The sequence below is a fragment of the Mus caroli genome, unplaced genomic scaffold (genome assembly GCF_978045245.1).
Source record: "Mus caroli unplaced genomic scaffold, Mus_caroli_1 scaffold_5, whole genome shotgun sequence".
NCBI classification, from domain to species: Eukaryota; Metazoa; Chordata; class Mammalia; order Rodentia; family Muridae; genus Mus; species Mus caroli.
Window position 1 is genome coordinate 44,582,373 of NW_028227260.1, and position 72,089 is coordinate 44,654,461.

General features: G+C 39.2%; 2 pseudogenes; one reads left to right on the forward strand and one right to left on the reverse strand.

Moving 5' to 3' along the window:
• The first annotated feature begins 42,527 nt into the window (after positions 1-42,527).
• Positions 42,528-44,631, forward strand: LOC110287193 (vigilin pseudogene; annotated as a pseudogene).
• Positions 44,632-48,345: 3,714 nt separating this feature from the next.
• On the reverse strand, positions 48,346-48,468 carry LOC115030204 (small nucleolar RNA SNORA17; annotated as a pseudogene).
• Between the last annotated feature and the right edge of the window lie 23,621 nt (positions 48,469-72,089).

The following is a 72,089-nucleotide window of genomic DNA, read 5'->3' on the forward strand; positions in this document are numbered from 1 at the left end:
CAAACTCTGGCTGTTTTTCAAGAGGATACAAGTTAGATTTTTAGTATCTACAAAAAGGCTCACAACTCCAGTTATGGGGGATCCAACACCATGTTCTGGCCTCTGAAGACACTATACACATAGACACACATGCAGAAAAATTCCCTCACACATACATGCAAAAACATAAAATAAAACAAAGATAAGTTTTGATCAAGGCATAGTGGATATGATGGGATAAGGGAGGACAAAACAAGAAAATTTCAGAGCTTTAAGCAGAGCCTGAAGAACATAACTCAATGACTTCCCCATTGTCCTTGGCTAAAGAGTCCCTAAATCCAAAAGAAAAAGAAATAGGTCAAAAATAAAATATAAATAAGAAAATTTGAGTTATATTTTAAGTCTTACTTGAATGTTAGCAACATCGATAAGGGCATAATTTCCTTGACATCAAAACTGATATTATATCCCCATTAGAAGGAAAAAATTCACCCTTACAGTCTTTTGACCTACACACATATGTAGTGCGGTATGCATGTCCATACACACATGCACACTCAACAAATGAATGTAGATTAAATCTTTTTAAAGAAAATTACTCATGAGTTTATGTTCACTTATATAAAGTATCAACATTTTGTACAGTATTCATCATGTTAAATATCTGAAATTAAGTAATTGTTCCAGTATTTAAAATATATAAACACCGTATTTTGGTGACTGATATAATTGCTTATGAATAGTATATTAAGATTTCAGTAAGAAAAAGGATATATTTTAGAGTTTTCTGATAGTGCTGGGATTCAGAAAATATTAGGATGTGGCAACAGTTTGAATCTAATTCATTACTATTATTAGTCTTAATTGTAAATATATAGTCTTTCATCAATAGAAAAAATGGGAAATCTTACATTATGGCATTAAATTCTGCTAAATTATGGAGGTAATAATAAAAGAATTAGAGAGTATGACTTCTCATAGAGATCTAGTAAAACTCTTCAGGATCAAGCACACACACACACACACACACACACACACACGCCAAATAAAGAAAAAGAAAAATCAAGATGGATTTGGAGAAGTTTTTCCATCAAAGTGTGGTCATTATGAAAACCTCAGAACTCACAAAAGTGACATTGTCTTTGAGCAGCAATCACTTGTCAGCTCCATTTCCACATCCTCGAATTCCAGTGAACAGCAGATAGTAAAATAGGAAATGATTCTAATTTTGAATTTTTCCTCTCCCAAAGTGATTTCACACATAATGCATTTCAATTTCCTATTAGGCCAGATCATTTTTGTAACTCAGTGACTGGCCTTTCATCCTGTCATCCATACACAAACTAAACAGAGAAATAAAGCAATGTCAGGTATTAATTATGCCTTATGGAGTGGGCCTTAAGGCAAGTCAGACTACTACTACAAAGATTTTGTGGCACAGTTGGTGTTTACATTTGTCTTTTAGTAGCCTAATGAGTATTCATTCTCTCTCCCTCTCCCTCTCCCTCTCCCTCTCCCTCTCCCTCTCCCTCTCCCTCTCCCTCTCCCTCTCCCTCTCCCTCTCCCTCTCCCTCCCCCTCCCCCTCCCCCTCTCCCTCCCCCTCCCCTCCCCCTCTCCCCTCTGTCTCTCTCTCCCTCCTCCCTCCATTACACACACACACACACACACACACACACACACACACACACACACACCCCAAAACAAAGCAAAGCAAAAACAAAATAAAACAATACAGTGGGCCCCATTTAAATAGTAGCTCTACCTTTCAATGTTCAATGAGTTTTGTAGGTATTGTCTTCAGCAATGAACCTTTGTTGTGAGTTTTCAGAGAGCAATCCATTGTCTTGACATCAACCTAGGTTGCTTGGGACCCTACTGGCCAACCACACAATTGAATGAAACTCAGTCTTGTTATAAGATTTTGCTTAGTGACAAAAGTTTCCCAGTTGGGACTCCATTTCCCCCATTATTAGGACACCTCATTAGGATTGACTTATTTAGTTGAAGAAGTTTCTACTGCATGACATTTCTATACTATCCCTTGAATGCCTTTCAATTCCAGCTGTCTTTCATTGTATTCCCTTTTTCAAACTTATGTCTCCTTCTTCTCTGGATTCACTCCTAATGTTACTCTGTACCTTCACAATCTACCCACAAAATCTGTCCTATTTTCTCCCTCTGAGTGATAACTAAGTATCCCCTTATAAAAAGTAAAGGACACCTTCATTCAGACAAAGTACAGTCAACAAAATAAAATATTTTAGCAACTCAACATCCAATAGAGGACTAATATCTGTAATATATAAATAATTCAAGAAAGTAAATAACAAAACAAAAACAAAAACAAATAATCTAAATAATGAATTAGTACAGATCTAAACAGAGAACTCTAAATAGAGGAAAGACAAATGGCTAAGAAACACTTACATACATGTGCAATAATATCCTTAGCCATCATGGAAATGCAAATCTAACCTACTTTGAGAATCTATCTTAAACCTCCCAGAAATGGATATTATCAAATAAACAAGTGACCGTTCATGATGACATGGATGTGTAGCAAAACAAACACTTCGGTTGCTGACGGGAATACAAACTTGTGCAACCACTAAGGAAATCAATATGGCAATTCTTTAGAAAATTTGCTCTCTAACTGCTGCTGAGGGCCATACACGAGGAGTGACAAATGGTTTTAGAATTCACAGAATGTGGATCACCAATTAGCATGGCCAGGATGGATAAACCTTGATATGGCACAACCCCAAGTACTATGTTGTTAAGGAGTTCTGTTCTGCTTCTGGCCCTCACATCCCTATTAATCTAAGAATTATATAAAAACTCTAAGAGGGCTTCCTGTCACTCACTGAGCAGTATATGTAGTACCCACAATAATACTGCTTGATCTGTTTTAGGCATTGTTGCTGGCACAGATTAATGATTCAATGACCAGCATAAGAAAAAACTTAGACCCCTTCTGCCCAGCACATTCTTACTGGACATATCACCAGCTTACATGCTCCTCTGAAGACAATACAGTCTCAAGGCCCCCTAGCAGGCTCAATGCATGGAAGGCAACTGGTAAGGAAACTTCCTTAATAGTCACACTCACTGGGAATCCCAAGGAGCTCAGTAGTCTGAAGACCCATCACTTCCCAAAACTCCCACTCTCCAAATTCCAATCCCCTTCTAGCAAGCAACATCTGCTGGGGTATATCACCAGCTTGTCTGCTTCTCTGAAGACACCACAGTCTCAAAGCTGCCAGGAGGTCAACTGCATGCAGGGCAACTGTTCTGATGCACACAGGGCAACAGACTCCACAGTCTGAAGGCTTCCCAGGAGAACAGCTACATGCAGGTCAACAAGTTGACTGCCTCTCTGAAGGCCCAACAGTCTGAAGGCCCCCAGGAGACCTGCTATAGCCAAAGCAACAAATCATCAGCTGATCTGACCCTCTGAAGGCTCCATAGTCTGAAGGCCCCAAAGGATGTCTGTTATAGCCAGGGCAACAAGCCTACAAGGAGACCTACAGCAAACCATGGATACAAGAGGGAGGCACCAGACGGAGACACACAGACCAGGGGTAACCAGATGGAAAGAGGCAAGCACAAGACAATAAGCAAAAAAGGCCAATATACTTGGGAATCATCACAACCCAGTTCTGCCAGCACTGGATACACCAAAACACCTGAAAATCATGAAACTGACCTAAACTCTTATCTCATGAAGATAATAAAGTCCTTTAATGCTACCTCCACTCCAGTAGTGGATGAAGTCCCTAGCTGAAAAGTCCATGGAAACTTAGTCTCCTGGAACAGTGGCATCCTGTATAATGAATGCTCCATTAATGTTCTTGCTTTAGTTAGTGAATGGATCTGTGTGCTTTCCCTCAGTATTGTTTTATTATAGGTGTCTCCAAGCAATGACTTGTCAAATACCTAAGCAAAATTGAACTTTGCTTCCTGGCCTTCACCAATGGCCTAGGTAGTCCTTAAGCCGACCCTGGGCTCAGAATTCAGTAAGAATGTTGCCTATTCAGTGACATTCAGAATTGCCTCTAGTATTGTATGAGAGATAGTGAAAGAAATCAGGTATTACTATCTACTACATAGAGTTAGAAATCTCAGGGCAAGCTTAGCAAAGTAAGTTTAGAATTCTTATTATAGTTATGTATGGCAGACAACATTACTTATTAGTAGAAAGTCCCCCTATACAATCACTTAGAATAATAGCTGAGTTACTCCCATATGCAAGAATTTACAATGACCTAGGAAAAAAGAAGGTTGTGGTCTAAGAAGGAACTAGAGTAAATACTTAGAACTATAGATATCTGAGTTACACCCATACACAGGAATTTACTATGGCCTAGGGGGAAAGTGGACTATACAATAGACTAGAATTGGAACCATGGCAAGGGTGAGAAACCCTTGCCCATGGCTTCTAAAAATAAGCTGACCTTAGGTGGGGCTGCTTTTGATCCCAGTTGTTAATGTTGATTTTTATCCCAGTTGGTTCCTGTTAGCTTTTTGAATGCATTCCTCTGTTTTGTGTAAAAGTCACTTATAAGACTGGTGCTCATTTTGGGATAAATGTCATCCAGATACAGCACTCACTCTGTGTTTGTGTCTGTTTGTCACCCCCTTTTCTTCACCAACTCCTTGCCCACCTGTAAATAGAACCCCCTGATTTCTACCGCGGATTGAGGGAGGCCGACTGAGGCCAGTTTGTGGCACTTTAAAGAGGATATAAATAATTCACTAAAAGAAATACAAGAAAACACAGATAAACATGTAGAAGTTCTTAAAGAGGAAACAAAAATAAATTCCGTAAGTAATGGAAAACATAATCAAATAGGTGAAGGAATTGAGCAAAGTAGTACAAGACATAAAGTGGAAGTAGAAACAATAAGGAAAACCTAAATGGAGGCAACCCTTGAAATGGAAAACCTAGGAAAGAGGTCAGGAATAACAGATATAATAATCACCAACAAAATAAAAGAGATAGAAGAGAGAATCTCAGGTGTAGAAGATGCCTTAGAAGATATTGACACAGCCGGGCAGTGGTGGCACACACCTTTAATAGCAGCACTTTGGAGGCAGAGGCAGGCAGATTTCTGAGTTTGAGGCCAGCCTGGTCTACAGAAGAAGAAGAAGAAGAAGAAGAAGAAGAAGAAGAAGAAGAAGAAGAAGAAGAAGAAGAAGAAGAAGAAGAAGAAGAAGAAGAAGAAGAAGAAGTTGTTGACACAACTGTCAAAGAAAATTCAAAACATAAAAAAAAAAAAAAACTTTTAGCCCAAAACATCCAGTAAATCCAGGACAAAACAAAAAGAACAAATGTGAGAATAATAGGAATAGAGGATAGTGAATATTCCTAGCTCAAAGGACCCAAAAACTTGTTCAACAAAATCATACAAGACAACATCACCAATTTAAAGAAATAGATGGCTAAAAATGTACAAGAAGTCTTTAGAACCCCAAATAGATTTGAACAGAAAATAAAATAATCTTATCACATGATCATCAAAACATTAAATGCACAGAACAAAGAAAGAATATAGAAAGCTGCAAGGGGAAAAGGCTAAGTAACATAGAAAGGCAGACCTATCAGAATTACACCAGACTTCTCAAAAGATACTATGAAATCCAGAGGAGCTTTGACAGAGGTCTTATAGTTCCTAAGAGAACACAAATGACAACCCAGCCTATAATATCCAGAAAGACTCTCAGAAAACATAAATGGAGAAACAAAAATATTTCAGGACAAAATCAAATTCCAATAGTATCTATCTACCAATCACACCTACAGAAGATTCTAAAAGGAAAACTCCAACACAGGGAAAGTACATACACCAAAGAAAAAACAAGATATTAATCATATGACAATAATGCCAAAAGGGAGAAAATCACATGACACAATGCACCTACAACAACAAACATAACAGGAACTGAAAATCTCTGTTTTTATTATCTCTCAATATCAAAGGACTCAATTGTCAAAAAAAAAATGACATAAGCTATCAGCCTGAATATGCAAACAGAATCCAGCATTTTACTGCATAAAAGAAAGTGACAAAGACAGACACTACCTCACATTTAAAGGCTGGACAAAAGTCTTCGAAGTAAAATGTTCCAAGAAATAAGCAGGAGTTGCCATTCTAATATACAATTATAGAGACTTTCAACCAAAAGTGTGATAGTGAAACACACTTCCTATACCTCAAAGGCAAAAAAAAAAAAAAAAAAAAAAAAAAAAAAAAATCACCAACAGAAAGTCACAATTCTGAACATCTATGCCTCAAATGCAAGGGCACCCAAAGTCATAAAAGAAACTTTATTAAAGTTCCAAACACACAATGAACCACATACAATAATAGTGGGAGGCTTAAGCACCCCGTTCTCACCAATGGACAAGTCACTGAAATAGAAACTGAAGAGAGACACCTTAAAACTAATAGAGATTATGACCCAGATGGATTTAACAGATATATACAGAACATTTAACCATAAAAAAATGAATATGCCTTTTTTGGTACCTTTTTCAAAATTGACCTCGAAGTCAGTCACAAAGCAAGCCTCCACTGATTCAAGAAGAATGAAATAACCCCATGCATCCTGTCAGATTACCATGGAATAATGCTAGACTTTAATAACAACAGAAAGAAAGAAAGAAAGAAAGAAAGAAAGAAAGAAAGAAAGAAAGAGAGAGAGAGAGAGAGAGAGAGAGAGAGAGAGAGAGAGAGGGAGGGAGGGAGGGAGGGAGGGAGGGAGGGAGGGAGGGAGGGAGGGAGGAAGGAAGGAAGGAAGGAAGGAAGGAAGGAAGGAAGGAAGGAAGGAAGGAAGGAAGGAAGGAAGGAAAGGAAACCCCACATACCCACAGAAACTGAATAATTTTCTACTCCATGCTAATTTGGTCAGGGAAGTAATAAAGAAAGAAATTCAAAAGTTTTTAAAATTCGACAAAAACAAAGATCCAACATACCCAAACTTATGGGACACAAGGAAAGCAGAGCTAACAGGAAATTTCATAACAATGAGTGCCTTCACAAACAAATTGGAGAGACCTTACACTAATAACTTAACTGTACATCTGAAAGCCCTAGAACAAAAAGAAGCAAACAAATTGAGAGGAATACAAGGCAGGAAATTGTCGACCTCAGGAAGGAAATCAACCAAATAGAATCAAAGAAAACAAACAAACTAAATAACTAAATAAATAAATAAATAAATAAATAAATAAAAGAATCACCAAAACCAATGGCTGGTTCATTGAGAAAATCAACATTGTAGGTAAACGCATAGACAAACTAATCAAAGGGCCCAGAGACAATATCAAAATTAACAAAATCACATTTTCTGTATCCATTCTTCTGTTGAGGGACATCTGGTTTTTTTCCAGCTTCTGGCTATTTTAAATAAGGCTGCTATGAACATAGTGGAGCATGTGTCCTTATTACAAGTTAGAACATCTTCTGGGTATATGCCCAAGAGAGATATTGCTGGATTTTTCAGTGTTACTATGTCCAATTTTCTGAGGAACCGCCAAACTGATTTCCAGAGTGGTTGTACCAGCTTGCAATCCCACCAACAATGGAGGAGTGTTCCTCTTTCTCCACATCCTCGCCAGCATCTGCTGTCACCTGAATTTTTGATCTTAGCCATTCTGACTGGTGTGAGGTAGAATCACAGGATTTTTTGATTTGCAATTCCCTGATGATTAAGGATGCTGAACATTTTTTTTTCCGGTGCTTCTCAGCCATTCGGTATTACTCTGTTCAGAATTCTTTGCTTAGCTCTGTACCTATTTTTTTATTAGATATTTTCTTTATTACCATTTCAAATGCTATCCTGAAAGTTCCCTATACCCTCCCTCCACCCTGCTCCCCTACCCACCCACTCCCACTTCTTGTCCCTGGCACCAGCAATACCTCTCCTGGGCATAAACCCAGAAGATGTTCCAACTACTAATAAGGTCACATTCTCTACTATGTTCTTAGCAGCCTTGTACCCCATTTTTAAAATAGTGTTATTTGATTTTCTGGAGTCCAGCTACTCAGCTATTAAAAACAATGAATTTATGAAATTCTTAGGCAAATGGATGGATCTGGAGGATATCATCCTGAGTGAGGTATCCCAATAACAAAAGAACATATACGATATGCACTCACTGATAAGTGGATATTAGCCCAGAATCTTAGAATACCCAAGATGCAATTTGCAAAACACATGAAGCTCAAGAGGAAGGAAAACCAGGGTGTGGATGCCTCATTTCTTCTTGGAATGGGGAGTGGGATACTCATTGAGTGAGTTGAGGGGACAGAGCTTGGAGCAGAGCCTGGGGGATCAACCATCTAGAGAGTCCCCTATAGACAACGACCAAACGCAGTCACTGGGCAGATGCAGATGGGAGCCTGCTGGTGGGATCCTGATGTGGTTGTGTCCTCTGAGGCTCTGCTGGTACCTGGCAAGTGCAGAGATGGATGCTCACACTCATTCATTGGAGGAAGCACAGGGTCCCCAGTGAAGAAGCTGGAGAAATGCCCAGGGTGCTGAGGTGGTCTGGATCCCCATGGGAGGAACATCAATCTGAACTAACCAGTACCCCCAGAGCTCCTTGGAACTATACCACCTATCAAAGAAAACACAAGGTGGAAATTGTGACTCTAGCTGTATATGTAGCAGAGGATGGCTTACTCCATCATCAGTTGAAGGAGAGGCTCTTGGTTCTGTGAAGGCTCTATACCCCAGTATAGGGGAATGCCAGGACCAGGATGGGAGTGGGTGGGTTGGGGAGCCAGGGGAGAGGGGAGGGGATAGGGTATTTCGGAGGGGAAACTAGGCAGGAGATAATATTTGAAATGTAAATAAAGAAAATATCTAATAAAAAATTAACAAGATCAGAAATGAAAAGAGAAACATAAGTATAGAAACTGAAGAAATTCAAAAACTCATCAGATATTTTTTAAAAAGCCTATAATCAGCAAAACTGGAAAATCTAGAAGAAATAAATGATTTTCTAAACAGATACCATATACCAAAGTAAAATAAAGAGCAGTTAAATTATATAAACCGGCCCATATTCCATTAGAAAATAGAAGAATGAATTAAAAACCTCCCAACCAAAAAATGCTCCAGGCCAGATGGCTTAAAGCAGATTCCTGTCAAACCTTCAAGGAAGAGCTAATAACAGCACTCCTTAAACTACTTCATAAAATAGAAAGCAGAAGGACCACTACTTAATTCACTCTATGAAGGCACAATTACTCTGATAACTAAACCACACAAGGACCCAACCAAAGGAGAGTACTTCAGACCAATTTTCCTTATGAATAACAATGAAATTACTCAATGATATTTTCACAAAACAAATCCAAGAATACATCAATACCATCATTCACATGAGCAAGTAAGTCTCATCCCAAGGATGCAAGGTTGGTTCAGTATATGAAAATGCATTAATATCATCGACTATATAAAGAAACTCAGAAAAAAAATCATATGATCATCTCATTAGATATTCAAAAAACTTTGAAAAATTACAACACCATGGTAAAAGTATTGAAGAAGCTGTGCAGTAGTCGTGCACGCCTCTAATCCCAGCACTTGGGAGACAGAGGCATGCGGATTTCTGAGTTCGAGGCCAGCCAGGTCTACAGAGCGAGTTCCAGGACAGCCAGGGTTATACAGAGAGACTCTGTCTCAAAAAAAAAAAAAAAAAAGTATTGAAGAGATCCACAAGTCAAGCCCTATACTTAAACATAATAAAAGCAAAACATGAGTCAATATCAAATTAAATGGAGAAATACTTGAAGCAATCCCACTAAAATCAGGGGGAAGACAGGATGCCCACTCTCCCCATTTCTATTCAATGTAATGTTCAAAGTTCTAGCTATAGCAATAAGACAACAAAAAGGATATCAACAAGTTACAAATTGGCAAAGAAGAATTCAAGGTATCACTATTTGTAGATGATGTGATAGTATACATAAGCAGCACCAAAAATTCTACCAGAGAAATTTGACAGCAAATAAACAACTTCAGCAAAGTGGCCAAATATAAATTTAACTCAAATAAATCAGTAGCCTTCCTTTATAAAAATGATATCCATTTTGAGAAAGAAATAGAGAAACAACACCCTTCACAATAGTCACAAATAATATAAAATATCTTGGGGTAACTCTATCCAATAAGAGAAAAACTCTGTATGATAAGAACTTCAAGTCTCTCAAGAAAGAACTCAAAGAAGAACTCAGAAAGTGGAGAGATCTCCCATGCTTATGGATCAGTAGAATTAACATAGTAAAAATGACCATCCTACCAAAAGCAGTCTGCAGATTCAATGCAATCCCCATCAAAATCCCAACACAATTCTTCAAAACACGGAAAGAGCAAGCCTCAATTTCACCAGAAAAATAAAAAAGCCCAGAATAGTGAAAATAAATTGTAACAAAAAAATTTCTTAGGGAATAATATTCCCTGACCTCAAGCTATACTATAGAGCTATAGTGATAAAAGCAGCATGGTGTATTGGTACAGAGGAAGACAATTTGATCAATGGGATAGAAGAGAAGACCCAGAAATAAAACCATACACATATGGACACTTGATCACTGACAAAAATGCCAAAAATATACAATGGAAAAATGAAAACATCTTTAGTAATTGGTGCTGGTCTAACTTGCAGTCTGTATGTTGAAAAAATGAAAATAGATACATATTTGTCACCTTGCACAGTGTTCAAGTCCAAGTGGATCAAAGACTTCAACATATAACCAGATACACTGAATATAATAGAAGAGAAAGAGGGACAGAGCCACAAACTCATTGGCACAGGGGAAATTTTCCTAAACAGAACTCCAATGACTCATGCTCTAAGATCAAGAATTGATAAATGGGACCTCATGAAACTGAAAGGTGTCTGGAAGGCTAAAGACATATTCAGTAGGGAAAACCAGCAACCTACTGATTGGAAAAAAAAAAAAAAAAAAAAAAAAAAAAAAACAACTTCACTAACCCTGCCTCTTATAGGAGGCCAATATCCAAAGCATATAAAGAACTCAAAAAGCTAACCACCAAAAACCCAAACATCCCAATTAAATAATGGATACGAGACTCAACAGAATTCACAACAGAGGAATCTTGAAGGGCAAAGAATCACTTAAAATAGCTGTCCAAGTCCTTAGTGATCAGGGAAATGCAAATTAAAACGACCCTGAGATTCCATTTTACACCAATTAGAATGGCTAAGATAAAAAACTCAGGTGAAAGAACATGTGCATGAGGATGTGGAGAAAAGAAAACACTCCTCCATTGCTGGTGATATTGCAAGCTGGTACAACCACTGTGGAAATCAATCTGGACGTTCCTCATAAAATTGGAAATAGATCTGTCTGAAGGACCAGCTATACCACTTTGGGGAATATACCCATAAGATGCCACAACATGTCACAGGGGCACATGTTCAACTATACTCAGAATGGCCATATTTATGATAGCCAGAAGCTGAAAACAACCCAAATGCCCCACAATAGAAGAATGGATACAGAAAGTGTTGTTCACTTACACAATTGAATACTATTCAGCTATAAAGAATATCTTGAATTTTGCAGGCAAATAGATGGAACTAGAAAATATCATCCGGAGTGAGGTAACTCAGACCCCAAAGGACATGAATGGTATGTACTCACTAATAAATGGATATTAGCCAACATGTACAGAATACCTAGGACACAGGACACAGGACTCAAGAAGGTTAATAAGCAGAAAGACATAAGTTAGGATGCCTCAGTCTCACTTCAGAGAGAGAAGAAAGCAGTCCCTGTGGGCAGAGGGGAAGAGGGACCTGAGTGGGAGAGGGGATAGCGAGGCGAAGTGGAGAACATGATCATATACTGTTTTTTGGAGGAGGGGGGAAACAAGGCTGAAGACCTGAGAGCTAGCAGAAAGAATAAAAACAAGCAACCTTGAAAGATAGGAGGTAGGGGAACCCTCTACCAGAGACCTGGGAGATGAGAGATTCTCAGGACTCAAAGTGAGGGACCAAAGATGAAATGCCCTACTGTGGAGAGAGGGAATGTGTAGGGTCCATCTCCAGTAGAAAGACAGGGTTTCAGGTCATGGGATGGGATTGCCATTCCACAATCACAAACTCTGACCCAAAGTTGTTCCTGTCTAAAAGAACTGTAGGGAAAAAAATGGAGAGGAGGCTGAGGAGAAGGAGGTTCAGTGACCACCCCAACATGGGATCCATCTCGAGTGGATTTTCTAATGCTGAACATTATTACTTTTGCTATGGTTTACTTACAAATAGGAGCCTAGCATGACTACCCTCTGGCAGGCCCAACAAACAGCTGAAAGAATCAGATGAAGATACTTAAACCCAACAAATGGACAGAAGCCCTGGATCCCTTTGGTTTAATTACAGGAAAGGTGGAAGAAGCTGAGGAAGAGAACAACCCAGTAAGAAGACCAGCAGTCTCAACTGTCCCAGACCCCTAAGATTTCTCAGACACTGAGCCACAAACCAGCTGATATAAGGCCCTCAACACAAGTAAAGCAGAGGACTGCTTGATCTGGCCTCAGTGAGAGAAGATGCACCTAACTCTCAAGAAACGAGCCCCCCCCCAAAAAAAATTAAAAGAAGAGAAAAATAGAAAATTAAATTCTTAAGTCCTAGGTACTTACTAAAGCAGAGAAACTAAGAGTCAGGTGTTTTGTTTTGTTTGTATTTATTTAAGCACACAGCTTTAAGTTCCCTGAATATGTATGTATGTGTGTATGTATGTACGTATGTATGTATGTATGTATGTATGTATGTATGTATGTATGTATGTATGTATATATGTATGTATTTTTGGTTTTTTGAGACAGGGTTTCTTTGTGTAGCCCTGGCTGTCCTGGAACTCACTCTGTAAACCAGGCTGGCCTTGAACTCAGGAATTTACCTGCCTCTGCCTCCCAAGTGCTTGGATTAGAGGTATGCACCACCACTGCCCTGCACTCTGGGCATTCATTTATGCACAAGTTAAGTTTTTCAAGTTCTTATTAAATCACAAAGAGTTAAGTTTCTCCAGCACTTATTTAACCACAAAGAGATAAAAAGAGGCAAGCCATTTTCAACCACAGAATAAGCAAGAAAGTATTAAGTTTCCAGAAGCTATCAACTTCTAGACGCCAGTAAATTCAAAGAGGGTTACAAGGCCAGAAATCTTTGATCTTTTGTTTTTCTTCCAGCTCTGTGTTCCATCTCAGTTCTGAACCCAAAAGGCCAGGGAGAGCAGCCATCACTTCTTCCATTTCCCAGTTATAATACAGTAACTGTCCAAACTATTGCCTGGATCATCCTTCAGATTTTGCAATTTCCTATATATATCTGGGTATAATTGAGCCATTTTTTTTTAAAGAGGAATTCTTTCTTCTCTGACTCCAGCGTCACATTACAGTTTCCTAATTGCCTCCCTGTCTCTCAGAAGGAAGTTGGTGATATAAAGTTTATTTTTTTCCTTATCAAAATACAGCTATTTAGAAATAAAGAGTCTTCAATTTTATTCTTCAGACCCTCCAGAATATGATGAATAATATGTTTAGTGTTCCAGCTGTCAAGGATGGAAATCAAACCCATAACGACTTGTTTGTAAGTGTTGTTTATGTACCTGTCCTAGTTGTGTGACATGGGAAACTTTGTATACAGGTATTGTGAACTTCATTATCCCTTTTCCCCACTAAGGTTGAAGCTTTATCTAAAATTAACATAACATCTTTCTAAACAAAGTCATATGTAGCCTGAACATATTAGTCTGGATTTTCAGTGACATTGACTTGGTTTTTGTTGTTGTTGTTGTTGTTGTTTTTCATTTGTTTGTTTTGTTTTTTGAAAAGTTTTAGTTCTGTTGGAGGGAATGATCCATAGATATAGGATGCTTCAAATACCTCTACTATTTCTTGTAAAGAAACATCCCTGGAATAACTGGAGTGGAATGAAGACACATAAATTGCCCCCCTTAGATTCCTCAGCATATGGTATGCAGGACTGAGAAGTGATACTGGGATAAAGGGGGGTTTTATGGATCTGAGACAAAAGAAGGACATTCAACAGGGGGAACTAGAGGTGGATAAGAAAGACTGGCTTCCTTTAAAGAATATGAGAGCTTAATCAGTGATTGCCAGAGTGATAGAGTCTTATTGGAATTTTCTAACTTCTTAGAGATGTTACAAGAGATAAAAGAACAGTTGTCCATAGGTAAACTGTGATAATTTCCCTTCTCTTTTTTTAATACAGTTCTGCTTGGAGCATGGTGTTACAAGTAATTACCTGGGGCAACCATTTCCTAACATCTCTCAGAGGCTATCAAGGCTAAGACTCCTGGCAGGAAAATATTGGACTTCTATAATTGAATTAAGGACTAGTTATGACCAGTGATTATGGAAGCAGAAAAGTAGCAGCTTTGGAGGATTCATGGAACCTATTTGCCACATATAGAATGAGATGGATGATAAAAGAAGGGAAAGTCTTAGATAAACTTTACCCTTTTTCTATTTTCATTTTTTTTAACATGTTGAGGAATAATTCTGCTTGTTAGCAATGGGCAGCTCATGAAGTCTATTCTGTTCTCATAAGAGGCAAGTTCTAACTCCTCCATTGTTGGTGGGATTGCAAGCTTTTACAACCACTCTGGAAATCTGTCTGGCAGTTCCTTAGAAAATTGGACATAGTACTACCGGAGGATCCAGCAATACCCCTCCTGGGCATATATCCAGAAGATGTCCCACCCAGTAAGGACACATGCTCCACTATGTTCATAGCAGCCTTATTTATAATAGCCAGAAGCTGGAAAGAACCCAGATGCCCTTCAACAGAGGAATGGATACAGAAAATGTGGTACATTTACACAATGGAGTACTACTCAGCTATTAAAAAGAATGAATTTATGAAATTCCTAGCCAAACGGATGGACCTGGAGGGCATAATCCTGAGTGAGGTAACACAATCACAAAGGAACTCACACAATATGTACTCACTGATAAGTGGATATTAGCCCAAAACTTAGGATACCCAAGATATAAGATACAAATTGCTAAACGCATGAAACTCAAGAAGAATGAAGACCAAAGTGTGGACACTGTGCCCCTTCTTAGAATGGAACAAAACACCCATGGAAGGAGTTACAGAGACAAAGTTTGGAGCTGTGAAGAAAGGATGGACCATCTTGAGACTGCCATATCCAGGGATTCATCCCATAATCTCTTTCCAAACGCTGACACCATTGCATACACTAGCAAGATTTTGCTGAAAGGACCCAGATATAGCTGTCTCTAGTGAGACCATGCCTGGGCCTAGCAAACACAGAAGTGAATGCTCACAGTCAGCTATTGGATGGATCACAGGACTCCCAATGGAGGAGCTAGAGAAAGGACCCAAGGAGCTAAAGGGATCTGCAACCCTATAGGTGGAACAACATTATAAACTAACGAGTACCCCGGAGCTCTTGACTCTAGCTGTATATGTATCAAAAGATGGCCTAGTGGGCCATCACTGGAAAGAGGCCCATTGGACATGCAAACTTTATATGCCCTAGTACAGGGGAATGCCATGGCCAAAAAAATGGGAATGGGTGGGTAGGGAAGTGGGGGGGAGGGTATGGGGGACTTTTGGGATAGCATTAGAAATGTAATTGAGGAAAATACGTAATAAAAAATAAAAATAAAATAAAAAAAGAGCTGCCTACACACACACACACAAAAGAGGCAAGTTCTGTAGTGCAATTTTTATTCTCACATATTGTGTTGGTTTGAGTGATAAATATTCTCTAAATTCTCAGGCATTTGAATATTGGATTACCAGTTATGGCACTATTTTGGGAAGATAAGGAAATGTGGGCTTTTTAGATGAGGTTTGTCACTAGAGATGGACTTTTGAGAGAAAAAAGACTCAGACCACTTCATGTTTTTCTCTTTCATTCTTCTTGTTCAAGATGTGACCCTTCAACTTCCTGCAGTTACAACTATGCCTTTGGCTAATCGTAAGAGATTCTAACTCTCTGAAACTATAAGCTGAATTATATTTTTTCTTCTATAAATTTTCTTGTCCATAGTATTTTATCACAAGAATAGAAAAAGAGGAAATACATTAATTGGAAACTTTATATTTGCTGGGAAGAATATGAATAGGTTGCTGTAAGGATAGATTAATTCATTGTCCTATGGAGAGTTTACTGTATGTTGGTTTTGAATTACAACTTTTTCCCAAATACCTACTAAAGTAGTGTGGCTCAACATTTAAAGTGAGGGGGCTTGTGAAAGCCAGTTGGTCCATGGGGTTTTGGCTAATGTACAATGCACTATGGATCCAATGGTTTCCCATGCTTATTTTCTGAGTACTGTATACTGATTTTTAGCCCAAGCATATGTCTACAGTACAGAATATGGCATAATCAAACATCTCCAATATCAATGTTATGTAAAAATTGTTCTCCATCATCTCTGATTGATCAATAAAAGAACTGATTCAGCTTATGACAGGGCAGAGGAGACAGGAAAGCTGAATTTCAGATTTGAGTTAGTGATCCCAGGTAAAGAGAAGAAATGGACATACTACAAGGAAGAATGTAGAAAGGTCATATAGAGAGACCAGGAGCATTTGCCATGAGGTCACAGTGAAAGTGCAAGCATGATGACACACATGGACCAGAGTGAGCCAGGGCAAATAATATCCTGCAGATATTTTAGAACAAGAAAGGCCTAATATCACCACCTCCCAAACAACTAATTCATTTTCCAGGCATAGAATGTATTGGATAGATGTACTTAGGAATTGGCTGAATAATCACAGTTGTGGCTTAGTTTTGTGTGACAATTTGACAAAAGTTATTGTCATAAAAGAGGAAGGAATCTCAGTTGAGGAAAGGCCACCATGAAATACACCTATAAGGCATTTTCTTAACTAGTGATAAATGGCAAAGGCTTCAGCCCATTATGGGTGATGTTTGATGCCTTCGGTTGTATAGGAAAGCAGGCTGAGTAAGGTATGTGAATCAATACAGTAAGCAGTACCCCCTTCATGGTCTCTGCATTAGCTCCTGTCTATAGCTCCAGCCCTGCTTAAGTTTCTGTCCTGACTACCTGAAGTAATAGACTATGGTCTTTAGTATAAGCCAAATAGGCCCCTTCATCCCTAATTTGTTATTTGGTCATGGTGTTTGGTCATTGGTGTTTTTTTATGAAGAGACAGCATAACTGTGGCAACTCTCCCAAAGGTAAACACTAAAATGTGTCTGGCTTACCATTTCAGAGGATTAATCCATTATTATGGAAGAAAGCATGGCAGTGTCCATGCAGACATGATGCTTGAGACTGAGTTGAGAGTTATCCATCTTGATCCATAGGCAGCAGAAGAAGACTGGATCTTGTCTTATACTGAACAAAACTTGAACATTTACCTCCTCAAAGTCCTGTTCCACAGTGACACACTTTCTGCAGATCCAGATGTAGAACTTTATGGTCCTCCAGCAATAAGTATGGCTGCATGATGCCATGCTTACCATCCTGATGATAATAGACTAAACCTATGAAACTATAAGCAAACCCCAATGAGATGGTTTCCTTTATAAGAGTTGCCTTGTCCATGGTGTCTCTTCACAGCAATAACAACTAAGACTAGTTGGTACCATTGTAGTAGGGTATTGATGTGACAGACTGAACCATGTTTTAGGAAGAAATGAGGAAGGACTTCAGAATTTTGGGCTAGAAGAACCACTTAGTATTGACACCTCAGTGGCACATTTTGTAGGAGCTTAGAAGATAATGATGAGAGCAGTGGAGAAATTTCAGAATGAAGATTAACAGCTCTATCAAGTCCATTGTATATTTTCACTTAAGATTCTATGGTTTGGTTAGCTAGGGCTGAAGAATCAAGCATTATTATCAAGCTAGCAGAACTACTGAAGGGAAACTTTTACATTAATGAGTCAGATGTCTCTGGCTAGCTAGAACTAAGAAGTTATGACTGATTAAGAATAGACCAGCATAACAAAGGTAAATTCTTCTGGGATGTGTTTTCTGAGAACACAGAGAAGCTGTGTTCCAGTGGGATTCAAGGTTGTACCTGGTGCTTGAATCCAGGTATGGTGTCTTAGTTAGGATTTTACCGCTGTGAAGAGATAGCATGATCAAAGAAACTCTTTTTTTAAATTATTTTATTTATTTACATCCACCCTCATCTGTCCTCCCACAGTTCCTCATCCCCTTCCTCCTCCTCCTTGCCTCCAAGATGGCTCTCCCCGGAGCAGGCCTCCCCTTTCCCTGTAGCCTCAAGTCTCTCAAGGATTAGGTACATTGTCCCGACCCACTGGACGGTTGGAATTGTCTGGAAGAGAAGGGGGGGGGTGGAGAAATGCAAAGAATGAACAGAAAGTCAGGAGGTCTGATCAAGCTGACAATTTTTTATTGTTCCCACACAGGTTATATACTCATAGAAGCACGATATAGGATAAGCGGTTGGAGGGGGGTCACTTTGTTTCTGGGGGAATGCACCTGTTCCCCAAAGCAGGATATTTGCTGGGTAAAATGTTCAGTAGGAAGAACAGAACAGAATAGGTTTCCAGGTACCTGTCCACAAGATCTATAGCTATTTGTTCTCAACTGGGGGTCACAAGGCACCTATCCTCACAATCTATAGCTATTTGTTCTACTAGGGGTAGTATTTTCCCACAGAGGCCAGGTGTTCTCAACTGGGCTAGTACTTTCCCACAGAGGCCAGAAGTTTGTGCCAGTAAGCACTTACGGTTGTCAAGGCAGTTAATGTTAAAATAAGGTTGCTCTAAGTTGCTCCCAACATCTCCCCCATTTTCTTTGTATAGAAGGACCATGGCAATTTTAATCTTTGCCAAGGCAGGGATAGAGGCCTCACCTCCAGTGACTAAAGGGGACCTTGTAATGACTCTGGTTCTCCTGGTGTTGTCCAGTGAGGCATGGGGGCCATACCCATCCTAATGTCTTTTTCCTGAAGAGAGGATAGTTTAGACATCAACCCCTATGCAGTCAGGCTTGTCCCTCGGAGAACCAAGAAAGATATTTTTAGTTTTTGCTTTATTTTCCCTTGCAATGCTTTGCCTCAATGCCCAAACAAGAACTTAATTCACCAGTCAGAGTGGGTTCTGGTGGCCCCTCTCTCCTTGGTCTGAGGGCGGAAGTCACCTTTTTTTGGGTTGGGTGGGAATGGGTTTTGGGAACACCCTGGATGGAATATCAATCTCGTCTTGAATCTCTTAGTCCTCCATAGCTCACTTATTTTGTGTTTTTTGTTTTGTTTTTGTTTTTTTGTTTTTCTGAGACAGGGTTTCTCTGTGTAGCCCTGGCTGTCCTGGAACTCACTCTGTAGACCAGGCTGGCCTCGAACACAGAAATCTGCCTGCCTCTGCCTCCCGAGTTCTGGGATTAAAGGCGTGTGCCACCACGCCCCGCCATACCTCACTTATGATAATGTACCTGGATAGGTTTTGCTGACAAATCATCTATCTAACATTTCACAAAGTTGGTAAGTCTGTTAAGGGCCCATGGTACCAATGAAATAAACAAAAACAACCCAACTAACAGTCCCAAAATGGAAAGATGTAGGGTTGACAACCATGGAGAGGTTGAAAACCAATTTTTATACCAGCTCTCTTCTCTCTCTCTCTCTCTCTCTCTCTCTCTCTCTCTCTCTCTCTCTCTCTCTTCTCTAGGCCTTCTCTGACTTTTCTCATGCTCTCTTTAACCATTTCTATCTTGTCTACATAAAAGCAACATTCTTTCTTAAGAGCTGCACATCCCTCCCTGCAGTAAAAAGAGTAGATCAAGTCCTCTGCAGTTTTGGAGGACGACTACAGCTAAGGAGGAGAGGGAATTGGAAAGGTCATCAATGCCTTGTTGGAGACATTGGACATCTTTACAATGATGACACTGAGTTCTTGAGACCTGGACTTGGAGAGAACACATGAAGAAATGCCAGTCCCCTCACCCAGGGCACCAAGGCCCAGGAGGACTGGAATAGTGATGGCAATTAGGGGCTCTCTTCACTGGTAGACCAGTGAGGGGGAGGAATCAGTGGACTGATCCCACAAATTAAAAAGTTCTTCTGAGTGATAATAAATCAATCGAGGAACCAATTGGACAAGAATGCAAAAATCAGAATTTTCTGCAGAAACAGCACTGGCTGAGAAGCAGGAGATGAGGCCATCAAGGCAAACCCACCAGGTATAATTTGGAGGAACTGAATACTAGCTACTAATATCAGGTGCAAGAGAAATATTACAGAGGTGGGCATACTGTGAAGGGGGTGTATTAGAAGTCACATAGAGGCAAAATCCTGATACCTGAGAGAGGGATAAACTATTCCACTCTCTAGGTTGACAGCAGCAATGGTGGGAGTTACTGGTAGGGTTAAATGGCCAGGAATAGCAATGCCTTCATAGAAAGCTAGCTGGGAATGGTAACACAGTCAGCAGTCATCAACAAGGTTAGTGGAGGTAGCAATAAGTTTAAGGAATGTTTGATTCACTAAGGTGAGGATAAGGTTCATGGTCTGAACGGAGGCGGGGGGAAGATTGGCTATGGTAGCAAGGGAAGTTTTTGAGGTAAAAGTATGAGCAGTTTCTGTAAAAGGTGGAAGGTCGGGTTTTTTGGGTGGCTGCGGCTGGGCGCGGCTGGGAGACTAAAACAGGTTTGGAACCAATAGGAACTGGCAATTTGGCATGAACAGGTTCTTTAAGGAACTTAATGGTAAAGGGGAGGCCAGTATCTCTGTCTGATTGATAAAGGCAGAGACCCCATGAGAATCGCCACACCCAATCTTTGGACTTAGCATGGTCTGTAAATGTAATGGACAAGGGAAGACATCAACCCAAGGTGACATGATCAGAATTTTTACAGAGAAGATTGATATTTAAAGAATTCTGGGGGGTGTGAAAAATACCAGGAGACAGTAATATAATCCCAGGAAGAGGTAGGATTCCAATAGGATGCTTCCGAGGTCTCACAACCCCAGCTGGTAAAATAAAATCAGCTTGGCCACTGCACTTATGATAGAAAGCATGGCCATGATGGTGCCCTGATCAAACGTAAAAATCTGTATCTTTTTTTTTTTTTTTTTTAGGAAAGAAATTAGGGAAACAACACCCTTGTCAATAGTCAAATAATATAAAATATCTTGTCGTGGCTCTAACTAAGGAAGTGAAAGATCTGTATGATAAAAACTTCAAGTCTCTGAAGAAAGAAATTAAAGAAGATCTCAGAAGATGGAAAGATCTCCCATGCTCATGGATTGGAAGGATCAACATTGTAAAGATGGCTATCTTGCCAAAAGCAATCTACAGATTCAATGCAATCCCCATCAAAATTCCAACTCAATTCTTCAATGAATTAGAAAGAGCAATCTGCAAATTCATCTGAAATAACAAAAAACCTAGGATAGCAAAAACTATTCTCAAGGATAAAAGAACCTCTGGTGGAATCACTATGCCTGACCTAAAGCTTTACTACAGAGCAATTGTGATAAAAAACTGCATGGTACTGGTACAGTGACAGACAAGTAGACCAATGGAACAGAATTGAAGACCCAGAAATGAACCCAGACACCTATGGTCACTTGATCTTCGACAAGGGAGCTAAAACCATCCAGTGGAAGAAAGACAGCATTTTCAAAAAATTTAGTAGGATTACTAAATTTATTCTTAAAGCATTATATAACCACAGTCTTACATTGGTAGAAATCTTTATATATGATGCAAAATAAATTTATAATTTTTACACTGGTATAGAATTTAGAGACTGATGCTGATTTAAGGTTTTATTTTTTATTTTTTTCCAATTTTTTATTAGATATTTTCTTCATTTACATTTCAAATGCTATCCAGAAAGTTACCTATACCCTCCCCCCCTATGCTGCTCCCCTACCCACCCACTCCCAATTCTTGGCCCTGGAGTTCCCCTGTACTGGTGCATATAAAGTGTGCAAGACCAAGGGGCATCTCTTCCCAATGATGGCTGACTAGGACATCTTCTGATACATATGCAGTTAGAGATACTTGCTATGGGAGTACTTTTTAGTTCATATTTTTGTTCTACCTATAGAGTTGCAGACCCCTTCAGCTCCTTGGATACTTTCTCTAGCTCCTTTATTGGGGGCCCTGATTCCATCCAATAGATGACTGTGAGCATCCACTTCTGTATTTGCAGACACTGGCTTAGCCTCACATGAGACAGCTATATCAGGGTCCTTCAGCAAAATCTTGCTGGCATGTGCAATAGTGTCTGCGTTTGGTGGCTGATTATGGCAATTTTTGTCCAGTCGATACATTGCCACAGCTAGAGCAACTCCATATGGAGGTTTTGATGCTTAGTTTCTTCTTTGAACCATAAAGGGGTGGCATTCAACAGCAAATTTGTCTCTAGTCAAAATTTCTAACAATAATGAAATGATTAAATGTCAGATTTTGCAGATTTCTGATGTTTTTGAAGAATATGTAAGTAAAATACATCTGAACTGTTAAACCTTGAACACCTTTCAGCTATTTCTATTTGAATAGTGTTGAAAACACTTCAATATAATTAGATCAGAATATAATATAACCATGAGTTTACTATCTTGTCTTTAACCTGCCTTACTTCATCATCCTAAACAGTTTGTAATAGTAGCTATGAAAAGGAATAGGTCTAAGTCTTGTATTTTTAAATGAGTTGTATGGGCACAATTCCTATCTAAGTGTAACAATATCAATTTCAAATTTTGTATAAATATAAGAAACTATTCCAACAACAATGGCTTATGCTGTAAGATCAAGAATCAACAAATGGGACTTCATAAATTGCAAAGCTTCTTCTATAAGGCAAAAGATACTGTCAATAAGACAAAAAGGCCACCAACAGATTGGGAAACTATTTTTACCAATCGTAAATCTGATAGGGGACTAATATCCAATATATACAAAGAGTTCAAGAAGCTGGACTCCAGAAATTCAAATAACCCCATTAAAAATGGGATACAGAGGTAAACAAAAATTCTCAACTGAGGAATAGCAAAGGTTGAGAGGCACTTGAAAAAATGTTCAACATCCTTAATTATCAGGGAAATGCAAATCAAAACAACCCTGAGATTCCACCTCACACCAATCAGAATGGCTAAGATCAAAAATTCAGGTGACAGTAGATGCTGGCGAGGATGTGGAGAAAGAGGAATACTCCTCCATTGCTGGTGGGATTGCAAGCTTGTACAACCACTCTGGAAATCAGTCTGGCAGTTCTTCAGAAAATTGGACATATTACTACTGGAAGATCCAGCAATTCCTCTCCTTGGCATATACCCAAAAGATGTTCCAACTGGTAGTAAGGACACATGCTCCACTATGTTCATAGCAGCCTTATTTATAATAGTCAGAAACTGGAAAGAACCCAGATGTCCCTCAAAAGAGGAATGGATACAGAAAATGTGGTACATTTACACAATGGAGTACTACTCAGCTATTAAAAACAATGAATATATTAATTTCTTGGGCAAATGGAAGTATCTGGAGGATATCATCCTTAGTGAGGTAACCCAATCACAAAAGAAGTCACTTGATATGCACTCACTGATAAGTGGATATTAACCCAGAAACTTAGAATACCCAAGATACAATTTGCAAAACACAAGAAAATCAAGAAGAAGGAAGACCAACATGTGAATAATCCATTCCTCCTTAGAATAGGGAGCAAAATACCCATGGAAGGAGTTTCAGAGACAAAGTTTGGAACTGAGATGAAAGGATGGACCATCCAGAGACTACCCCTCAAGTAGACAATGTCCCAAGCTTCTGACCTTCAGGCTAGACTCCTCCCAGTTATGTAGCAACAAAATAACAGCCCACCATAAGTGGGGCTGCTTCACTCTCTCTCCTCTACTCCTCTCTCCTCTCACTCTCTTACTCTCTCTCCTGATCCTCTTCTTACTCTCTCCTTCTTACTCCCTAGCCTTTCTTCTCTCTCTCCTTTTCTCCTTTCTCTCCTCTTGGCCATGGATGGTCTCTCTCTCTCTATCTTTCTACCTCTTCTCTTTCCCCCTGCCTTTCTACAATAAAGTGCTAAAACCATAGACTGTCTCTGTGCATCAAGGCCTTGGAAGATGGGATAGGCTTTCTTCTAATGAGCCATTTCTAATCTCCCAACGGAAGGCCTTCCTGTGCTCCAGTCAAGGCCTGGACTAAGGACTCTCCCCTGTGTGGGAACCTCTCTCTCGAAGCCCTCTCTCCTGTATCACTGGGGCTGTGGGTATCACCATGGGGCCCCTGGTATCAGGGGATGCCCCTTGTCCTCCCCCTTTCAAGTGGGGTCAGTGCCTTAGATGCCCATCTGGGGCCAAGTGGAAAGCATCTGGCAGCCCTCCCGCGTCTGCCTGCCCAGAGCACAGGAGAAACTCTGGCCAGATGTGAGCTATCCTCCACCCTTTCCTTTCACCTTCAGGCCCACAGCTTGGTAAAATGTTCAGCAGGAATAACAGAACATAATGGTTTGCTAGGTACCTGTCCATAAGATCTATAGCTATTTGTTCTCAACTGGGGGTCACTAGGCACCTGTTCTCAAGATCTATACCTATTTGTTCTTAATTGGGGGAAGTACTTTCCCACAGAGGCCAGGTGTTCTCAACTGGGCTAGTATTTTTCCACAGAGTCCAGACCATTGTGCCAGTAAGCACTTAAGGCTGACAAGGCAGTCAATGTTCAAACAAGGCTCCTGTTCTCAAGATCTATACCTATTTGTTCTTAATTGGGGGAAGCACTTTCCCACAGAGGCCAGGTGTTCTCAACTGGGCTACTATTTTCCCACAGAGGCCAAGCCTTTGTGCCAGTAAGCACTTAAGGCTCACAAGGCAGTCAATGTTCAAAACAAGGTTGCTCCCAATAACTCTAGGTTGCTCCCAACAGTACATCTTCTCCCACTGAGACTAGATCAGGCAGTCCTCTGCTCTATATGTACCAGGGTCCACAGAACAGCCCCTGTATGTCCTTTGGTTGGTGATTCAGTCTATGGGAACTCCCTGGGGTCTGAGTTACTTGAGACTTCTGGCCTTCCAATGGTATACCCTCCCCTTCTGCTTCTTCAATCCTTCCCCAAATTCAACCATAGGGTCCCAGAATTCATTCTAATGACTTAGTATAAGTATATGTGTCTGTTTCAGTCAGCTGCTGGTAGGGCCTCTCACAGGACAGCAATTCTAGGCTCATGTCTATAAGCACATCATAGCATCAGTAATAATGTTAAGCCTTGGTGTCTCTCCATGAGATGGACCCCAAATTTGACCAGTCACTGGACAAGCAAGGCATATATTATAAAGACAGCTTTTATTCGGGGCTGGATTACAGGTTCAAATGTTCAATCCATTATCATCAAGGTGGGGTCATAGCAGAATTCAGGTTAGCATGGTGCAAGAGGAGTTGAGAGTTCTACATCTTCATCTGAAGGTTACTAGGAGAATATTGTCCTTCAGGTAGCTAGGATGAAGGTATTAAGCCCATGCCCAAAGTGACACACCTATTCCATAAGGCCACACCTCTAAACAGTGCTACTCCCTGTGCCAAGCATATTCCAACAACCACACATGGTAATGTGTAAGTCACCCAGGTGGTATTGGTTTAGAGATTGAAGGGGTCAAGCAGAGAAGTTGAGGTTTGGCACCAGGAAGAGAGGCTATAACAGTCTATTGGTGAAAAGTGAAGCCTAGTTACAAATGAAGATGCCAATATAATAGAATGATCATCACAAATAGCAACAGCATTAGAGTGGAGCCAGACAGTGTCTAGACAATAAGCTGTGTGTGCTACAGAGGTCAGAGTTAGAGAAGTGGCCTAAGCCCTTTGGAGGAGACTGGAAGATCATGTGTAGATCATAGACATTGGACATTGACTTACATTACTTTGGGAGTTTAGTTTGACTTGGTTTAGAATTTGACTCTTGGATGATGTAACATGGCCTCAAGGAGGAGGTGATGGTGACCATGGTGATGAGGGCACTTGCAGTGGAGAGGTGACAGGGACTGAGGACTGTGAAGTTGGGAGAAGCAAATCTGGAGATTCTGGATTCTTTGTCCAGTGTTTTGAGGACAACCAGACAGAGGGCTGCCCTTTGGCCATATTAAGGAGATAGTAAGGGCAAGTGGTTCAGCTACAACCAGATCTTGGAGGTGCTAGGAGATGGCACTTAGGTAAAGAGAATTAGCTGCTCTTCCAGAGGACCCATAATTAAGTCTCAAAAACCACACAGTCACTTATAAGCATGTATAACTCCAGTTCAGGGATAACTGACACCCTCTTTTAGACACCATAGGCATCAGTAAAGTCCTTACATGTATAAGAGAATGACGTTCTGCCTTATGGCTTCCTTCTGCCCTCCAGAGCTGACCCCATGCAATAGCTCCCTGAGCTGATCCTGTGGCACAGTGCTCTATACCCAAATACCTGCAGGAGAGAAGTGATGTCAAAGGATTGCAGATATGGCTGTTAACACAGGTAAGACCACAACTTCTGCTCTTAGGCACCCTCCCAGAGACCTAAGGACACAGGAACCTGAGGAGCAGCCTAAGATGGATCCTTCCAGTTTCCATCTGTGCCTAGACCTGATCCTGTGCAACAGCACTCAGAACTGACCCTATGCCACAGTGCTGCATATCCCAATACCTCCGGAAAAGGACTGATCTCCCAGGAGTGCCTAAATGCCTATGAGCATAAGTAAGACCATCACTTCTCAAATTCATGACCCAAGAGGGACCCACCCAAAGCCAACAGGACACAGAAAGCAAGGAACAGCCAGGGACAAGATGCTTCTGATTTCCATCTGCACTCTAGAGCTAACCCTGTGCCTCAGCTCTCTATACCCTCCCAGGGAGAACTGGTCTCTCAGAAGTACTGACACACAATCTTGCAGGAGGGGCACACCATAGTCAGAGAAAGCAAGACCAGCTAACACCAGGGAGAGCCAGATGGTGAGAGGCAATGGAAAAAAAAAACATAAGCAACAGAAACAAGGCTAGCTCATATTATCAGAAAGCAGTTCTCCCAACAGCATGAACTCTGGATATCCCAACACACCAGAAAAGCAAGACTCTAATTTAGAATAACATCTCATGATGATGATAGAGGACTTTAAGAAGAACATGAATAACTTCCTTAAAAAAATACAGGAGAACACAGGTTAACAGCTAGAAACACTTAAAGAGGAAACACAAAAATCCCTTAAAGAATTATGGAAAATGCAAGCAAATAGGGGAAGGAATGGAACAAAAACCTTCCAGGTTTTAAAAATGGAAATAGAAACATTAAGAAATAAAAAAGGGTGTCAATCCTGAAGATAGAAAACCTACGAAAGAGATCAGGAGTCATAGATGCAAGCATCACCAACAAAATATTGGAGACAGAAGAGAGAATCTTAGGTGCAGAAGATTCCATAGAAAACATTGACACAATATTCAAAGAAAATGCAAAATGGAAAAAGCTCCTAACCCAAAACATCCAGGACATCAAAGACATAATGAGAAGATGAAGACTAAGGATAATAAGTATTGAAGAGAGTGAAGATTTCCAACTTAAACAGCCAGTAAATATATTCAACAAAATTATAGAAGAAAACTTCCTTAAACTAAAGAAAGAGATGTCCATAAACATACAAGAGGACTAGAGAACTCTAAATAGATTGGACAAGAAAAGAAATCCCTTCTGTCACATAATAATCAAAACAACAAAGAAAGAATATTAAGAACATGTGATGGTTTGTATATCCTTGGACCAGGGAGTGGCACTGTCTGAAGGTGTGGACTTGTTGGAATAGGTGTGACCTGGTTGGAATAGGTGTGTCACTGCAGGTGTGGGTATAAGATCCTCACCCTTGTTGCCTGGAAGTCAGTCTTCCACTAGCAGCCTTTGGATGAAGACATAGAACTCTCAGCTCCTCCTGAACCATGCTTGCCTGGATACTGCCAAGCTCCCATCTTAATGATAATGGACTGAACCTCTGAACCTGTAAGCCAACCCCAATTTAAATGTTGTTTTTTATAAGACTTGCCTTGGTCATGGTGTCTCTTCACAGCATTAAAAGACTAAAGAATACAGAAGTTGGTACTGGGAGTAGGGCATTGCTGTGATAGGCCTGACCATGCTTTTATTTGAAAGAATGTGGATTTTTGGACTTTGGATTGGAACTCAGTGGAATGCTTTAAATGGAGCATAATGGGTCATCCTAATAGGAATATGGAAGACTTTGATGCTGGGAGTAATTTTAACTGTGTTGACCTGGCCCAAGAGATTTCAAAAGAGAAGAATTTCAGTATGTGGCATAAAGACAGTTTTTGTGGCATTTTGGTGAAGAATGCGGCTACTTTTTACCCTTCTCTGAAAAGTCTGCCTGAGGCTAAGTGAAGAGACTTGGATTAATTGCATTAATTGCATTGACAAAGGAATTTTCAAAAAAGCCCAGCAGAGACTTTGTTCTCTGTTTAAGTCTCACAAAGAGAAGTTTGAACAAGCATAGCAAGCTTAGAAAGGCAAAATATAAAATATATGGTTCAAGTATTAAAGGCTTACCACGAAGTGAAATGGAGCAACATCCTGTGTTCTAGGAGATAACAGATTAAGGGAGTGGGAACTTGGGGCAAGATACTACCCAGCTAAATTAAATCCAAGTATAGTGGCACACACATTTAATCTCAGGAGACAGGCATGCTGATCTCTGCATTCAAGGTCAATCTACAGAGCAAGAACCAGGATAGCCAAGCTTAGACAGTGAAGGATTTAGAAAACATAAAGCTAGTGATAATGTAATAGTACAACTGCATCATGTTCTAGATCCTGTAAGCAGCAGAACTCGGCAGCTTCAGCCATGTGGCTCTGGCTCTAGAGTTAAGAATGGAAGGAACTACTGGGAAAATTGATGCTGGTTACCTGGAGCTAAGGAATTAGTAGTGATTAAGAAGAGACCAGCATCACTGAGGTGAAATCCTCTGGAAATTGTTTTCTGGGAGCACAAAGATGCTGTGTTCCAGAGATAGCCAAGGTTGAACCTCATGCTGAGTCTGGACTTGGTAATGTGTAAGAGTCACTCAGGTGGTACTGATTGTGAAGGAATGAATGGATCGTGGAGAGAAGCTGAGGCTTAGCACTGTGAGAGTCCAGAGAAGGCCACTGGAGAAGGTGAAGCCTCAGCTGCAGTTGATGGCCCAGGACTGAAGGGGTCATGCAAAGGATTTGAGGATTGGCATCCTGAAGAGAGCCTATGAGAGGCTATTGGTGAAGCCTAGTTGGAGTGGAACACCCCAGTGTATTGGAGATGTCAGTACCATGGGATGATAACAAAGAACAGCAGTTGTAGTGAAGTGGATCAACCTGAGCTTAGAGTGCTACAAAGGGCAGAGCTGGAAAAGTGATGCCAGCCCTTAGGAGGAGTCCAAAAGATCAAGTGGAATCCCAGACACTGAAACAAGAAGCTGTAACATTGAAATTGCCTTAGAGACTCAAAGATGTTAAAGATGCCAGAGCCATGGAATGCATGCTGAGGAAAGGTGCTAACAGGGAGTGGAACCAGGCCAGGAGAAAGCAGATTGTTGCAGTCAACAAAGATGAAAAAGGAGTGGAGATCTGAAGACCTCTTTGACATCAGCCATGGAGATGCAGAGTTTGGAGTTTGCTCAGCAGGTTTTCTGCCTTGCTTTGGTTATTACAGTTAATTAAGTTGAATGAATCTCAGAAGAGACCTTGAATTTTGGACTTTTAACATTGTTGTGACTGCTATAGACTATGAGGACTTTGAAAGTTGGACTAAATGCATTTTGTATTATGCTATGTTTAAGTATGGCCCCCATAGACTCATGTTTTTGAACAAGTCTATGGGGACCAGGGAATGGAATGTGATGTTTTGTATATCCTTGGACCAGGGAGTGGCACCATCTGAAAGTGTGGACTTGTTGGAATAGGTGTGACCTGGTTGGAATGGGTGTGTCACTCTGGGGTTGGGTATAAGATCCTCACCCTAGTTGCCTGTAAGTCAGTCTTCCACTAGCAGCCTTTGGATGAAGACATAGAGTTCTCAGCTCCTCCTTTGCCATACCTGCCTGGATACTGCCATGCTCCCACCTTGATGATAATGGACTGAACCTCTGTACCTGTAATCCAGCCCCAATTAAATGTTTTTAATAAGACTTGCCTTGGTCATGGTGTCTGTTCACAGCAATAAAACCCTAACTAAGACACTAAGAAGTGTAAGGGGAAATGGTCAAGTAACATATAAAGGCAGACCTATCAGAATTACACCAGACTTCTCAAGAGAGACTATGAAAGCCAGCAGATCCTGGGCAGAAGTCATGGAGACCCTAAGAGAACACAAATGCCAGCCCAGACACCTATACACAGCAAAACCCGTAATTAGCATAGATAGAGTAATGGAGATATTCCATGACAAAACCAAATTTACACGGTATCTTTCCACAAATCCAGCCCTACAGAGGATACTAGATGGAAAACATCAACACAAGGAGGAAAACAACAACTTAGAAAAAGGAAGAAAGTAATCTTCTTTTTTTAAAAATATTTTTATTACATATTTTCCTCAATTACATTCCCAATGCTATCCCAAACGTCCCCCATAACCCCCCCAACTCCCCTACCCACCCATTCCCACTTTTTGGCCCTGGCAATCCCCTGTACTGGGGCATATAAAGTTTGCAAGTCCAATGGGCCTCTCTTTCCAGTGATAGCCTACTATGCCATCTTTTGATACATATGCAGCTAGAGTCAAGAGCTACGGGGTACTGGTTAGTTCATAATGTTGTTCCACCTATAGGGTTGCAGATCCCTTTACCTCCTTGGGTACTTTCTCTAGCTCCTCCATTGGTGGCCCTGTGATCCAACCAATAGCTAACTGTGAGCTTCCACTTATGTTTTTGCTTGGCCCCGGCATAGTCTCACTAGAGACTGCTATATCAGAGTCCTATCAGCACAATATTGCTAGTGTATGCAATGGTGTCAGTTTCTGGAGGCTGATTATGGGATAGATCCCTGGATATGGAATTCTCTAGATGGTCCATCCTTTTTTCTCAGCTCCAGACGAATTTGCTGAGACGAAAGTAATCTTCTTTAAACAAACCCAAAATAAAATAGGCACACAAACAGAAAAATAACATCAAAAATAAAAGGAAGCAACAATCACTATTCCTTAATATATCTTAACATCAATGGACTCAAATCGCCAATAAAAAGACATAGACTAAGGGACTGAATTCATAAATAGGACCCAGCATTTTGCTGCATACAGGAAATGCACCTAAGTGTCAAAGACAGACACTACCTCAGGATAAAGAGCTGGAAAACAATTTTCTAAGCAAGTGCTACCAAGAAACAAATTGGAGTAGTCATTTAATATCAAATAACATCAACTTTCAACAAAAATTTATTTAAAAAAGGATAAGGAAGGACACTTCATACACAACAAAGGAAAAATCTACCAAGAAGAACTTTCAGTTATGAACATCTATGCTCTAAATGCAAGGGCACCCACATTATATAAAAGAAGCCTTATTAAAGCACAAATAATACATTGTACCTCACACAATATTAGTGGGAGGCTTCAATACCCCACTCTCAGCAATGGACAAAACATGGAAACACAAACTAAATAGAGACACACTGAAGCTAACAGAAATTATGGACCAAATGGATTTATCAGTATCTATAGAACATTTCATCATAAAACAAAAGAAGATACCTTCTTTTCAGCACCTCATGGTACCTTCTCCAAAATTGACCATATTATCATTCACAAAAAAGGCCTCAACAGATGCAAGAAGATTGAAATAATCCCATGCATCCTATCAGATCACCACAGAATAAGGTTGTTCTTCAATAGCAACAAAAACAACAGAATACTCACATATACATGGAAGCTGAATAATGCCCTACTCAATGATAACTTGGTCAAGGAAGAAATAAAGAAAGAAATTAAAGACGTTTTAGAATTTTCTGAAAATGAGGGTACAACATACCCAAAATTATGGGATACAGTGAAAGCAACGCTAAGAGGAAAACTCAGGTATGAGTGCAAAAAAAAAAAAAAAAAAAAAAAAAAAAAAAAAAATCCAAAAAAACAAAACACACACACACAAACAAAACAAAACAAACAAAAAAGGAAACTTGAGATATCATACACTAGCAGATTAACAGTACACCTTAAAGCTCTATTAAAACATAATAATAATAAGCAAATACACCCAAGAGGAATAGAAGGCAGGAATTAATCAAACTCAAGGCTGAAATCAACCAAGTAGAAACAAAAAGAACTATACAAAGAATCAACAAAACCAGTAGCTGGTTTTTTTTGAGAAAATCAACAAGATAGATAATCCTTTAGCCAGACTAACCAGAAAGCACAGAGATAGTATCAAATTAACAAAATCAGAAATAAAGAGGGAGATATAACAACAGAAACTGAGAAAATTCAAAATATCATCCAATCCTACTAAAAAACCATATTTAACAAAACTGGGAAATCTGGATTAAATGGACAATTTTCTAAGCAGTAACCAAATACCAAAGTTAAATCAGGATTACATAAACCATCTAAACAGCCCATAACTCCGAACGAATTAGAAGCAGTCATTAAAAGCCTCCCAACCAAAAAAAACAAACAAACAAAAAACAAACAAACAAACAAACAAAAAAACAACCCAGGACCAGATGGGTTTAGTGCAGAATTATATCAGATCTTTGAAGAAGACCTAATACCAATGCTCTTCAAACTATTCCACAAAATAGAAAGAAAAAGCACTTTACCCAATTCATTCGATGAAGCCACAGTTACACTATATATTTTCCCTTGGAGATGGAACAGTTTCTGTCAAATCAGGAACCTGTCATAATTTCCTTTCATAGAAGACTTTCATAAGAGATTTTTCTACTTCTATCACATTTAATGTTTCAAATATATTTTAAAACTTGTTGAGTGCATAATAATTTTACCTTTGGAAGATATCATGTATATATAAGATACATTTAACTATTATAAATTATTTTGAAAACAAAAAATATTTGACTCTGCCCTAGTTCTTTCTCTTGAAGACGTTTTTTATTATTATTATTATTTTTTTTTTTTTACAGGAGATCACAACTAAAAGACTTTGAACTTCTAAAAGAGATTTTGGACTTTTTAGAAGATTGGATATTTTTTTTTAAAGTTAAATTTTCTGAACTAGTATCAATAGGGTAGGTTCCAGCTTATGGTGGGTGGTGCCATCACTGAGGTTGTTTCTTTAGTTCTATAAGAAAGCAGAATGAGCTGGCTATGGGAAGCAAGCCTTGGAATATGTCCATTTAATTATCCTGATGTCTTATGTTGAAGATAGATCAATGTTAGAAAATGATAATTAACTATCAAAATCTTAATCAAGCTGTTGTGTTATATATAAAATCCTGACATAAACAGATTACCAAATCTTCTAGTTCCTGGTATGCATGTATTCAATGGCAGCTGCATTTTTTTTTTTCTTTAACTCCTATCACAGGAAAATGAGAATCAAATGAAAAGGAGATTCCATTCATTTTGGAATTGTTTGTAAAATATACACAGATATAAGAGGATGGGAAACACAATATCTAAGAGTCAAGTTCCTTCTAACACAATGAACTTCCTAAAAAGCCTATATGTGGGGTACACACAGAGATTTCTCATTCTATTGCATCTTGGTTCTTTTGCTATCAATGAGGACCAATGCTTGTGCTGCTTATTTTATTCTGGAGACAAAATATACCTTACTTTAGTGTTAGTCTGGATGATAGACAGAATTATTTGGAAAAATACTAGCTTTGAGTTGTTCCCAAAAGAATAGGCTCATCACCATGCCCAGGGTGCTATTAAAGTTGCTTTACTACTTTGGCCATATGATACAACAGATTCTGTGGTACTTATGTGTCAGAAGATCAAGAAGTTATTTGGAACATCTGTGGAGAATTTTTAGGTGCATAACTTTAGATACAGTTTAAGTTTTGGAATGAGGCTCTGCTATTATTAGTAGACAACTATTCCTCATTTAAGAAATGACTATTTGCTTGCCATTGAACCTAGGAGGAAAGTAAACAATGGTCAATGAACTATGAAGTTACCTTTGACTCATGTTGTCTATTATGAGCTAGGTGTTATCCGACCTGTCAAGACATAAATGTATACGTGCAGAGTAGTAAATGTTCATGAATTTCTAGAGGTATCTATGTACATTTTCAGGCCTGATTTAGTTTTGAGGGCAGAGACTAGTTACATAATGGTGTTGCTCAAACCCTTATATTTTCTACTACTGTTATAATACCTAACATACTTACTCTACTCAAGCATGTACTTACAGTGTAGTATGCCCTATAATTGGTTGACTGAGTAGGAGAAGACTAGGTCTTTGATTCCTGGTAGTTCTGAATGTATCTCTTAGATGTGGGCAGCCACTTCACCGAAGCTGTTTATCAGGTGTAGGAGTTCTCTGGTGGAATTTTTAGGGTCATTTATATATACTATCATATCATCTGCAAAAAGTGATATTTGACTTCTTCCTTTCCAAATTGTATCCCCTTGATCTCCTTTTGTTGTCAAATTGCTCTGGCTAGGACTTCAAGTACAATGTTGAATAGGTAGGGAGAGAATGGGCAGCCTTGTCTAGTTCCTTATTTTAGTGGGATTGCTTCCAGCTTCTCACCATTTACTTTGATGTTGGCTACTGGTTTTCTGTAGATTGCTTTTATCATGTTTAGGTATGGGCCTTGAATTCATGATCTAGGAATAACATTGTTAAGAGGTATGATTGATCCATAGTATCAAGGAGAAACTTCACTGCTTCATCAAAATGGAGGTAGAATGATTTCTGGAGTTTAGCAGAACTTTTAGAACATACAAACGTGTTTCTTTGTCCTGTGTTTAAGGTGAATGAGAAAATGTAACAACCCATTCCAATCAGGATGACAAAGATTCACTCTTCAGTGATGAAGTTGCTTTTTCCTTCCATGCAAAGAATCAGGCCCAATGAAGAACTTGCTGAAGTTTGAGGAAACATAGAGTTGATTGTAGAGAAAGATAATTATAAATTTTAGCAAGGTTCATGTGATTAGTTGGAGAAATTAGGATTATAACCAATGCAAATTTTTCTTTCCTATTTTATTAATAAGAACTTTCCACCTATGCGCAATTTATTAGATAATATTTTTTTCATTTCCTAATCATGCAATGTAATGCCAATTGATGTAATAGTAGCTAACTCTTTTAAATTTATATTATCATATTTGTTATGAGATCCTAAAAGACTATTTAGTCCTTATGGAACTCTATTACCTACTCTAAAAATAAGTATCATGTTTATGGTTATATATTCTCATATTTCCTTTTTTCTTATTCCCATATGCAGTGGTATGTATTCTGAGATGTTTTCAGATTTTAAAATTCTTTATTGAAGGTAAATATAATATTTACATTTCAGACTTTACTCACATATACTTGACATTTTGTATTTACTCTCTTAGTTTGGATTCTTTCCAGAGGAGGTTTTCTGTACATGTACTAATATGTAAATACATTTGTTCTTATTTCTATAATGTGCTTATTTAAAGCTTTATAACACTGATTTGTCCCTTTCAGGCACTGGTAGCTTTCTGCCATGTGGTTTGGCCTCCTCTTTGTGAGGTCATCCTCCCTCAAAATTCACTTGTCATGGAAACTTTCATGTACACTCAGTAAAGCCAAGCTTAATCCAGTCTGGTAGTTCATCCATTACAGGTAAGATACTTGCTAACATTTTTTGGGAGGGCGGGGGTGAAAAGTTCCTTTTCTTTTACTTTTAAGAGCTGCAGTAAAATATACAGATTTCAGACAACTGTTTAATTCATGTTTTTTTTAATAAAGTTTTGATTGTATTTCATTGTAATTGGTTGATCTGTTTCTCAGTAGTGTTGCATGCCTACATCTGACTCTCATTAGTATTTCTACATTAATCTTTACTTATCTCTTTCCTAACAATATATTGAGCAAACAGTTAAGAGAATTTTTTTGTTTACTGTTTGTGTTAAGATTTAGTACCTTAAATGAAACTCTCTGGGGAAGTATGGGAACTTGGTAGCCATTTTGGTGTTCTTTTTCATTGTTAAGTCATAATCTTTCATACTCATAGTTTTTACCAGGTTTCTTCATGTAAACAGGCTTTCTTGAATGACATGCCTATTGGGTTTTTTTCTCAGAATTTCATAGTCTGTGTTCACATCCAGTATTAATCTAGGTCAACCTTAGTACTATATAATTGTATATTACTATTCTCTACAGTCAGATTCCTCTCAATCTTCAGTTGTCCTGCCAATCTTGTTAAGACTCAAGGCTTTAGATTTAGCTTATACCCATAAAATATTTCATCAGAAGGAATTGTCATGAACTCATGTGGCTTTCTTGCTCTATACTTAATCCTTGACTATTATGAAAGATTTTACAAATACTGTTTCCTTACATTTTCCTTATTCTATCATAACAGATGGCAATGCTTCATTTTAATCTTCATTTTGTAGTTTTATTTCATCATTTTTTTTACAGTTTGGCTGTAGAATGCATTTTTATATATCTTTTAATTTCTGTTAACAAACCTAGAAGCTTATTTCTTCATTTCTATATTCTGCATATATTTTATTACAAAATACTTTTTACTTATTTTCTGTGTACACATTTTTCAATTTATGATTTTGAATTGGTATACAGCATCCAATGTGCTAACATATAATGACATATGTAAAAACATCATGTAAATATTTGATATATAAAATAAATATTGCTTTATTAATTAAAATTACCATAGTGATTTAAGTAACTTTGAACTAGTGTATACAGTGTTTTAGAGATAATTTGAAACTGTTTGATAACTCATTTCACCATTTACTAGAGAAAAATTCATACACATATATACAAATCTGAACGCAGAAGAATGCTCATATGAAGAAATTTATATTTGTTGCAAAATTACAAATTCTGAGCTTCTTTCAATCTTAGTATTCAGAGCATGAGTTCAGTTTGGTTAGTCTTTCTTAATGGGGAGAACTGATTTCCTCAATACTAAAAATTGTCCTGATAAGTCTGTGATTTTGTGTATGTATATATATATATATATATATATATATATATATATATATATATATACATATATATGCTGTGCTGCATTTTATATCAATTTCAGTTTAAGTTTATGGCATGTGATTAATGAGAGGATAATATTTTTAATTTAATATTTTCTTTATTTACATTTCAAAAGTAAATTTACATTTCTTTATTTACATTTCCCATTTTCACCCCCCAAAATGCACTATCTCATCCTCCCTCCCCCTGCTTCTATGAGGGTGTTCTCCCACACACCTATTCACTCCTGCCTCCCCACCCTGGCATTCATGTACACTAGGGAATTGAGCCTTCCCTTGACCAAGGTCTTTTCCTCGCATTGATGTCCAGAAGACCAGAGAGGATAATATTTTAAATGCTGAAATTCTCTAAGTTTTAGATAATGGATGGCTACCATTTTGTTTTCAGTTTTCACTTCATACTGAGACAAATCAGCAGTTCCATGAAGCAATCATCTCCAATTATTTTAGAAACTTAAAAGGTGAGGGTATTTTTATTTTATAAATGTATTGTGAAAAAAAAAACATTACAAACTTAAGTATAAGAAATGTTAAGTTAAAAAATCATGTGAAGTAACATTTGCCCTTGTTATTGTTCTCAAAACTTATCTCAGTGTGAGCACTGTCCAGTATAATCAAAATTATTTTCTGTTATGTAGATCAAAAATGGCAATTAAAATATCAATTAGAATTATCTTCCTAAACTGGATAGCCCTTTGCAGAACCATACTGCACCATAATGCATTTGGAGTCTTCTGCCATTTTGTAAAGGCAAAATATTTCCTATTAGAGGGAAATATTAGGATAAAAACATGTTTAAAGTTATTTTACCCTCCTTGGGTGAATGAAAAATATGTAACGGTTGTTATTAGTTTGTTTTTCATAAAATAGTACTTCAATATTAGTTTGGATAACCTGCAATATAGTTTTTTTTAGTGGTATTTGGGATCAAACACAGTAAATAAGAGCTGATGGGGAAATTGATCATCATTAAAGAGGTTTCAAGTAATTTTATGAGCAAAATGGCATATTTTACAAATTATGACTTTATAGATCCAAAAGTCCTACATGTGTTAACCAATATTACTTATTGTAACTTAACAAATGAAAGTTCTAAATCATAATCTGGATAAATATTTTTATAAAGTTAGCATGTAAAATATTCTACATAGAACTACTGTGGAAAAATAAGATTGTAAGTTTATATGAGGGATAAAGAAAAGAAGCTCATTTCTACTGCTGTCTGGAGAATCTTTTGTCTAGTACAATTCTTAGGGGCTAGAGAGAAGCTTTTGTGTTTAAGAACACTTTTGTAGAAGCAACTTTTGTTGCTTTTGTAAAAGACTTGGGTTCAATTTCCAGCATCCACATGATGGCAAAAAAAGAAAAAAAAAAATCCATGACTCCAGATCCAGGTCCTCAAATCCTCTTATGACCACCGTGGGGACTGCAGTCACATGACCCATATACACACATATTGGAGACACTAATACAAATATTATTTTCATATGAAACAACAATAATCACAATAAACAGACAAACTCCATGATAAAATGATCTTACGTGAGAGAAGCTGGGAAAGAATTGGGAGTAATAGAGGAAAGGGAAACGAATCATGACATACTATATGAGAATGATCTATTTTCAATAAAAGAAAAAAGTTTTCAAATATAATAATAGCTGTTAGTTGTGTAAGTCTGAGTGATATGAAGTTTACCTAAGATTCTCTCCTTACATACAGAGTCTCAAAAACCGTTCATAAAGGAAACCTGATACAGGTTAGAAAATTAGTAAGGAATATCATCTATAACTAGGTAAGTCTTGATATCATATATATTTATATTCATATACATATATTTATTTATTCCTATGTATGAACACAAACATGAAATATTAACAATGTATACCATCATTTAGTACTTAAATGTGATTTTTTTAAATAAGTAGAGATGATATTCTGCTATGAAATTATAAATATTTTTACTTAATAGTTTGATTATTACTGTCTTACACAAATATACACACACATTCACACATATGTTTTCTGTATTTGTATGCATGTATATAGTGCTATATTACAAAATATAAAAAATGATCCATTTATCAGTTTGTATTTGATTCTTTAAAATTTCTTCAGAAAAATCCAACAATATTTTTACAAACTAATATATTGAAAGAAATCAAATACTTGTCTTATTCCAAATATATAGATTTAATCTTACCTTTGACATGTATAGTTTTACTATATATGTGTAAAAATATATAACAAATATTTGCAATATCTAACCCTGCTTAATATTTCAATTTAATTTTAAATATATGCAAATATTTCATGTTACAAAATCATAAATCCTTACCTCAATAGTTTGATTCCTGATATCTCTTTCTACTGACATGTTAATTTAATTTTGTTTCACACATAGTCTGTGTTACTATGAAAAGATGAATGTAGCATTCTGAAGATTTACTTAATAGTAACACTATAAGATACAAGAATCTAGACGACAAATGTATTTTGATTCAGTTAGTTATGAGTTTCTCTTCTTATAATTTTAGCAATAAGGTTTAAGGGTTATGGCTTAGTGACATTTAGCACCAAGATTTAGGGATATTGCTTGCTAGTGTTCACAAGGATTTGCATTTTATCACCTATATTAAAAATTTTTTAAACCCTAAGGTAAAAGATATGCAGATATGTTATATACTTATCAAGTGTTTTAAAACCTGATTCTGCCATTTGGCATTTGTGTCACCTGATTCTTTTCCTTGCTAAATCTAGTCCATTCCTAACAAAGACTGGTTCACTGACAAGTACAATTTCCAAACTAGTTTCAAGTACTACCATCACAGGTCCATAGTAGTTGTCTTAGTCAGGGTTTCTATTCCTGCACAAACATCATGACCAAGAAGCAAATTGGGGAGGAAAGGGTTTATTCGGCTTACACTTCCATACTGCTGTTCATCACCAAAGGAAGTCAGGACTGGAACTCAAGCAGGTCAGAAAGCAGGAGCTGATGCAGAGGCCATGGAGGGATGTTCTTTACTGGCTTGTTTCCCCTGGCTTGCTCAGCCTGCTCTCTTATAGAACCAAGACTACCATCCCAGAGATGGTCCCACCCACAAGGGGCCTTTCCCCCTTGATCACTAATTGAGAAAATGACTTACAGTTGTATCTCATGGAGGCATTTCCTCAACTGAAGCTCCTTTCTCTGTAATAACTCCAGTTGTATCAAGTTGACACAAAACTAGCCAGTACAGTAGTTGAGACTAAGAATTGTACTAGCAAAACAGTTATTACTTGCTTATATCACAAATAAGGTAATGTGTATTTATTTATATTTTTTACCAAAATGAAAGAATCTGAGTTTTTTCCTTAACACAATATGCACACATTTAGCATTTCTTTTGACTATATAAATTCCAGATTTTTCAGTGCCATTTTATATTCAATACATTATTTTATAAGTTATTCATTTGATTTTTTACTATCGTATTAAGACTAACCACCTCCCCCATGCCTGCAAAAAAAAAAATAATAATCATAGGATTGTTTAGTAGTTAGAACACAACAGAAGTTTAACTAGGCTATCCAAATACAAAGGACAGACCATGTGCTTAACATAAAGATGTCTGGTAGGAGAAATTGAGAGTAGGAATCACTGATAGAGAGTTGAATTTTCACTTGAAAATAAAAACAGAAATGATAAAGAACAGAAAAAATGATATAGTAGGAACTTTATTCAGTCTCCTCATCCCGTGACTAGCTCTGTTAAGACACGATATTATAGTTAAGAGTTGACTATACTTTGAAATATAAGAGAACATTCAAGAATATTGATTTTCAAATATATGCAGCAGTGTAACCCTCAACACATAACCACACTAGCAGCAATACTGAAAGAACTGTGTTATCTCTCTCTCTCTCTCTCTCTCTCTCTCTCTCTCTCTCTCTCTCCCTCTATCTCTCTGTCATAAACGTAAATAGGTGCAGATGTATATATGTATTTATGTGTGTAACAGTGTAACAATAATAAACAACATTAAATTAGAGGTCATGAATTTGAGAGGGAGTGGGAGGCATAAGATGAACTGGAATAAGGAGAAGGGGAGGAAATGATGTTGAAACAGTGGCCATATAGGAAATTATCTATCTGTATCCCTATATCCACATGTGATATCAATACATGATATAGTTTGTGTAGCAGGACTTTTTAAGTAATAAATATTATGCTATGTTACCATTTTGCTACTTATATTTAAGTTAATAAATGTAAGGACAAATATATTTAGGAATTACATTTAATATGTTATAAAACATAGAAATATTAGAGTCAAATTAACAGGAATTCTTTTATTTTGCATGTGTTGCATGACAAGGATTAAAATTAAAATATGACTTAATTACTTGGCAAGCTTTAGGAAAACTATTTGGCACTTATAGAATTCTAATACAGTTCCAACAGTAAAATCTGAATATTAAGAGTTCAAAGGATGTAATAAGTTTACAAAGTACTCAAAGGTATTCATTTGATGATACTTAGATGAATTATGGACATGTAAATATTGAAACTAGAAGATAGCATTTTACATTTAAAGAGTGAGTAGTGGTCATTATAGTGATCCTTTTATCCTTCCAAGTTATGAGAAGGATATTGAGTCAGAAAAATATTTGAGTTTGCTATGATGATAAATTAGGTGTTTTTGAGAATTAAAAAAATATATAGTATTATATCTTAACATGTGTAGATCTCAAAAGAATACTGAAACAAGAAACTGAGGTTTATCCATTGGGCAGCCCATATAATAATACTTTTATGTAATTTCTATATCAGGCAAGAGTTGCAAAATTTGAATGTGTAATTTTTCTCTAATTTCTAAACATGTATTAGATATTTATTATATATTTCATTGTAATCTTTTCATATATATGAATATTTTAATATATTCTCTCTGTAAAACTCTAAGAGATATGCTTTTGAAGATTTTGAAGGTAGCAAGCATTGGGTAAATGCAGAATCTTTAGAGTCTCAAAAACAATATTTTGCAGTTATAGCTTGGATACAATAGCTGGTACAGAATGAAAGAACAATGACTCTGTTCAAAAACAATGAATATTGTTATGAATGTCATAAGGAAACATAAAACATTCACTTTCTCTGGAAATTACAGTAGTTGTTTCCACATAATCTTTATGATCTGAACTTGTATTACACTCACATAAAGGTAGGTAAAAGGATGAAACTAATGTTTTCTCAGAAAAATGAATGATTCTAATAATCACTTTATTGTCTTCATCCTGTGAATTACTTTTGAATCAAATTATATTTTAAAGTATATTTTCTTCCTATACAGTAATGTGCTTAAAAACAACTACAAGTGGATTTTTAGTGTTGGGGCTGCTGCCGAATGATCTGTAACACTTCTGAATTGCATATACTTGAAAATCAAAAATGACTTCCAAAAGACAATACATTGTATATCCAAATAGATCTTTGCAAAGGGAAAACCATCTTACCAACCTGAATTCAAGAAGGGTTAATTTTCCATCATCAACTTGCAACTCAGAAAATAATATCAGTATCAGAAAACCAGAAAACCGTGAGATATGTCATAACTGGATTCTCTCAATACCTAAAAATGCAGCCAAAGATTCTGAAGTGGAAATTCCTATCCCCCCTAGTCTACACAGATCCCTGACTGATTCTAAAAAGTCTTTGATTGGTTCAATCGTAGAAGAATGTGGCAAAGTTCAGATTCATTTTCCAAGTAACAACCAGGGACCACAAAAAGTCATTATTAGCGGCTCCATGGAAATAGTTGAAAAAACCAAGAAAAAGCTTCTGCAACTTGCAGAAGAGGAGCAAGCCAAAAATTATTCTGTGGCTATTCCTGTCAAGTCAAAATATCACCAATTTCTTATGAGTAAAAATGGTGGCAATCTTCAGGAAATCTGTGAGAAGACTGGGGCACGAATCATTTTTCCTACCTTTAAGAAAAAGGATCAAGAATCAGTAACTATCATAGGAACAGAAGAGGCTGTTAAAAATGTGCAAAAACAGGTAGAGGTTTTACTGAAAGATTTGGAGGATGTGGTGGAGGATAGCATATTAATAAGTCCTAAGTTCCACAATTACTTTGTCATGCAAAGGGGACAGCTTTTACGAGAAATAATTAAAGAATATGGCGGTGTGTTTATTACATTTTCTTATGTAGGAAAACAGAGTACAAAAGTCACAATAAAAGGAGCAAAAGCTTGTGTTGAAGCAGCAAAGAAACATATTCAGGGGATATTTGATCCCTTGGGATCACAAGTCACAACACAGTGTGTTGTTCCCCCCAAATTCCATCCTTTTATCATGGGACCTATATGCTCTCGAATTCAACAGATTGCAAGAGAATGTAAAGTTCAAATAAAATTTCCAGATACAGAAAAGGCAAATAGGAAGACACATCCAGAGGTTCAGGAAATGGGGAAAGAAAAGGGGGGGAAGAATATTAAAAAACCTGCTTCTACTTCTCCTAAGAAAAGTGACACCATGTCTATTTCGGGTAAAGCAGAAAATTGCAAGGAGGCTGCACAAGCTCTGGAGACTCTTGTTCCTGTCACTGCTGAAGTCCAAGTACCTTTTCACCTACATCCTTACATCATTGGCCACAAAGGAAGTGGATTGCGCAAGCTAATAAAGGACTTTGAAGTTCATATTCAAGTATCACAACCTGGGGGAAATTTTCACATCATATCAATTATGGGCCTTGAAGCAAATGTGGAACAAGCCAAAACAAAATTGCAAAATCAAGTAAAAGCCTTACAAATGGAACTAGATGATCAGCCGTTACGAAATTTCAGGAAAACATTCAGATTAGATCCCAAATATCATTCCAAGATCTTTGGTAATAAAGGCATACTTATTTCCCAGATTTGCACAGAATATGATGTCACCGTCCATTTTTCAAAGAAAGGAAACAATTCGATACAAGACCAAATTACCATTTCTGGCTCTAAAAGCAACATCCTCGGTGCCTATGATGCAATAATGAACTTGCTGCTTAAGATTGAAAAAACAGTTTCCAAGGAAATCCCACTGAACCACCATGTTTGTGCCAACATCATTGGATTTGGTGGGAAATCCGTCCAGAAAATCATGGAACAATTCCAAGTAGACATCCGTGTACCTTCAAAAGGAACCTGTAGTAATTCTAGCATCATTGTAAGTGGATCATCTTTTAATGTCCAAAAAGCAATTGAGTATATCTTAAGTCTTGAGAAACATTTCCTGTCTGTTGGAAAATCTGATCCTCCATTGGACCATCACAAAAGTGGTGGTCTTTATAATACAGCTGCAAGAACATCTAAGAGCTTTTGTAAAAGAAATACTCTTCGTAATGCAAAATCCACCACATATCCTCCACGTGTGGACAATTCTGAAGATTTTCCCAAATTGAAACATGAAACATCTCCTAAGCTTCACCCTTGGAGACCATAATAAGCAGGGTAAAACAAATAAAGGGAAATTGTCCAAACCTGATTACTTGAGAATGCTGTCAAATTTTATTATAAAACTGAAGTAGATATTGAATGCCTGGCATGTTTCTAACATCTTTCCTATTAGTATATCACTGTTTACACAGTATATAATCTTGTAGTGAAAATTAGGGGCTTGGTACATGACAAATACAGAGGTAAATGCACACAGCCATCCATTAGACTGAGCACAGGGTTTCCAATGGAGGAGGTAGAGAAAGGGCTCAAGGAGCTGAAGGGGTTTGCAGCGGCATAAGAAGAACAATAATATGAACCAACCAGTACCCCCAGAGCTCCCAGGGACTAAACCACCAACCAAAGAATATATATGGAGACACCCATGGCTCCATACTCATATGTATCAGAGGATGACATTGTGGGACATCAATGAGAGGAGAGGCCCTTGGTCTTGTGAAGGGCCCCAGTGTAGGGGAATTCCAGGACAAGGAAGTGGGAGTGGGTGCGTTATTGAGCAGGGAGAGGGAGAGGGGATAGGGGGGTTTCAGAGCGGAAATGAGGAAAGGGGATAAAATTTGAAATGTCAACAAAGAAAATATCTAATAAAAAAAAAGAAAGAAAATGAGGGGCTTGATCTGTAGTGCTTGCAAAAATGTAACAAGTTAGCTACAAGTTCTACCCCAGAGTAGACCCTGACATTTTTATACATACTCCCTTAAGAATGTCCATATATAACACAGGCTTCCTAACTTTAATGACAAATAGTATGCCATTTATCATTTTTGTTATGAAGTTTAGTAACTGTCAAAAAGAAGCTACCTCCATATCTTTACAAAGGAATAGCCCCCTTTGCTTTACAAATACACAATTTTCTCTTTATGCTTCTTCCATTTCTTCTTTGTTCTCTTTCATAATGGGAAAACTGTCTTCTTCACACATGTAATGACTTACAGCATAAAAAGAAAAACAAATTGTGGTCAGTACACTATGTGTTGATGTGCTCTTGTACTACTTGCACATCCAAAATGATATACTGGTGGTATTCCAGAGAACCACAAATGCTAAAGACTATAATATTGCATTAATTGAGTTTTCACATAATGGTGTTATATTGATGGGGTTAAGAATTATATGAATTCATTTTTAATACTTTAGACATACCCTTTAGAGATCTTTCTCTTTTGTTTTGTTTTGTTTTGTTTTTTTCGAGACGGGTTTCTCTGTGTAGACCTAGCTGTACTGGAACTCACTCTGTAGACTAGGCTGGTGTCAAACTCACAAATCTACTTGCCATGGCCTCCCAAGTGCTAATATTAAAGGCATGTGCCACCACTTCCCAGATAGAAATCTTTCTTGATAATAAATTTTGAAGCTAATAACAGAATGTTTTCATCTTGCTTCCAAGGCACTCTTAGGCCTTGTAAACTTTATATTAATTTGTGTCAATTTCATTTGGTTGTTTTCTTTCTTTCTTTCTTTCTTTCTTTCTTTCTTTCTTTCTTTCTTTCTTTCTTTCTTTCTTTCTTTCTTTCTTTCTTCCTTCCTTCCTTCCTTCCTTCCTTCCTTCCTTCCTTTCTTTCTTTCTTCTTTCTTTCTTTCTTTCTTTCTTTCTTTCTTTCTTTCTTTCTTTCTTTCTTTCTTTCTTTCCCTTCTTCATTCCTTCCTTCCTTCCTCCCTCCCTCCCTCCCTCCCTCCCTCTCTTTCTTTCTTTTTTTTTCATTTTAGTTTTTAGTTTCATCACTACCAAAGAATTGCTGCTACAAACCACAGCTGAGGTCAGATTCAAATCCACATTCTCCATTAATTTACCCATTTCATTGTGCTAATTAACCATATATTATCTCAAGAGATTTAATCCACTGATCAGTCAGTATAATGAATACATGCATACCAAACTCCAGAACAACACTACTTGAAAGTCCCAAAACTGACTCAGCTGTGTCTTATCTTGTATTTGAATTAAAGCTACATACCCTCTGTCCCACTGAGCTTTTTTCATTCATTCCCCCACAAATGGTTAATCCAAGATCATCAGCTATGAGGAAAAGATAGAGAGGTTGTTGCGTAACAGAGATGTTGATAGACTTTAGGGTATTTTATTCTTCTATAAACCTATATATGACCTTTCCAAATCATTGTTAGTGAATGCCTAGCACCACATAGAATATAAGAGATGTCTTGCTCTTCTGAGTGTTGCAGCTGGTGAGGGACATGGGCAGTTCTCCAACTCTCATGAACCCATTAGTGCCAGCTTGTCCACCCACAGATGGTGAGAGAAAAGGCAAGGTAAGAGGGAATCTCTCCATCTGTGCCATCAGCCAGCATAAAAGAGATAGGGCCAGCTTTCCCATGCTCATGTCCTCTGCGCCTCCTTTCCTGTAGCCACCCCATCTAGGGCCAACTCTACTATGCTGCCCAGGTGAGGTGCAGAGCCTGATCTTACTGCTACAGTGGGTGAGAAGCAGGGACAGCTCTTTTGCTTTCATGACCCTGTTAGGGCCAGCTCTCCCAACTACAGCTGGTGGTGAGGGTAAATAGATGAGTAGTCTTTTTCCCACTATACAGCAGACAAGAACCATCTCTTTCAGACACATGCCCTTTGAACCAGCTTACCTGAAACCCCCATATCCAGATCAGTTCTTCTGTGCTGCCCAGGTGAGGTACAGGGCCTGCTCTCCCAAGTGCTGCGGCAGGTGAGGAACAGCACCAGCTCTAATGCTTTCGTGAACCCAGGGAAACAATTTTTACCTGCCCCAGGTGATGAGGGGTGAGGGGGAAGAAAGGTTTCATGCCATTCCCAGTACTACATCATGAGAGATGAGAGGTAGGGCCAGCTCTCTCACACTTGTATTCTATGGGTGGGTGCTCAGCTCACCCCCAACTCCTTCAATGTGCAGCTCTACATCTTCTGAGCACTACAGCTGACTAGGAATTGGATCACCTCTCCTGATCTCATGCCTCCAGTGCCAGCTTTCCCATGATGCTAAGGTGAGGTGTGGATCAATTAAGCATAGCATTCAGACATCAACATATCCTTGGGCAGCAATGCAAACCATGGATGCCTGCTGAGTTTTGAAGGTGACAGACCCTTGAGGCTGCAGGGCCATAGATTAAGACTTGGCCCTCGTGGCAGCACATGCCAGGTCCCATATCCTAGGTGCTATCATGTTTCCAGGTTCTATCATCAGCTAATCTCATCAGGCATTTCCTCACTACTGTCTAGTCTCCAGTTCGTCCTCTCTTCATTGAATTCACATCCTATTGATTCTCTCTGTGTCATTTCTGCACCACTTACTGCTTTCTCTTAGGGTTCCCAAGGTCTCTGAGTGTCTAGTGTAATCTCAGGAGTGTTATGCCCTGATTGTACATTATAGTCCCCAAGCAGGGGTCATCTCGGTCAGTCTGTTCAACCAGGCCTGCATAGCATCAGACTCAATATCATCTCAATATAGCTCCTCCTCTGGACCTCATGGCACCAGTTCCGTGTTCATTTCTGGCTCACTCCTTACCTAGGCCACCTAAGTGGCCCCTTGCAAGGGTTTTCTGACTTGGGCTCATTCCTCTCCAGGATCCAGGTTTCCAGGCTGAGTTCTTCTTGTCTCCAGCTTACTCCCCACCTGAGAACACATCCTTGTCTGCTTGGCAGTGCACTGATGGTGGTCTCAGGCTAGCTCCCTGAGAAGCATCCTAGCACTATAATGGTTGTTGTCTCAGGCTAATGTTTTAAAGGAAATGTTAGGCTACTAATCATTTAGAAATCATTAGGTCAGAATACATACATAGACAACAGCCTCTTTCCTCTCTGCCTATTGATGGGTATGTGACACAGCAGCCATAACACCTCTAGGAACATGCAAGATGCTATTTTTACAAAATTAGGTATGGAGAACAATTTGGGGAGAAATGGTTTTGTAAGGTAAGACCATTCTTTTTTTTTTTTTTACATTTATATATATATATATATATTTTAAAATTTTATAAGGTATTTTCTTCATTTACATTTCAAATACTATCTCAGAAGTCCCCTATACCCCCCCCACATGCCTCAGTACAGGGGAACACCAGGGCCAAGGTCATTTCTTTTTAATTGTACAATCATTTTTTAAACATCTGCTTCAAACTCCTGTTTTTTTTTCCTTTGACTTTAGAAGTGCTGGAATGACAAGCATGTGTCACCATGACTGGCTGGTGATATGAATTTTTAATTTTCATGGGACTTAACATGTTTTCTTTATCATCAACATACATTGGTAGTAGCCTGGCCCAGTGCATATCACTTTAGAATAATATTGGTTTTGTATTACTTCCCTTAAACCATTAAGAATTATAGACACATAGTTTTAGTTGTATCATAAAATGCTTAGACAGTGTATTAGTTAGGGCTTTACTGCTGTGAAGAGACACCATGACCAAGGCAAGTCTTATAAAAAACAACATTTAATTGGGGCTCATTTACAGGTTCAGAGGTTCAGTCCATTATCATCAAGGTGGGAGCATGGCAGTATCCAGGCAGGCATGGCAAAGGAGGAGCTGAGAGCTCTATGTCTTCATCCAAAGGCTGCTAGTGGAAGACTGACTTACAGGCAACTAGGGTGAGGATCTTATACCCATACCCAGAGAGACACACCCATTCCAACCAGGTCACACCTATTCCAACAAGTCCACACTTTCAGATGATGCCACTCCCTGGACCAAGGATATACAAACCATCTCATTCCACTCCCTGGTCCCCATAGACTTGTTCAAAAACATGAGTCTATGGGGGCCATACTTAAACATAGCATAATGCAAAATGCATTTAGTCCATCTTTCAAAGTCCTCATAGTCTATAGCAGTTGCAACAATGTTAAAAGTCCAAAGTTCAAGGTCTCTTCTGAGATTCATTCAACTTAATTAACTGTAATCCCCAAAGCAAGGCAGGAAACCTGCTGAGCAAACTCCAAACTCTGCATCTCCATGGCTGATGTCAAAGCGGTCTTCAGATCTCCACTCCTTTTTCATCTTTGTTGACTGCAACAAACTGCTTTCTCCTGGGATGGTTCAACTCCCTGTTAGCAGGTTTCCTTAGCATGTATCCCATGGCTCTGGCATCTTTAACATCTTTGAGTCTCCAAGGCAATTTCAATGTTACAGCTTCTTGTTTCAGTGTCTGGGATTCCACTTGATCTTTTGGATTCCTCCTAAGGGCTGGCATCACTTCTCCAACTCTGCCCTCTGTAGCACTCTAATCTCAGATTGATCCACTCCACTATGGCTGCTGTTCTTGGTGATCATCCCATGGTACTAACATCTCCAATACACTGGGGTATTCCACTTCAACTAGGCTTCACCAATTGCCTCCTTTGCATGACCCCTTCAGTCCTGGGCCATCAACTGCAGCTGAGGCTACACCTTCTCCCTGGACCTCCATGACCTTTCACAGTGCCAAGCCTCAGCTGTTGTTCATGACACCTTCATGCTTTCAAAACCAGTACCACCTGGGTGATTCTTACACATTACCAAGTACAGCTGCAGCAAGAGGTACAACCTTGGCTATCTCTGGAACACAGCTTCTTTGTGCTCCCAGAAAACAATTCCCATAAGATTTCACCTCAGTGATGCTGGTCTCTTCTTAATCATGCTAATTTCTTAGCTCCAGCTGACCAGCTTCAATTGTCCCAGTAGTTCCTTCCATTCTTAACTCTAGAGCCAGAGTCACATGGCTGAAGCTGCGGAGTTCTGCTGCTTGCAGGAACTAGAACATGGCCTGCTTGTATTATTACACAGTCACTGGCTTTCTGTTTTCCAAATCCTTCACTGCCCAAGCTTGGCTATTCTGGATCTTGCTCTGTACATTGACCTTGAATGCAGAGATCAGCATGCCTGTCTCCTGAGATTAAAGGTGTGTGTCACTATACCTGGATTTAATTTAGCTGGGTAGGATCTTGCCCCAAGGTCCCACTCCCTTAATCTGTTATCTCCTAGAACACAGGATTTTGCTCCATTTCAATTCCTGGAAAGCCTTTAATACTCGGACCATATATTTTATATTTTGCCTTTCTAAGCTTGCTATGCTTGTTCAAACTTCTCTTTGTGAGACTTAACCAGAGAAGAGTCTCTGCTGGGCTTTTTTGAAACTTCCTTTGTCAATGCAGTTAATTCAATTAATCCAAGTATTTTCACATAAGCCTCAGGCAGACTTTTCAGACAAGGGCAAAATGTAACCACATTCTTCACCAAAATACCACAAAAGTAGTCTTTATGCCACATACTGAAATTCTTCTCTTTTGAAATCTCTTGGGCCAGGTCAACACAGTTAAAATTACTCCCAGCAACAAAGTCTTCCATATTCCTACTAGGATGACCCATTAAGCCCCATTTAAAGCATTCCACTGAGTTCCAATCCAAAGTCCAAAAATCCACATTCTTTCAAATAAAAGCATGGTCAGGCCTATCACAGCAATACCCCACTCCCTTTACCAACTTCTGTTTTAGTTAAGGTTTTACTGCTGTGAAGAGACACTATGACCAAGGCAAGTTTTATAAAAAACATTTAATTGGGGATTGCTTACAGGTTCAGAGGTTCAGTCCATTATCATCAAGGTGGGAGCATGGCAGTATCCAGGCAGGCATGGTGCAGGAGGAGCTGAGAGTTCTATGTCTTCATCCAAAGGCTGCCAGTGGAAGACTGACTTACAGGCAACTAGGGTGTGGATTTTATACCCACACCCAGAGTGACACACCCATTCCAACCAGATCACACATATTGCAACAAGGCCATACCTTCAGATGATGCCACTCCCTGGTCCAAGGGTATACAAACCATCACAGCCAGTATTCTTTTAGTAATTCTGAGATCATTTAGGGAAAGTTATGATGAATGTATGAGATATTTTTGTTTGACTTCAATATAATTCTCATTAACAAATGCTTAGAATTCGTGCCCCTATACGGAGTATAAATTGTTCAAGTTGAACTTGTTAAATACAAAATTCTCCACATTAATATATAATTTGAGGTTATTGTTAAGCAATAGTTTTTCAAACAAACTATTACAGAAAATATATGGCACAGGATGGAATATCAATTTATATTATAATTTTATCAACATAATAGCAATAAAAAATTTCAAAAATTAAAAAATGACTAAAAGTTGAAAAATAAACCTATATCAATTGAAATATTCCAAAGACAAACTAAAATGCAAGGAAAGGACAAAATTTTCAAATTTACAATAAAAAAAAATGGGGGGGGGCTCAGTGATTAAGAGCAATTGCTTATCTACTGATAACTGGGATTTGGTTCTCAGTACCAGCATGACAATGCACAAGGACCCATAGTTTCAGTTCATGAGCATCCGATGCCCTCTTTCTGCAGGTAGTGCCCATACACATATATTCTGGCAAAACACTCATACACAAAAAAAATAAACTTTAAAAAAATAAACAGCAACAATAAATCCAAATTCAAGTCCTAAGATTTTGTAAGTCAAATGTCTAAATTTTCTATCATAAGCTGTAGAGTAATAGATAGCTTCGAATCATTTGTACTCACAGGTATATCAAATTAATACCTGTTTAATGGTCAAGGCCCGTGAAAATTTTTTTTCTGGTTAGACTTTAATTTACTAGAAAAGTGAGAACCAGTCACATTATAAAGACAAAAGAATCAAAAGCATACTAAGCAAAGAACATGTCTCAGTCACTTTACTATAAAGCCTTAAAATGAGTCCCCAGGGCCTGTCCATCCTCAAACACCCAGTTCTAAAGCTTTATAGTTTGGCTCCTAATTCTACAGCTCAGCACAAAGAGGAAATCAAGTATATTTCTCTTCCACAGAGAGCAAGTAAGATAGGGCTAATTATATTTCATAATGATGTTTAGTAGAGGAAACAGCTACAATACCATGTTAGAGTACCATAATCAGAATTTAGAATTGTGATAGAGCATAAATACAGGTAATCATATCATAGGCAATATGGTGTAGTTAAAAGGGGAAAATAAAGAGAGGGGGGCAGGAAAGGATGGAGGGAAGAAAGGAAGTAGGAAGGGAATCAGAGAGAAAGAGAGATACTTACTGGACTTTTAAGATGGGAATGTTTGTTCTCTTACATACCTATTATCTTTCGGTTTGGTCTTTTCATTGTGTTTTGGATTTCATGGATGGTGTGTTAGGAGCCTTTTGCTTTTTGCATTTTCTTTGACTGCTGTGTCAATGTTTTTTATGGTATCTTCTGCACCTGAGATTCTCTCTTCTATATTTTTTTTTATTCTGATGGTGATGCTTGCATCTATGATTCCTGATCTCTTTCCTAGGTTTTCTATCTCTAGGATTATCTCCCTTTGTGATTTTTTATTGTTTCTATTTCCAGTTTTAGATTCTGGGTGGTTTTGTCCAATTACTTTACCTGTTTGCTTGCGTTTTCCTGTAATTCCTTAAGGGATTCTTGCAGGGCCACGGCTGTTGGGGAAAGATTGGAGTGGGAGAGAACCTGAGTCCTGGCAGAGTTCTGGTGATCTGGGCTGGCAGATGCGGGAGGACTGCACACACTTTCCATGAGGCCTCAGATGTGTTAAACCACTGACCCCACACAGTGGGTGGTGGACAAGGGGTAGCCCCAGGTACCAGGTTCTCAGCTTTCAGCATCCCAAGCTGGATATGGCAGAGAAGCTGAGAACAGAATAGGATCCCAGGGCTGGCACTCAGAGACATGATTAAATGCCTTCTGTCCCATGTACATGGAAATTACCACCCACTGGGTCCCACCTAGGTTCAAGAACTAAGCTTGATTGGAGACCAGGCTATCTGTGCATAGCCCATTGCCCCACAGATTTTTGTGTTTCGTCTTTAAGGGTTTCTATCTGTTTACCTGTGTTCTCCTATATTTCTTTAAGGGAATTAACTATGTCCTTCTTAAAGTCCTCTATCATCATCATCATGAGATGTGATTGTAGATCACATTCCTGCTTTTCCAGTATGATGGTGTATCCAGGACTTACTATGGTGGGAGAATTGGATTCTGATGATGCCAAGTAACCTTGATTTCTGTTGCTTGTGTTCTTACTCTTGCCTCTTGCCATGTGGTTATCTCTAGTTCTACCTGCCCTTGCTGTTTCTGACTGTAGGCTGTCCCTCCTGTGATAATGGTTGTGTCAGAACTCTTCAGAGTCCAGCTTTATCTGTGATGCTGTGATTCTGGGATCCTGTGAGCCTGAAATCCTGGGTGTGTCAGAGCTCCTGAGAGTTAAGCTGACTCTGGCATCCTGAAATCCTGGTGTGACCACACTCCTGGGATCCCGGGATCCTGGGATTCTGGGATCCTGGGTGTGTTAGAGTACCTGCAATCCTAGGCATGTTTGAGCACCTGAGATTCAAGCTTCTTCTGGGTGTTGTGGGACTCATTACAGAGCTAGCTCCCAAGGTCTGCTCAGGGCACTGCCTCAGACCAGAGGGAACCAGTGCCACTAGCTGGATGGGGGCTCCTGTGTCCCTGGATCTTGCTGGACTCAGTTACTCCTGGTGTTGGGGCAGATGTTGTGACCTCCTCACCTATAATGTTGGGAGTCTTAGAGTCTGGGAATCGAGCTTCCTCTGCGTGTTGTAGGACTGTGCAGTGTCCAAAGTCTACTCAGGGAACAGCCTCAGACCAGAGGCAGTTTTAAATTAAGGAATAGTAAAATTGATAACATGTCCAGCTCATGGAGGAGGCCTTATGAAGAAAGTACCCTCATATAATTACCAAGAAAACAAGTAAATTTTACTTCTCTGATTAGGCAAGGTGTGCCAAGAATTACTACACAACACAATTTGTTCTGGTTTAGCGTAGTTGACAAGGAGCATTGGTGAAATATGTACTAAATATACTAAATATATTTATATTAAATATACGATCTTTATTTTTCAACTTTGGAGAGGGAAAATCATGCTTCCAACATCCTACCATACACCTGCCACACTGACCATTCCTGCTATCACTGAGATCTGTATTCTTTAATCTTCATAACCAGGGTGTAAATTGCTTAGCTAGGTTCTTGAACATGGCTTGAATTCTGGTAGAGAAATAATGGCAAATACATAGTCTATGATCTAGCACAGAGTTTAATGTTTCCCCCTGGTAGACATGCATGACACATAAGCTTTCTAATGAATGTTATGTTTCCCCCTGGTAGACATGCATGACACATAAGCTTTCTAATGAATGTTATATAGAAGCCTGTTGCACCCACCTCGGCTGGCAAGGAAGACACAACACAGTCGGATTCTTCTCAACAGCCTTTATTTCAGGAACGCCTCGATGCTGCTATGGGGACACCAGGAACCCAGGGAGGCCTGCTTATATGCACTACAACACATGGAAAGGCTTTGTGTCCTCCTGGGATAGGTTAAACCGCTGTCACCTAATTAGCATGTACCTGCTCGGGAGGGGTTGGCGCCAGACTTGGGCTTATACCTTCTCAGTGGTATTGTTTATGACAACGGCACACCAGAAACTGGTGCCATCTTAGAGTTGGCTTCCTACATCTCCCCCTTTTTTGTTTAATAATATGATGCTGGACTAGGTTTGGGCAAATCTGTCCATCGGCCACGGCTCCTGTCTTAGGTTGATCCTCTAGTGTCACAGCCTTACCCGTCATAGGGTTGCCCTATAGCCTCCAGGCCCCATGTCTTAGGTTAGTCTGTGCACAAGGAAAGTTGCCCATCTCTGGATACTGTGGATCTGTGTGACTACAACTGCCAATTGACCTAGGGCAAACTCTTAATTTTTCAGAGTCCAGCCAAATATTGGGAGGTGTGCCATCTTCGACAGCAATCATGGCCTGATATACCACAGCCTTGTATCTGGCATGATCTCTCTTAAGGCAACATATGAGTCAAAGGCAGAATCCACATCCCAGGAGGACCACCAATCCCCAGGCTAAAATGCCATCCCACTCCTTATAAAAGGAAAAAAGCATTGGTGATCCAAGTGGTGAAGTCTCCGAGGGTGACAGGGTCCATTCTAGTGCTATTAAGAGCAGCTATTTGCAGCAGCAGTCGGTGTGATAGTTGTTCAGCTTCCAGGGACCAGCTTCCCTTCAGGTAATTTGAAATTTCTCAGCTCTGTCGAGAAGACTGTGAAAAGTTAGCTTGCAGAGGGGTAATACACAAACCTCTAAGGGAGGAAACAAAAGATAGCTGGATCATATAATATAAATCCTCAACCTGTCCCTGAAACAAGTCTATCCTTTGATTAGCTAACAGAATGCCAGATGCCAAATGTGTATCCCTAATAGGATCAAGCCAATTAGCTACTGTGGCTCTGCATAGCCAAAAACAGGGCAGGGAGGAATTCACAACAGAGAAACACAAAGTATGCAACAAGGAAAAATTAGTGGCAGCATAACGTTAGTGCCCTTCCCCATTGGGTACTAGGCAGGGAACATCTCGCAAACAGGAAGTGGAAAAGAAGGTTGGCAAAACAGTGGATTTACTATGAACTGGCATAGGTACTGGCCAGGATCTGGCAACAGCCCATAAATTGAGCGAATCAACCCGGGATACCATTCCCAGCATCATCAGGATCCATAGTTTCATCTTCAGGGGGGGACAGAAGTTGTAGGCAGCTTTCGCGTCAATGGCTCTATGATCTAGCACAGAGTTTAATGTTTCCCCCTGGTAGACATGCATGACACATAAGCTTTCTAATGAATGTTATGTTTCCCCAAAATTCCCCAACATGGCCCATTTAGACCTTTTCAGGTGCAATAAACAATTGTTTATTTTCAAGCTCCTTTACTACTTTAATATAGGCCTTTTCTAGGATCTCTTTATTCTTAGCTGAAAGGAGGATGTCATCCATATAATGCACTATTCTTAATTTGGGAAACAGATCACGTACAGGTTGCAAAACCTGTCCTATGTAGAATTGACACATAGTAGGACTATTGGCCATGCCTTGGTGTAGGACCACCCATTGATAGCGTTTATTGGGTTTCTCATTATTCATAGAGAGCACAGTAAAAGCAAAGTGTACACTATCTTTTGAAGCAAGAGGGATAGAGAAAAAACAATCTTTAATATCAATAATGATAATAGGACACTCAGCGGGTATGCTAGAAAGTAAGGGTAAACCCCTCTGGACTGGGCCCATTATTTGCATCTGAGTATTAATGGCTCTTAGATAATGTAACAGCCACCATTTGCCTGATTTTTTTCTTAATAACAATTTTAGGTGTATTCCATGATGATTGAGAAGGCTTGATATGTCCCAGTTGTAACTGTTCATTCACCAATTCTGTAGCAGCTAGTAATTTCTCAGAGGATAGGGGCCATTGAGGAACCCATACAGGTTCCTCTATTTTACATGTGATGGGTATACTTTCCCCAACAGCCCCTATGAAAAACCCAGCCCTTTTCTATCTTGTTTATTTTTTGTAGATATCGAATCAATACATTCTTGTAGGTGTTTCCCTAACCCTTTTCCGGGAACGTATCCCATTCCTGTCATCATATCTCTAGCTTGTAGGGAATACTCGTTAGTTAATCTCATATCCATGTTTGTTAGAACATCTCTGCCACACAATATCAGTGGAATATCTACTATATAAGGAGTAAACTTTCCTGATCTTCCCTCCGAATCGCTCCAGGTTAATTCTCTCGACCTTACTAGGGGGCTCTTTCATAGCCTAGACCTCGTAGGCTTTGAGATGATGTTTCAGTGGGTCATTTGGATGGCCAGAAATGGGTAGAAATGATACTGTGATCTGCTCCAGTATCTAATAGCCCCAGAAATGATCGCCCTTCCACGGATTATGTTAGCATTGGCCAATTACCTAGTTCCACTGAAAGGAAAGCAAACCGGGAGCCCGTAGATCCTAGGCCCTTATCCCTTCTGGTTCTATCATGCTGGAAAACATTTGTTCAAGCTAGGTAGAAGAATCAACTGAGCGATTCTGTTTCCAGGAGAAATAGCCGAGATCCCTCAAGGAGAGACTACCAATATCTTTACTACACCTGTATAATAGGGATCAATAACCCCAGGCATAATCTGTAGCCCTTTCAGCGCCCAGGAAGAGCGCCCTAACAATAATCCAACTGTATCTTCTGGGAGGGGTCCTTTAAAATCTGTATCTATAGGTTGTACTCCCATTTGAGGGGTTAGTATGAGTCTGGTGATGGAGTGGAGGTCCAGTCCTGCGGAGCCTGTAGTGGCTCTCTGCAGTCTCTCAGATGGCGAAGGGATGGCCAATGTCTCTGCTGATCTTTTCCCTGTCTGTCTCTCTGAAGAGCCCCATATATTTGAGGACCCTGGGGACATGGGCCCCATTGTCTGTTTTTTGGCCATGCACGACCATACCCTGTCTGCAGGGGTCGGCCATTCACATCTTTCACAGATCGACACTCATTTGCCCAATGATTTCCTTTCTTACATTTTGGGCATAATCCAGGCTGCCTAGGTTTATTATAATTTTCCCTTTTATTTTTTTTCAGGACACTGCCTACGATAATGTCCTATTTGGCCACACTTGTAACAGCCATCTGAGGTGGTTCTTCCTAGCTGAACTACAGCTGCTGCTAGACCAGCGTTAGTCAGTGGCCCTCCCAACTCTCTACATATTTCCATCCAAATCTCTAGGCCTTTATGTTTGTATTGTGTTATAGCCGTCCTGCACTCCTTGGTACATTGTTCATACACTAGCTGTTTAATAAGGGGCATGGCCGCATCTGGGTCTCCAAATATTTTGGTAGCTATCTCTACCATGCGAGCCACAAAGTCTGAGAAAGGCTCTGTAGGCCCTTGCAGAACCTTGGTGAGGTTCCCAGAGACGGCACCTCTGTTAGGTAGTGCTTTCCACGCCCTTGTGGCAATCTCATTGATTTGGGCATAGACAGGTTCTGGATATCTTGTCTGATCTAATGCAAATCTCCCTAATCCTAACAGCATGTCTGCATCCTAGTGTCTTTGAGGATTCTCTCCTGAGGCTAAGTTGACTGCTGCCTGAGCATTAACATATTCATAAAAATATGATTTCCAATCCAAGTATTGACCAGACGAGAGGCAGGCTCGAGCTAAACTTCCCCAATCCCCAGGGGTGAGACAATATCTGGCAATATCTTCAACCTGTGCAGTTATGAAAGCTGCACTGACCCCGTAGGTGCATACTGACTCGGCCAATTGCTTAATGGTTTTTAAATCAATTGGCTTGTGGCATCGTTGCACATCAGCACTCAGAAACACGGGGAAGGTTAGTCCTAGTTCTTTCCACACCTCAGGACAAAAGGAAGTACATGGTTTAATCGCACCTTTCGGCTTTATCTCTTCCTTATAGTTAGGGTTATATGGTGTGGCTGTTGGAATAGCCACCTTCTTAGCCACCAGCGTATTCTTATGTCGCGTGCTGGCGACACATGGCCATTCTGGATTATACTTGTCTCTCTCGTATTGAGCAGCCTCTTCCTCAAGATCTGCCTTATCATCCTCACTGAGCTCAGAATCATCTGACATGCCTAATGTCAAGGCTTTCAAAGAGGGATACATTTTGGGTATATCCTGGTCTTTATCATCTCCCCTTTTTATGTCTGTTTTTTTCTCTTTTCTCTTTTTCTCCTTTCTTCTTCTTTTTTCCTTTTAAGCCCTTCTGCTCTTCCGACATACTCTCTTGTTGCTCTGTAAGGATTTTCTGACCTGTCTTGACTGCCTCTACACACAGTTTATCTTCCAAGCAGGTGCGGACCATGAGCCATAGCGGTTTAGTTCCAGGTCGATGACAATTCAAACAGTAACAGAGTCCATATATCAGAACAAACAAGACCAAAAGTATCAGACCTACCCACAAAGGGTCAATGGGAGAAAAAAGCATAACTACACAGCGAGGATCTATTGATCACTACACTGAGGTTAACATAGTCCCTTCTCTTACCCAGGGAACCTTATTGTCCCAATATCCTGGAAACTTACCGGCGCCGCCATTCTGTAGCTGAAGAGTTCTGAATCCACGAGATTGTCCTCGGGTCAATATATGGGCCACCAGATGTTGTACCCACCTCAGCCGGCAAGGAAGACACAACACGGTAGGATTCTTCTCAATAGCCTTTATTGCAGGAATGCCTCAATGCTGCTACGGGGACCCCGGGAACCCAGGGAGGTCTGCTTATATGCACCCCAGAACAGAGAAAGGCTTCATGTCCTCCTGGGATAGGTTGAACCGCTGTCACCTAATTAGTACCTGCTTGGGAGGGGTTGGCACCAGACTTGGGCTTATGCCTGCACAGTGGTATTATTTAAGACAATGGCACACCAGTAACCAGCGCCATCTTAGAGTTGGCTTCCTACAGAAGCCAAACATGCAAATAGCTACAGGAGAAATGCGACCAAAAAGAAATTCATCATAGAAAATGTTTTTTCCCTATACCACACTCATTGATTTGCTCTGTCCATATATCCAGGCCTTCCCATTCCTCTTATACAGTTTGGTATACTTTCTTGTATATAACTTTGTATACTCTGAGAACCCAAATGTTCATAGCTTTAGCACAAGGAGTTTCAACCTAATAACCATAGTTCAAAGATCAAAGGGACCTGGATGTATTCAAGCCATACAAGTCCCACAGCAAAGAAATAGTTTAAAAGCACCAAATAAGTAAAGGAAGAGTCAAGTGCTCATCAGAGAAACATTGAATGCATCTAAAAAGAGATGCTTTCTGTTCTCCCCAAAAACTTTGATACCTTGGCTGCTTGATGCCCGTGCTGCTACCACCTTTTATATGGTAGTTAAAGGAACAGACACTATGTAGCTTTCCCTGAAGCCTTAATAGCACTTTGTCAATTTGTGAATGTCCACATTATCACATTCAGCAATAATTCTAGATCTAACTAGAAGGCCTTTGACAATTCAATGATCACACCAACTTTCAGAGTTAACAGCCAAAGCCTGCATTCCAAACCATATGGTGTCTGGATACTGAAAGTGCTATACCTATTTGTCTTGTCCTAGAAGACAGAACAAGCATTTGGGGTTTAGTGATAAAAAAAAGGACATTTCCAAGGTTATATTCTTCTCTAAAGAATACATGCTATAATATTCACCTCTCACTTTTTCCCATAGGTGGATTAATTTATAATATTATAGTGTTTACTTGACAATTTGGCCCATAATTTTCATTAATATGCTGTCAGATTTGACAATCTACCCTTAGAATATCCATGGTCAAAATGCATCACTTACTACAACAGTCAAGATTTAACAGATCCCCATGAGTACAAGAATGGTAAGGAGGAAAGAAAGTGCTGTTGTTTGTTTGTATTGCTTTTATTTTTACTTTTTCCAATTTTTACTAGAAAATAGATTTTTCCAGCTATATATTGTGATTGTAGAGCAATCTGCAAATATTCTTAGATACTTTCTACCTTTCATACACCCAAATTAACAACTTTTCTAATCAGTAAGCAATTAGATATCAGATGAAGAAGAAGAAGAAGAAGAAGAAGAAGAAGAAGAAGAAGAAGAAGAAGAAGAGGAGGAGGAGGAGGAGGAGGAGGAGGAGGAGGAGGAGGAGGAGGAGGAGGAGGGAGAGGAGGGAGAGGAGGGAGAGGAGGGAGAGGAGGTGGGAGAGGGGGAGTGGGAGGGAAGAGGGGGAGGGGCAGTGGAGGAGGAGGAAACTGCAAAAATAAGCACACCTGAATAGGACAAAACAAACAAATAAACAGAATATATAAGAACACAGGAAAAATAACAAGAAACACATATAGACACAAAGGCATATGTATTGGCAAACATAACAATCATGAATACAAAAAACAAACCAAAAAAATAAAAAAAACCTACAGTGAAGAAGCAAAAGCTCTACAGAGTAAAGGATGGAGGAGAAAAAAATATTAAATGTAAAAAATGCACAAAGAAATATATAGTTCTTCCTGTCTGACCAGCACCGGGGTGGCTGGGGCACGGGGTCGGCTGACACCCACCAGCTACCTACAACACCCACCACAGGACCTTGAGACTTCTGGTGAGTGGAACACAGCTTCTGCTCCCGTCCAATCGCGCTGGACCTGAGACTGCTTTGGTTGGGGAGGTAGAAAACTGGCCTGAGTAGGGCCACAAGCCTCTTCTGGTCTGACCAGCACCAGAGTAGCTAGGGCGCAGGGTCGGCTGACACTCGCCAGCTACCCACAACACCCGCCACAGGATCTTAAGACTTCTGGTGAGTGGAACACAGCTTCTGCTCCAATCCAATCGCGCAGGACCTGAGACTGCTTTAGTTAGGGAAGCAGAAAGCCGGCCTGAGTGGGGCTACAGGCCTCTTCCGGGCTGACCGGCACCGAGGTAGCTAGGGCGCAGGGTCGGCTGACACCCACCAGCTACCCACAACACCCACCACAGGATCTTGGGACTTCTGGTGGGTGGAACACAGCTTCTGCTCCAATCCAATCGCTCGGGACCTGAGACTGCTTTAGTTAGGGAAGCAGAAAGCCGGTCTGAGTGGGGCCACAGGCTTCTTCCTGTCTGACCAGCACTAGGGTGGCTGGGGCACAGGGTCGCCTGACACCCGCCAGCTACCCACGACACCTGCCACAGGACCTTGAGACTTCTGGTGAGTGAAACACAGCTTCTACTCCAGTCCAATCGCACGGGACCTAAGACTGCTTTGGTTGAGGAGGCAGAAAACCGTCCAGAGTAGGGCCACAAGCCTCTTCCAGTCTGACCAGCACCGGGGTAGCTAGGGCGCAGGGTCAGCTGACACCCGCCAGCTACCCACGACACCCGCCACAGGATCTTAAGACTTCTGGTGAGTGGAACACAGCATCTGCTCCAATCTTTAAACAGTGACAACGATAACAACTAACCCCAGAGATTACCAAATGGCGAAAGGTAAACGTAATAATCTTACTAACAGAAACCAAGACCACTCACCATCATCAGAACCCAGCACTCCCACTTCGCCTAGTCCAGGGCACCCCAACACACTGGAGAAGGTAGACCAGGATCTAAAAGCATATCTCATGATGATGGTAGAGGACATCAAGAGAACTTTAATAACACACTTAAAGAAATAAAGGAGAACACTGCTAAACAGGTAGAAGACATTAAAGAGGAAGCACAAAAATCCCTTAAAGAATTGCAGGAGAACACTGCTAAACAGGTAGAAGACATTAAAGAGGAAGCACAAAAATCCCTTAAAGAATTGCAGAAGAACACTGGTAAACAGGTAGAAGACATTAAAGAGGAAGCACAAAAACCCCTTAAAGAATTGCAGGAAAACCAGACCAAACAGGTGATGGAATTGAATAAAACCATCCAAGACCTAAAAAGGGAAGTAGAGACAATGAAGGAAACACAAATTGAGGCAACTCTGGAGATAGAAAACCTAGGAAAGAAATCTGGAACCATAGAAGCAAGCATCAGCAACAGAATACAAGAGATGGAAGAGAGAATCTCAGGTGCAGAAGACTCCATAGTGAACATCAGCACGACAATCAAAGAAAATACAAAATCCAAAAAGATCCTAACTCAAAACATCCAGGAAATCCAAGACAAAATGAGAAGACCAAACCTACGGATAATAGGAGTAGATGAGAATGAAGATTTTCAACTCAAAGGACCAGCAAACATCTTCAACAAAATTATAGAAGAAAACTTCCCAAACCTAAAGAAAGAGATGCCCATGAACATACATGAAGCTTACAGAACTCCAAATAGACTGGACCAGAAAAGAAATTCCTTCTGACACATAATAATCAGAACAACAAATGCACTAAATAAAGATAGAATACTAAAAGCAGTAAGGGAAAAAGGTCAAGTAACATATAAAGGCAAGCCTATCAGAATTACACCGGATTTTTCACCAGAGACTATGAAAGCCAGAAGGGCCTGGACAGATGTTATACAGACACTAAGGGAACACAATTTCCAGCCCAGGCTACTATTCCCAGCCAAACTCTCAATTAACATAGATGGAGAAAACAAAGTATTCCACGACAAAACCAAATTCACACATTATCTTTCCACGAATCCAGCCCTTCAAAGGATAATAACAGAAAAAAACCAATACAGGGACGGAAACCATGTCCTAGAAAAAGCAAGAAGGTAATCCCTCAACAAACCTAAAAGAACACAGCCACAAGAACAGAACACCAACTCTAACAACAAAAGTAAAAGGAAGCAACAATTACTTCTCCCTAATATCTCTTAATATCAATGGACTCAACTCCCCAATAAAAAGACATAGACTAACAGACTGGCTACAAAAACAGGACCCAAATTTTGCTGCTTACACGAAACTCATCTCAGAGAAAAAGATAGACACTACCTCGGAATGAAAGGCTGGAAAACAATTTTGCAAGCAAATGGTAGGAAGAAAAAAGCTGGAGTAGCCATTATAATATCTGATAAGATTGACTTCCAACCCAAAGTCATCAAAAAAGACAAGGAAGGACACTTTATTCTCATCAAAGGTAAAATCCTCCAAGAGGAACTATCAATTCTGAATATCTATGCTCCAAATACAAGGGCAGCCACATTCATTAAAGATACTTTAGTAAAGCTCAAACCACACATTGCACCTCACACAATAATAGTGGGAAACTTCAACACACCACTTTCACCAATGGACAGATCATGGAAGCAGAAACTAAACAGGGACACAGTGAAACTAACAGAGGTTATGAAACAAATGGATCTGACAGATATCTACAGAACATTTTATCCTAAAACAAAAGGATATACCTTCTTCTCAGCACCTCATGGTACCTTCTCCAAAATTGACCACATAATTGATCACAAAACAAGCCTAAACATATACAAAAATATTGAATTGTCCCATGCATCCTATCAGATCACCATGGACTAAGACTGATCTTCAATAACAAAATAAATAATAGAAAGCCAACACACACGTGGAAACTAAACAACACTCTTCTCAATGATACCTTGGCCAAGGATGGAATAAAGAAAGAAATTACTGACTTTCTGGAGTTTAATGAAAATGAAGCCACAACATAACCAAACTTATGGGACACATTGAAAGCATTTCTAAGAGGAAAACTCATAGCTCTGAGTGCCTCCAAAAAGAAACTAGAGAGAGCACACATTAGCAGCTTGACAACACACCTAAAACCTCTAGAACGAAAGGAAGCAAATTCACCCAAGAGGAGTAGATGGCAAGAAATAATCAAACTCAGGGGTGAAATCAACCATGTGGAAACGAGAAGAACAATTCAAAGAATCAACCAATCGAGGAGCTGGTTCTTTGAGAAAATCAACAAGATAGATAAACCCTTAGCCAGACTCACTAGAGGGCATAGGGAAAGTATTCTAATTAACAAAATCAGAAATGAAAAGGGAGACATAACAACAGACCCTGAAGAAATCCAAAACACCATCAGATCCTTCTACAAAAGGCTATACTCAACAAAACTGGAGAACCTGGATGAAATGGACAAGTTTCTAGACAGATACCAGGTACCAAGTTAAATCAAGATCAGGTTAATGATATAAACAGTCCCATATCCCCTAAAGAAATAGAAGCAGTCTTTAATAGTCTCCCAACCAAAAAAAGCCCAGGACCAGATGGGTTTAGTGCAGAGTTCTATCAAACCTTCAAAGAAGCTCTAATCCCAGTTCTTCACAAACTATTCCACAAAATAGAATCAGAAGGTACTCTACCCAACTCATTCTATGAAGCCACAATTACTCTGATACCTAAACCACATAAAGACCCAACAAAGATAGAGAACTTCAGACCAATTTCCCTTATCAATATTGATACAAAAATCCTCAATAAAGTTCTTGCTAACCGAATTCAAGAACACATCAAAACAATCATCCATCCTGACCAAGTAGGTTTCATCCCAGAGATGCAAGGATGGTTCAATATACAAAAATCCATCAATGTAATCCATTATATAAACAAACTCAAAGACAAAAACCACATGGTCATCTCGTTAGATGTGGAAAAAGCATTTGACAAGATCCAACACCGATTCAGGATAAAAGTCTTGGAAATATCAGGAATTCAAGGCCCATACCTAAACATGATAAAAGCAATCTACAGCAAACCAGTAGCCAACATCAAAGTAAATGGTGAGAAGCTGGAAGCAATCCCTCTAAAATCAGGGACTAGACAAGGCTGTCCACTTTCTCCATACCTATTCAACATTGTACTTGAAGTCCTAGCCAGAGCAATTCGACAACAAAAGGAGATCAAGGGGATACAAATCGGAAAAGAAGAAGTCAAAATATCGCTTTTTGCAGATGATATGATAGTATACATACGTGACCCTAAAAATTCCACCAGAGAACTCCTAAGCTTGATAAATAGCTTCGGTGAAGTAGCTGGATATAAAATTAACTCAAGCAAGTCAATGGCCTTTCTGTACACAAAGGATAAACAGGCACAGAAGGAAATTAGGGAAACAACACCCTTCTCAATAGTCACAAACAATATAAAATACCTTGTTGAGACTCTAACCAAGGAAGTGAAAAGATCTGTATGACAAGAACTTCAAGTCCCTGAAGAAAGAAATTAAAGAAGATCTCAGAAGATGGAAATACCTCCCATGCTCATGGATTGGCAGGATAAACATTGTAAAAATGGCTATCTTACCAAAAGCAATCTACAGATTCAATGCAATCCCCATCAAAATTCCAACTCAATTCTTCAACGAATTAGAAAGGGCAATCTGCAAATTCATCTGGAACAACAAAATACCTAGGATAGCAAAAACTCTTCTCAAGGATAAAAGAACCTCTGGTGGAATCACCATGCCTGACCTAAAGCTGTACTACAGAACAATTGTGATAAAAACTGCATGGTAGTGGTATAAAGACAGACAAGTAGACCAATGGAACAGAATTGAAGACCCTGAGATCAACCCACATACCTATGGTCACTTGATCTTTGACAAGGCAGCAAAAACCAATCAGTGGAATTAAGACAGCATATTCAACAAATGATGCTGGCACAACTGGTGGTTATCATGTAGAAGAATGCGAATTGATCCATTCCTATCTCGTTGTACCAAGGTCAAATCTAAGTGGATTAAGGAACTCCACATAAAACCAGAGACACTGAAACTTATAGAGGAGAAAGTAGGAAAAAGCCTCGAAGATATGGGTAGAGGGGAAAAATTCCTGAATAGAACAGCAAAGGCTTGTGCTATAAGATCGAGAATCGATAAATGGGACCTCATAAAGTTGCAAAGCTTCTGCAAGGCAATAGACACCATCAATAAGACAAAAAGACCACCAACAGATTGGGAAAGGATCTTTACCTATCCTAAATCAGATAGGGGACTGATATCCAATATATATAAAGTACTCAAGAAGGTGGACTCCAGAAAATCAAATAACTCCGTTAAAAAATGCGGCTCAGAACTGAACAAAGAATTCTCACCTGAGGAATACCGAATGGCAGAGAAGCACCTGAAAAAATGTTCAACATCCTTATCATCACGGAAATGCAACTCAAAACACCCCTGAGATTCCACCTCACACCAGTCAGAATGGCTAAGATCAAAAATTCAGGTGACAGCAGATGCTGGCGAGGATGTGGAGAAAAAGGAACACTCCTTCATTGTTGGTGGGATTGCAAGCTGGTACAACCACTCTGGAAATCAGTTTGGTGGTTCCTCAGAAAATTGGACATAATACTACCAGAGGATCCAGCAATACCTCTCCTCGCATATATCCAGAAGATGTTCCAACCGGTAAGAAGGACACATGCTCCACTATGTTCATAGCAGCCTTATTTATAATAGCCAGAAGCTGGAAAGAACCGAGATGTCGCTCAACAGAGGAATGGATACAGAAAATGTGGTACATTTACACAATGGAGTACTACTCAGCTATTAAAAGGAATGAATTTATGAAATTCCTAGGCAAATGGATGGATCTGGAGGGCATCATCCTGAGTGCGGTAACATATTCACAAAGGTACTCACACAATATGTACTCACTGATAAGTGGATATTAGCCCAAAAACTTAGGATACCCAAGATATAAGATACAATTTGTTAAATGCATGAATCTCAAGAAGAATGAAGACCAAAGTGTGGACACTGTGCCCCTTCTTGGATTTGGGAACAAAACACCCATGGAAAGAGTTACAGAGATAAAGTTTGGAGCTGTGAAAAAAGGATGGACCATCTAAAGACTGCCATATCCAGGGATCCATCCCATAATCAGCTTCCTAACGCTGACACCATTGCACACACTAGCAATATTTTGCTGAAAGGACCCAGATATAGCTGTCTTTTGTGAGACAATGCTGGGGCCTAGAAAACACAGAAGTGGATGCTCACAGTCAGCTATTGGATGGATCACAGGGCCCCCAATGGAGGAGCTAGAGAAAGTACCCAAGGAGCTAAAGGGAACTGCAACCCCATAGGTGGAACATTATTATGAACTAACCAGTACCCCAGAGCTCTTGACTCTAGCTGCATTTGTATCAAAAGATTGCCTAGTCGGCCATCACTGGAAAGAGAGGCCCATTGGACTTGCCAACTTTATATGCCCCAGTACAGGGGAATGCCAGGGCCAAGGGGTGGGAGTGGGAGGGTGAGGGACTGGGGGGGGGAGTGTATTGGGGACTTTTTTGGATAGCATTGGAAATGTAATTGAGGAAAATACCTAATTAAAAAAAAGATTCAGGAAAAAAAAAGAAATATATAAACACACGTGGACACATGTGTGTGCACACACAAACACACATCACAATTTAAAAACTTTAAAAAACAAATATATTTTGTTTTTTATCTAAACTTTTATCTAAACTTAGGTTCATTTTTTTCTTAGCTAATTATAAATACACTGGATTTAAGAGTGACTTGTTTCTCAATGGAGAAATCAAATTGTTTTACTTGTAAATGTTTATTAATTAGAGATAATTTCTGGATTTAGGATGGGGGCAAGTACCCATTTCTTTCAACACTGAATCCATATTTGAGCAGAACCTTGAAGGTACAGTGAATGAATCCACAGTGTGTGAGTTCATATTTTCATCAGAACTGATAGGTTTAGAATGCCTTGTTTCCTTAGTGTCCTCCATACCCTCTGGCTTGTATAATATTTCCACCTCCTCTGCAGGGTTGTATAAGACATGTGGGGAGGGAATTGACAAAGATATCTATTTTGGAAGGGGAGGTCAAAGGTCTTGCTCTCTCTGTACCTTGACCAGCTTTGAGTCTCTGTATTGATTTTGTCTACTACAAAAGGAAGCTTCTCTGATGATTTCTGATCAAGACACTTATCTATGAGTATTAAAGAAAGTTGTTAGGAGATATTTTGTTGCTACACTCCTTTAGTAGAACAGTACTATTTGATTTTCTCCTAGGTCTTAGATCTATCTAGACTTAGGTTCTTGGCCATTCCAGCAGTGTCAGGGATGGTTTTCATCTCATGAAGTGGGTCTTAAATCCAATCAGAAATTGGTTGGTTTGTCCCAGTTTCTTTGTGCCACTATTGTTCTAACACATCTTGAATGCAAGTCAGCTTTATACACTGAAGGCTTTCTAACTGGATTGGTGTTTACCTTTCATCTTTGGTAGGGGAAAAAGTACATTCAAGTACTGTGAACAATATTTCTTAGGAGAGAAGTTTCTAGGTAGTAACCAGTCAACTTCTCCATGTTCAATGAGTTTTGTATGTGTTACCTTCAGTAATAGAGTCTTACCACCAATTTGTTGAGAGCCTTGGCAATAGTCCAGGGTGTTTGAGGGTTCTTATGGGGCCCATTAGGCCAGCATCTTGATAAGATGTAACAAATTCTCAGAATTTTAGGCTTCATTTGGTGATATATGTACACCTAGATCTTGTTCTTCCTGTTACTTGGCAGTTTTGTTTATATCATCATTATATATGTAGATATTTTAGGAAGCTTCTACATATAATCCTCCAAATGACCCTGAGTTTTACCTGTATGCCCATGCCTTCCACCCTTATCTTTCTCTTCTATCCTCCTTTCCATTCAATCTTCCCACACTGGCCCTATCTTCTACCTGCCCATCTATAACTTCCTATGTTATTTCCCCTCACTAAAGTGTTCTGTCTCTTGCCCTTAGTCTCTTATTCTATATTTAACTTGTATGGTTATAAGTATTATAGATAAATTTGTATGGTTATAAGTATTATAGATAAATTATCAATGACTTAACAGCTAATATCAACATATAAGTGAATACATATCATATTTATGTTTCTGAGTCTAGGGTACCTCAGTCAGAATTTGTCTCTAGCTCCATCCATTTCCCAGTGAACTTCATAATTTTAAAGTATATGATATTCTTTTGTGTGAATGTACCACATTTTCTGTATCCCTTTATCAACTGGCAGAAATCTACGCTGATTTAAATTTTCTGAGAATTAAGAATAGAGCACTCAGGAATATGGTTGAGCAAACTGTTTATAGTGCAATCAAAAGGTTTTTTTGGGTATATGCCCAAGAGCTGGATAGCTGGATCTTGATCTATTGCCAGATTCCAAAGGAACCACCACACTGATTTCCATAGTGTCTGTATGTGTTTTCAATAACAGAAGCAATAGATGAGTGTTCTTATTATTCCACATTCTTATAAGAAAGTGGTGTTTTTCTTCCCTTCCATGAACTTGCTGGTCTGATATTCTCATTCCATTTGTTGTCTTGGAAATGGTTAGCATCTTCAGCTTGAAACTTTCCATCTAGTCCATTATGTAGGACTGGATTTAAGGATACATTTTTAAATTTTGTTCTTATCATAAAATGTCATATTTTTGCCCTATTCAGATTATAAGTTTTGCTGGATTTAAAGTTTTGTTGACCTAACTTCCATGGTCCCGTAGGGTCTACAAAACACCTCTCCAATCAACTCTGGCATTTAGAGTCTTCAGTAAGAAATCAGGCATTATTCACATAAATCTGCCTTTAAGTATTACTTGGTTCTTTCCCCTTGAAGCTTTTAATATATTTTCTTTGTTCTGCACTGTTAATGTTTTGATTATTTTGAGATGGGTGGTATTCTTCCTGCTACCATCTATTTGGTGTTCCATATGCTTCTTTTTTTTTTTTTTAACTTTTATTTTAGAAAACAGACTATTTTCTCATGCATTATGTCCTAGTTTATAGTTTGCTCTACCATCACCCTTCCTAGTTCTTCTCCACCCCCATACTTTCCCTCACTAGAGAAAAACAGGTATCTAAGAGATAGCAATCAAACATGACTAAATAAAATATAATAAAATTAAATAAAAATAAAGTAAGATTAAGAACATTCCCAACAGAAGCAAAGGCATCCCAAGAGAAGGCAAAGGATCCAGAGATACACTCAATTTCAAAGTCAGTTTCCCACAAAAATACTAAGCTAATAGTTACATATGTAGAGAAGCCAGTGAGACCTATAAGGCATATCTGCTTGCTGCTCTAGTCTAAATGTGTTCATATGGGCTTCACTAAAATGATTCACAGGACAGTATTCTCGTGGTGTCCTTCATTATCTATGACTCTTAAAATCTTTGGTCCTACTCTGCTGATGCTTCCCTGAACTCTGAGAGGAGGGATTTATTAGAGACCCCCAATGTCTGCTTTGCTTTGTATACTGTCTGGATGTGGGTCTCTGTGGGGCAACAGGCTATGCACAGACAGCCTGGTTTCCAGTTGAGGCTGGATCTTGAACCCCGGGACCAGTTGTGATAATTCACCTACATGGGACAGAAGGAGTTCTCTCATGTCTACTGGACCCTGGCTCCTGTCGAAGTTACTGCCCCCACACCCCCACAGGAGAGGCGTGGCAATCAGCCACATAGAAACAGCACCAAGCTTTCCCACATGCAAATAAGGTTTCCCCAAACTCTCAGTCCAAGCCAATGAGAGGTGCCTGTTGTCAAACCCTGAATCACCCCCAGAACTGTATATAAATTCATGCACGGAATTAAAGGTAAGAAAGAATTACTCCATCCTCTGAGTCTTTTGTTCCAAGAGCTGTATGTGACACTAGGGAAGAGATCTTCCCTGCTGCACTCCTCACTGGATTGTCAGCTTTTTTCTGCCCAGCCTGAACTGACTCAGTTCAGAGAGGCTCGAAGTTACCTAGGGACCTCGAAGGCGTGGGAGAGACGGTCTCCCTGCCTGCACTCACTTCCCTTCACTGGAACCTTCCCACCCAGCCTGGACAGAGATCTCCTTGGAAAATCTCTAGTACCCAGACCCACATGTCTCTGCATCTGTTCCCATATGCTGCCAGAGGAAGCCTTTCTGATAATGATTGGATAATGCACTGATCTATCATTAGGAATCTTATTTATTTATTTATTTAAAATATCATTAGAAATATTATTTATTTATTTAGTTTATTTACCCTGTGTTAGGCTTTACCCTAGGTCTTTTGGCTGTATAATCTGGTTCATGGCCAGCCAAGCAGTGTGGAGTATAGATTTCATCTTTTGAAGTTTATTTTGACCTTATGTCAAAATAAACATTGGTTGTCTACTTGCACAAATTCTGTGCCAACATTGCCCTATCATATTTTGTAGGCAGGACAGATTGTATG